This window comes from Myotis yumanensis, unplaced genomic scaffold (assembly GCF_028538775.1).
Source record: "Myotis yumanensis isolate MYYU_CA2020_CCGP unplaced genomic scaffold, mMyoYum1.0.hap1 SCAF_6, whole genome shotgun sequence".
Classification (NCBI taxonomy): Eukaryota; Metazoa; Chordata; class Mammalia; order Chiroptera; family Vespertilionidae; genus Myotis; species Myotis yumanensis.
Window position 1 is genome coordinate 26,045,488 of NW_027223757.1, and position 70,408 is coordinate 26,115,895.

Consider the following 70,408-nt stretch of genomic DNA (forward strand, 5'->3'; position numbering starts at 1 on the left):
AAAGTCATCAAAAGATTTTAAGATCTCTCAGCTACCTCTAGTGAGGGATAGCAGTAATGAAAGTAAGCTAAGTCTGAACTCATTATCTTTGTCCACAGTTCCTACTATACTGTCCTCCCCCCGACCCCCTCTGCCAGGTCTCCATTTAATGAACAACCATCATCAATTCCTCCAGTTTCAGAATTTCTTGACTTCACTCTCTCCTTCATCTTTCATATTCAGTGGCTACCAAATTCTGCTGCATCTACCTTCAAAGCATTGTCCATTTATTTATTGATGTATTTGTCGTCATTTATTACATACCTGCTGTGTACCATGTGTGCTGTGCTAGGTACTAAGGATACAAGGGCAACTGAGACAGACAGTTTCTGCCATCAACAAACTTACAGTCTAGTGCAGCGGTTCTCAACCTGTGGGTCGCGACCCCTTTGGCGGTCGAACGACCCTTTCACAAGGGTCGCCTAAGACCATCCTGCATATCAGATATTTACATTACGATTCATAACAGTAGCAACATTACAGTTATGAAGTAGCAACGAAAATAATTTTATGGTTGGGGGTCACAACATGAGGAACTGTTTTAAAGGGTTGAGGACCACTGGTCTAGTGGGAGCCCAGACAAGAGACAAGTAAATAGGCAATTTCAATACCATGTATGCAAGCTGGTGGGGAAGGTACAGGGTGCACATAGGGACAAATCTAGCTTTGGGATTTCAGAGAAGACTTCCTAGAGAATCAATGATTCAGCTGAGACTCTAAGGTTTATAAAAATGTAGGCAGAAGAAGAATACTTCAAGCATTCTCCATTAAACAAAATTTCATTGGACACTTACTGTGTGTCAGGCTTTACTCTAGGCTCCACAGTTAGTTAGAAAGATAGATACCATCCTGGCTCTCCTAGTGCTTACAGTGGTTCTCAACCTGTGGGTCGCGACCCCTTTGGCAGTCGAACGACCCTTTCACAGGGGTTGCCTAAGACCATCCTGCATATCAGATATTTACATTACGATTCATAACAGTAGCAACATTACAGTTATGAAGTAGCAACGAAAATAATTTTATGGTTGGGTCACAACATGAGGAACTGTATTTAAAGGGCCAGAAGGTTGAGAACCACTGGCTTAGAGGATGTCAGGTGGGGAAAAATAGACTTGAAAATATAGGCACAGAATATCCAACCAGCAATTGCTCCTGAGTATCCATCCAGCACTCCTCCCTGCAGCTCCAGGCTCTGCTATGGACTCTGCAATGAATGCCTAGAGTTCCCTGTTAGAATCCCTGCTTAGTGAGCAAGGGTACTCTTCCCTGTACTTCCCTGCCTGTCTCTATATGCTTTGGAACACAGTCGCAGAGCCTTTACTGAAGAGCTGGGTTAATTAAAGATCGCACTATAGGAGGGGAAAACTGTAAACTGTCAGCTAACATAGTTTTTCCTCCATGGTTCATGGGGAAAAAACCTAATGTATACATTCAACAAATATATGCTAGCTGTTCCATGAGGTGCTCAAGACAGAAAAAATCTCCTACACTATGGAGCTTTCATTTGAGTGAGAAGGAGATAGAAAATAAGTAAACATATAAAATGCCAGAATAATTAGAGATGGATGAGGGAAATAAAAGTGATACTTCTGATAGCTCTTCTCAGAAGGCTCCTCAGTTATATCACTCTGAAGGAAGTGACATGTTGGAGTTGGGACCCGGGGGATGGGAAGGAGCTGATATGCAAAAAGCTAGAAAAGAGTTGCATAAAAAGACCATGTGCAAGGCTTCCCAAGGGTCTCCTGCCCTTAGGTCATTGCCTCTCATCACAGGTGTCACCTTCTAATCTCTGCCTGCTCACAACGTGGCCACCTATCTTTCAGGACAATTCAGTCCTATCCGCAGGCTTAGTTGGGTATCCTACCCCAAGCAGGGCCTGCTTCTGGGTCACAGGCAACATGTAGTTACATCCTTGGGTGGTGAGTCCTGTTTGAATGACTATCACCACTAATCTGTGATGGCTTCAGGGACCCTGCTGTTCACTCCCATTGTCTAGAAATTCAACCCTATTTCTGCAAGTATTGAATCTAAGGCTGTTCCTGAAATGGCAACGCTTTTTAATGGATTATTAATCCAAAATCTGAAATCCTTTGTTTTCCGTTCCTGTTCTTCCCACCCGCCTATTTTTCCGAACCATCGTGTGCTAAGCTTCCATCACATGGAAGTCAGGAGGCCACCGAATACCTTCAGATACCATCAGCCTGGCGATCCGGGCCATTTCAGGAAGGGCTGTTCCCGGACTCCGGGAGCTGCGGAGGCCGGGACTGAGAGCGCCAGGGTGACGTCACTCGAGGGTGGCCGACTCAGCGCGGGGCGTGATGTCACGCGGGCGGGCCGGTCCGCCGTGAGGTCACCTGCTGGGCGCGGCCAGGCCGAGTCCCCAGTGACGTCACGGGCGGGGCGGGGCCAGAGCGTGTCAGCGAAGCCGAATCAAAACAAGCCGGAGACCCGCCTTTTCCCTCCTGCCCCCGAGCGTCTCGCTCGCGCCCCGAACCCGAGGCGCCCTCGCGGCTGCGAGCCTTGGTGCCGCGCGCCGGCTCCTGGAAGCCGGGCAGGGCGCGGCGGCGGGATGGCGCGGCGCGGGCTGCGCGGTTAGACGGGTGCGGGAGGAGCCCCCGGCCCGCGCCCTCCATTCTCTCCGTCCCGGAGCCGGCAGCGCTCAGGGTCCCGAGCGGCCGCGCCGCGCCGCGGGGAGCCGCCTTCGCTGGCACCGGGCACCTGGACGCTCCCGAGATGCCCAACCCCAAAAACAGTAAAGGCGGACGCAAAAACAAACGCGCCAACAGCAGCGGGGACGAGCAGGAAAATGGAGCCGGAGCCCTGGCAGCGGCGGGCGCGGCGGGCGCGGCGGCCGGGGGGGCCCTGGCGGCGGCGGGCTGCGGAGCGGCGGCGGCGGGCGCGCCGGGCACCGGAGGCGCGGCGGGCACCGGAGGCGCGGGGACGGGCGCCGCCAACGCCGCCGCCGCCGCCGCGGGAGCTGCAGCCGCGGGCGACTGTAAGAACGGTAAGACGGGGCGACGGGGCGGGCGCCAACTTCCTCCCCGACGGGGACGGCGCGGTGGCGGGGCCGCGGGTGGCGCGGGCGATGCGGGGACAATGCGAGAGTCAGGAAGTGCGCACCCCGCCCCTCCGCCCCGCCGCGGCTGCCCGGGCCCGGACCCCACGCCTGTCGGCGGCGACGGGTCTGCGGCCCCGGCTCGCCGGCCGCGCCGCGCACCGGTCGCGCGCCCTGGCCGCCTGCGCCCCGGAGGACGTGGGGCGCCCGGGTGCCCGTCTGCGGCCGCGCTACCCTCGGGCCCTGCTCGTGGTGCCCGCGCTGGCAAAGCCTCGTGTGTGCGCCCGGGCCGGAGGGAGAGGGAGGGGGTAGAGCTGCCCAAGTTGAGAAGAATGATCCGATTGAAAACTTAGGCACCAGTTCATTCTTCACAGCGCTCCCCTCACCCCCCGCCCGACGGAAGAGCTTGAAAGCCCAGCAAATCCGGGCTGGCTGAGTCCATGGCCACAGGTGAAGCGGCCACAGAGACATTTTTACTGTAGGGCGTGCGTGCGTGTGTGTGTGTGTGTGTGTGTGTGTGTGTGTGTGTCGCTCTTTAATCCTGTTGCTCGCTTGAGGAAGGAAGAGAATCTGAACTTGACTTCCGTTCTCAGCCCAGAGTTAAAAAAAAACAAAATCCACTATTCAATTCTGCTTCACGTTTTTAGAAGGAAGCCTGATACTCTTAGGTAGTGCCCGAGTGCACCTTTGGAGGGGCACACACAGAACAGCGAAGATGTGACAGGGTTGCTGATGTCACGACAGGGACAAGGCTTTGCTGGAGGGTGCGAGCACTGCACTTACTTGGACAGTTCCTTTGCATGCCTGTTGTGGTCAGCCAGATTTTCCCGGAAGGGAATACAGGTAGCTTGTAATGGAAGAAGATTAAGATCTTTATTTCTGGCTTTTAACTTGGAGCTTTCAGCTCTTGAATCCATTCTTTATGTACACCAGTCCCTTTTTAAAACGGGGCACCTGCACTTAGAAGAAACCCACAGTGAAGTGTTGCGGGTTAGAAACAGAACAGTAGGCCTCATTGGCTGTGCCTCTGCAATATGGGCATAGGGAGTTTCCCAAATACCGCATATGTGAATATTTAGGTACTACGGCGTTTGGCCAGACTGTCTTCTCCGTGTCCTGTTGTTTTCCTGGCTCTAAACTTCATTTTGGTTTTGATGTGACAGAGGGGGAGGAAGACAGACTCCTGGCTCAGCCATTTAGAACTTTGTCATCTTGGGAAGGTCAGTCTTTCTGAATCTCAATTTCCTTGCCTGTAAAATTTTTAAAAAAGGAGAGAGAAATATACTGATTATATTGTCCCCCTCAGAGGCTTATTGTGAGGCTCAAAGTGTCCTTTCTCCACCCCACCCCTAGTCCTTGTCGTTTTAAAGGCTTGTTACTTTGGTAAGAGCTTCAGTAAAGTTCCTCAAGAAAAGTAAGTGATAAACAATGATTGCAGTCATTCATTCATTCAAAAAATAGTAAGCCCTTGCAGTTACAAGTACCATGTTAAGTATTAAAGGGGATAGTGGTAATCAAGGGAGAGGGCATGGTCCTCATGGAGCTTGTATTCCTATTCTGGGGGTGGTTGTGGCTTGCCCTGCTGTTTTTGTCTTTTTGGAAGCTTCAAATTAGTTATTTCCTTTTCTTCTTTGTCCAAAAGATTAGACCACTTTGTGGTGGTGTGAGGAAATTTTGTTTTTAGGCTGGTGGTATCTCCTCGTTTGTAAACAATGTCCCTATTAACTCTCCTCTGAAAAGGCAGAAGCAGGTATATTTAGCAGTTCTGTATATATCTATGTGAAGTTACGTATTTCTGATTTGGAACTTGTATTATTAATTGAGTAGGGGGAAAAGGGAAGAAATGGGCTAAACATTGCCACAGTCAGGGTTAGAGAAGCTACAAACTTAACTTGTATTAGAGCTGTACGCTGAAATTTATGATCCCAAATTCTTGGTGCTGACCTGGTGTGAGATCTCAGTGAATGATCCACCTTCATTCGAAGAACTCTTACTGCAGTTGATAGTAACTGACCTTGGATGCTGAGACCTCCTGTGTGCAAAATGGGTAAATAAGGAAATTGCAGATGCTTTTCATTTTACCATTTAAAGCTGTACATTACAACATAGGGGTGGGAGAAGTAGCATTGTGGACTTTTAAACGAAGGGGCAAAAGGTATGTGCCAACTCTCGAAATCAACTGATAAGGCCCAATTATTTTGATTTTTAAAATGATATTAATGGGACTGTTTTTTAAAATAGATATTTTTATTGATTTCAGAGAGGAAGGAAGAGAGAGCGAATCATTGATCGGCTGCCTCCTGCACGCTCCCCCACTGGGGATCGAGCTGGCAACCCGGACCTGTGCCCTGACTGGGAATCGAACCATGACCTCCTTCTTCATAGGTTGACGCTCAACCACTGAGCAATACCAGCCGGGCTAATGGGACTATTATGGAATTTCTAAGTATATTTCAAATTTTTTTACTTAACTGATTGATACTAGATTTTGTGATAATGAATATTACAAATCAAACAGTTCTTCCAAGGATGTAGTAAATCTACATTCTATTAAACTTTAGAAGGTTTGTTCTCACTGTTTGAGTCAGTTGTGATCTGCATTGCAAGCATACAAACTTAATGACTTCACTAGAAGTTAATAATATTTATTTGTAGTTGTTTAGAGTTTATAGAATGGTTTCATGTCTTCTTGGGCAGTGTGGCCGCCAGGACAGGGTAATATTAGTTATTAGTTACTCACTGTCAGTAGGTATAAATAACTACTTATCCTAGAAAAGCAGATTATTAGGAAGTTTGGTCTGGTTGTAGTTGAAGAAGCTGAACTGCTGCAATTTTCCATCTTGGATAAGTTGAATATTAATAGTAAGGATTTTGTATCCCAATAAGGAGTTTATTAATACATTTGTATATTTATTTATTTTAATCCTCACAGGAGGATATGTTTTCATTGATTTCAGAGGGAGAAAAAGAGAGAGAGAGAGAGAACATCAATATGAGAGAGAAACATCAGTTACCTTCCATATGCACCCCAACTGGGGATAGAGCCCACAACCTGGGTATGTGCCCAAACAGGAAATTGAACCCACAACCCTTTGGTGTACTGGGCAACACTTCAACCAACTGAGCCACATAGGCCAGGGCTGTTAGTACATTTTTAGATACTGTTTGTTTATGTTTATGAAGCTTTTGGCAGGGATTATAGTAAAAGCACTATCCTCCTCCTACATAGTAAACATCTGTCTGCACATACTTTGATTGTAGGTGGACAAGATTTGCCAGTCATCATTTTTAGGATGTAGTAATCACACAGTTGATTATGACTATGCAGTTTCATTCTGGAATTCTGGCTCCATTAGACCTCCATTTTTTTTGCTTCAGGCCTAAAAATATATGAACCCTTGATCATAGTATCCCATTTTCAGTGGGCCTAGATCCCAAATCCTTTTGGAAGTTTCTGTTTTCTGAATGGCCATGGTTTACCACTCACTCCTGCCTGCCACCATAACCCCTGGCCTGCTGAGTCTGCCTCAACTCATTTAACAACTCTTTCTAGGAAATGGAATTAGTTTATAATAAAGTGATTGGCTTTGCATTGGGTAGACCTAGATTCACATCCTGGCTCCTCAAATTACTTCCCACGTGGTCTAGAATAAGTCATTTGACTTCTGTGAGCCTCAGTTTCTGCATATTTAAACTGGGGTTATAGTGCCTACCCATATCTTATACAGTAAGATATCTCTCTCTATTTACCTATTATGTATGTAATACATATTACATACTTATATGTAAGTATGTATGTCTATAAACAGTGTCTGAGTTATAAAATGAGCTTACTAAATGTTAGCTGTTTGTCTTAGGTCCTGGAAATAGTCTCTGAGATGGAGATTGACATGTAGTTTACTGTGGCTGCTCTTGGCATCATTACTAGTGGCTGAGTGAGGGGAGCAGGGCAGGGGGAGGAATTGAACTGTGATGCAGTGATAATGGAGCTCTGGAGCTGGGATGGTCCTGCAGAGTTATCTAACCTGGAGGCATGGGGGCAGGGCCTTTAAACCTTCCCTCTCCTACTGACTGCTTATTCGGACCTGGGCAGCCTCAGGGAAGAGGGTCTAACCCAGGGGTGGGCAAACTTTTTGACTCCAGGGCCACAATGGGTTCTTAAACTGGACCGGAGGGCCGGGACAAAAGCATGGATGGAGTGTTTGTGTGAACTAATATAAATTCAAAGTAGCCGAAACCGGTTTGGCTCAGTGGATAGAGCGTCGGCCTGCGGACTGAAAGGTCCCAGGTTCGATTCTGGTCAAGGGCATGTACCTGGGTTGCGGGCATATCCCCAGTAGGAGATGTGCAGGAGGCAGCTGATCGATGTTTCTCTCTCATCGATGTTTCTAACTCTCTATCTCTCTCCCTTCCTCTCTGTGAAAAATCAATAAAATATATTAAAAAAAAAAAATTCAAAGTAAACATCATTACATAAAAGGGTACGGTCTTTTTTTTTTTAGTTTTATTCATTTCAAACTGGGCCGGATCCGGCCCGCGGGCCGTAGTTTGCCCACGGCTGGTCTAACCAGAAGGTCTCTTAGCTGGAGAGCCTCTGTGGAGAGGGACTGAATTGAGAGCCTTTGGTTCCAAGTGAAGGAGAGCCTCTCTTACTCCCCTAGCATTATGGGTTTCCTCACTTAGCTCCATTTACCTGAAACACAGGTGTGGGATGGTTCTCACGACTAAGTAGGCTTCATGGGCCAGGTTGGGAGTTACCAACCATCATAACATTGTTTTGATGGGAATATGTGTTCTGAATTCCATATATCTGTTTACAAATAGCTTTTTAGAGCACCACCTGTTCCTTATAGACTGACTCTCTCTCTCTCTCTCTCTCTCTCTATATATATATATATATATATGTATGTATATGTTTTGGCCAACTTAGGCTTATATCTATTGAAAGGAAAATGAAGAGTGCTTGCTGTTTATTTTCTAATCAAGGAATATTTATTGAGGGTATAAAGTATATAGACCACCATTGTGGTCTTGGAAGACATTTTCTTGCCTTATCTAGAAATTACTTTTGTTGGATCTTGAAAATATCTGCTACTTTTGATCTTGTCTTTGAAATCCACCTTTGTAATGGGCATTGGTAGAAAATATTGCCTAATTCATCAAAGTTTCATCTTGTGCACTTTGTTTATTATAGTAAGAACTATTCTGTGCTCTGCTAATGGTGTTTTATTCACAGCCCTTACTCTTTCTCTCTTTACTTGTTGCAGGACTTGGGCTTAAATTCTAGAAACTAAACCTTTGATGTTAGCTTTCCTTCAAGTCCAAGAATATATATCATCTGTAAAAAAACTGAAAACAATAGATAAAACTGGGAACTCTCTGCAGCTTAATCCTCCTCTGAGCAATTTAAAGAACTTGAAGGTACCGAAAGGGAAATTTTAGGGAAAAAAAAACTGTCCTGATTGATTTTGATCACCAGCTATTTAATATTTTTAAGGGATTGATTCAATTAAAGATATTTTGTCAGTTCATTATTTTACCAGTCATAAAATGGGCATTATGGAAGAAAATTTAAAAAAAAAAAATAAAGGGGATAGGCAAAGTTCTTTTTTACTTTCTAGTCAAACACATAATCCCACCAGTTAGATCACCATTGTTAACGTTTTGATATATATTCTTGTAGTCTTAAAATTTTTGTTCTTACAGACAGTTTTTGAAAGAAGAGGATCGTATGTTTTACTAGAGGCCTGGTGCACAGATTCGTGCACTGGTGGGAGGGGCGTGGCCTGCAGGGATCAGCCCATTGAGGAACAGCCACTCATCCCAGTCAGTGGAGTGGTGCTCCCACTGTGGGAGTGCACTGATCACCAGGGGGCAGCTCCTGTGTTGAGCGTCTGCCCCCCCTGGTGGTCAGTGTGTGTCATAGTGACTGGTCGACCAGTTGTTCTGGTCGTTCTGCCATTCGGTCACCGGGCTTTTATTATATAGGATAATCTGCTTTTTACACATACAGTATTTTGTGGGCATTTTAGCAGAGTCAGAAATTTACTGGTGTGTCACCACTTTTTTTTCTTGTTAATACTCACCTGAGGATATTTTTTCATTGATTTTTAGAGCGAGTGGAAGGGAGGGGGAGAGACACAGAGAGAGAAACATCAGTGTGAGAGAAGCACATCGATTGGTTGCTTCTTGCACTCACCCCGATGGAGCCTACAACCGAGGTACATGCATAATGTGCCATCATATGTCTGCATTTGATCATTCTGCTATTGTTTGATCTTTAGGTTCTGCTATTGTTTGATCTCTAGGCATTATCCAATTACTTTCTTAGGATAAATTCTTACCTGTGGACTTGCTATGTCATATTATTATGACATAGCATAATATGCATATTATTATGACTTTTAATACATGCTGACAGATTGCCCTATAGAAAGGTTGTACCAGTTTAACCCTGCTGTGGTCAGAGCGTCCTTTGCTCATGGCCTCGCTAATCCCTGGTTCTTACTGTTTTAAAGGCATGCTGGAGAATTGCTAGTACCCCCAAATGTGTCCGCAATAGGCGGGCCTCATTGGATCGACAGCCTGGAGCAGATGCTGCCACACTGAGGGGGACTTTCCAAGCCTTTATGGATTTCTGCTGGGGACTTATGTGCTCTTTAGTGATTTGGTGGTTAACAGGTTCAACAGAATATTTAATAATGCTGAATGATATTTTAGAAGGTGGTCTTAGTGAAGATAAAAGCATAGGCTTTGAAATCCTGTTTGTACCATTATTCTAATCTTCAGAAGGAAGGCTGAGCATTTTTAAAGTTTTAGTCAAAAAGCATGTGTCTTGAGCTGACCTGGGTGTAAACCTTATTTATAAGGGCTACAACTTACGAGCAGTGTTACTTTGGGGCAAGTTACTTAATATTTTTTGGTTTCCACTTTCTAAATGCAGCCCTTTGGAGTGTTTTCGAAGATTAAGAAAAACATATGTGAAAAATCTTGGCACAGGGCCTGGAAGATATGGTTACTGTCAACAATAGCTTTATAAATTTAATGATTTTTTCCAACCTTATTCAGTAACAAAAAGCTCTTAAACTGTTATGCTCTTGAGAACCGACACTGAGACAATAAGGTGGTGGTGAAGGGTCTGTGACTATTATAAGAGAAAAAGACTGGTATTTACAGGTTTTTATTCAAGTACTGACTTAACTATAAATAATCTGTTCTTTCCTCACTATCTTTCTCTGATCATAGTTTACCTGGAAAAATCAGATTATTTAGTTAAAAAAGAAAAGAAAAAGTAAAAAGCGAAGTGTGAAAATGGTTACATCTTCATTTCTTCATTCAGTCACTTATCCATCTTGTATATGTTGAGTGCCTGCTATTTGTCAGGCATGTGTTAGGCTGTGGGATTACAAGGACAAAAGAACTGGGCCCGGGGTTTTTGGCATCGATGGGAGCCTTTATAGAAACAAGTGCAAGTAGGTAATTACATGTACTATACAAGGGCAGCTATGAAATAAAGTGCAGGATCTTCTGAGGTGGTAAAATACTGGATTAAATGTGGGGGTTGAATTCAGTGTGAAGATGTGGAGAAGTGAAATGAGCATGTGGAGTTGAAAAGTAGCTGAAAGGAGTTCAGGAGCTCAGTGTGTTCTTTAGGGACCAGCCAGAGCTTAATAATACCCTGTCTTCTCCAGGCAACAGTTAGAATAATTCATTCACTAATTTACTTGTTCATTTGTTTGCTTATTCACTGTTTTGTTCATCTATACACTCATCCATTACTAAACATTTATTATGTGCTTACTGTCTTCTGTGACTGGAAGTATAATGTTGAATTGTACCTATGAGTATCAGAATCTGCACCCCCCACAGGCTCTCGGTGAAGCTGGGATAGAGACATGTATGTAAACACCGGAGTCACGATAATGTGCTGTGGGTGCCCAGTGGGAAGAATAATTTGTTTGCTGGAGGAGGGACAGTTGAGCTGAGTCTTGCAGGAAGAGAAGCAGTTAGCTCTGAAAACAGAGGAAGGATGTTTCAATCAGAGGGAGGTGGGAAAGAGCCTTGAGTTCTGGTTGCTGCCAGGAGTTTGTGGCTGGTTCGAGGTAGGACTCAAGGATGGAAAAGGAGGGAGCCAGCCAGGCAGTCAAACCTGGATGTTCTGTAGCCAGTGCAGAACTACCCCTGAGGCATGTCAGGAGGGACAAGGTCAGTTGCATCTGCAAAAGAAAATAAATATAGATTGTTGACAAGCTAGTCAAGGATCGGCAGTCCAGCCTGCCATGGACCCTTGATTGTGGTTTTTCAGTAAAGCAGTAGGCAGGTTGCACATACTGCTGTTTTTGCTCAGCAGGGTGATAGTGTCTCCAAGGCTGCTGTGTGCGAAGTGTGTCTTAATTGTGGGCACCAGCATCCCTGTGCTTCCGAGCCATAGGAGGTTAGCTAATTGAGGTTAACTTCAGAGAACCAAATGCCAAGGGAGAGTTTGGGGCCATAGGAGCACAGAAAGGCTTTTCTCAGGGGGCGGGAGGTAGGGCTGTCCCTGTGGTTTATTTTTCATACTTTGCTACAAAGTGTATATCTATCTCTATGCCAGGTTGGACTAATTATCTTGGTTTGTCATTTTGCTTTTATCATCAAATCAGTTTTAAAACAACGAACTCATGAGGGGGGCGGGGTAATTGTTTTGTACAAAGTGACTGTATGTGTGTTTTAATTCTGTGTTTCAGAATGCTTCCAGTTTTCAATAATTGGTGAAATAGCAACTTGCTTTATTTAATCAACATGATGTTTTAGCTTGATTGTACTTGAGAGGTTTTTATAAACTGACAAAAAGTGCGTAGCTTTTGTATTACTTAATAATTATATGTTCTGATTTATCAGAAGTAGAAAGGGAAACAAATTATTTCTGCTAAATTATACTTATGAGGATAATATTTGAAAACAGTTGCAGGAATTAAAGTTAGAAATAAGAAAGATTAAGAGGAAGTTTAAAGAAAAGTGAGGAAAGAGGAAGACATAAAGAGGAAGTGTTAAATGTTAATCATGTAATTGACTGTAATCAATAAGAAAGTTAGTATGGTTCTCATATATACTCATAATACAGTGTATTTCACAGATTTAAATTGTCAGAGAAGAAAAACTTTTTCTCTACCCTCTTAGGTTCAGTATTTGGAGGCCTGCAAATTAAACTGACAAAAGATAGATTGCAGAGAGAAAAATCAGATTTAATCACAGAAAAAAAATGTGACTCATAGGGGCTAGGGTTTAGAATTTGTGGCGTATATACCATCTTCATAGGAGAAGGGGAGGGGAGAAGGGCACTTATGGGAAAACAAATGACCTAATAATAGAAGGGGAGGGAGAGAAAGGACACCTTTAGGAAAACAAATAACTTCTTGGAAAGACAAATGGTTCTTAGAGAATAGCTGGGAGATATGACACTTTTGCGTCAATGTGCGGTTCAGTGTGGCCTGGAGACTTATCTCTGGTGATAAGAGTCAGTCTTCCCTGGTTGCTTCTAGGGAGGGGGTTTATGACAATTGAGTTCTTTTGAGAGGCCTTTCTTTTTGGCAGGTAGGAGATTTCGGGAACTCAAATGCCTTCAGCTCAAAATAGTTTTTAGGCCACAATGGCATATTCTGGACCCCATCAAAATATATCGCAACTCAAATCATGTTACCCCTATAATAGCAATTATAGATAGTCAGATAGCAAGAGATAGTATCATAGTTCAGGATTTTTATTTTTCATTTCGTTGGAAATTTATTAGAAATAGAGAGCCTTAAGGCATATGACTTTATAAAGTTGATAAAGAGGATGAATTTAGACAAAAGTTAGTAGGATATCAAATTGCTCATGAGTAAGGGAGATATTTGCTAAATTTTAAAATGTATATTTTGCCCTAAGGGTAAGCCCAAGTTTGTTGATGCTTTACCTCATGTCTCTTCAAGTTAAAGCACTCTGGAGAATCTTTTGACATTGATGCTGAAACTGAATCACAATCTATTTTAGGTTTCTAAATCAGCGGTCCTGAATGTAATGATTATTTCAGTATAATTCTTAGTAGAACTCTGTTATAACACAATTTCTTATTAAAGTGACACTCTGCTTGTTATGCCCGACAAAACTCAATGTCTGGGGAGAAATGGAAACAAACTGGGGAATGTACAGAAGCAAGTTCTGGCTATTTTTGATTGGCAGCAGGTGCCGTTTGTAATCTGAGAGACTGAGCCTGGGATGGTTGGTGACGGTTGTTAATGAACACACACAGTGTGCCAGAAGCCATGGAGAGAGCCTGGCATTGAGAATAGGAAGTGTCTTCCAGTGGTAGAGGCAAGAATGTGCACGCCTAACATGAGGCAGCTCCAAGAATTCTTTCCATTGGTTTCCAGCTCCTCAGATCTCTTCTTATCTGGCAGCACTTACGTATACACTGCCGTAACGTTAGCCCTGTAGTGATATGGTCCGACTCTTAGGCCTTCAGTTTTAGAGGTCCAGGTGAGGTTTTGCAGTACAGAAGCCAAAAAGGTTAGATTCCTGGGTGGTAGGTGTGTTGGTGCTTCAAAACCCATAGAATCAAAAGAAAGGAGAAGTGACTGTTCCCAGTGATAGGAACGATGATGATACTACCATTGCCCTTTATTGAGAGCTTACTAAGACCAGGTGTGACACCTAGCAGTCTGCAGTCTAGGTTTGAGGACGAGGACACTAAGCTCCCGAGACAGCTGCCTCTCCTTCAGTGAAGGCACATGGGGTCAGGGAGATGTGGCCCGATGCCACAGTTGGATCCTCTTTGATGTTGGATTCATCTTGACTGACACACACGTGTGCATAAAATAGGAAGTTTTTAAGTAGAGGACTTAAATTCAGTATAAAACAACCAAGGAAGCAATAGAGCCATTTAAATTGCTTTTAAAAGGTCTCATGCTTATCATTTTGACACTTGAGCTGAAATTTAAATTTGTAAAACAAGAAAAGACCTGAGCAAGGAAGCACTTTGCCCACACCTTGTGTACTCATGATCTGATGCCTTCTCATGATAGGACTTCTGTTCTTGTAATTGTGGAGACTGTGAACATTTGAACGGGCACTTTCTGTTCTGAATGGGTCACGTTTCATAACTGAGAACTGATTATCTTCATTAGGCTAAAGTCCTCGAAGAGGGATCACTGGTCACAAGGCCTGCGGTTTTCCAGGCTTTGGTGCACCTGGCCAACCCATTCTCCAGAAAGGGTTTAACCTCTTTATGCTAACACTGGCCCAGCACGGAGTGCTCCTTTCTTCACAATCCTCAGCTTGGATTTTAATAACCATTTTCGGATGGATGAACCCCCCCCCACCATGGTTATTTGTATCTGTTGGATTTTATGTATACTGCTCGTTTGCATTTTTTTCTGTTTGTGTTTTTGGTCCATTTCACAAATGGGATATTTGGGTTCTTATTGATCTGCATCGGTCTTTGTATATTCAGGATACTTTTTGATGTACATTTTCCCCTGTTTTATGGGTTGTTTTTTTGCTGTTTAATATCTTTTCATTCATTAGAAATGTTACAGTTTTGTATGATCACAGAACATCCACATAGAGAGAGAACTTTAAGAGGAAGATAGGGTAGAGTGAGGCAGGTTGTCTGTGAAATTGCTTGTAGGAAAAGTGGTTGAGCATGGTATAACATTCGTGACTGCGTTCACTTGGGCATCAGTGCACAGTAATGCTGTTACACTTGTGAGGATCTGTTTCCTTTTTGTATTTGATTTTAGAGGCTCTTTCACAGAGTTGGTTGCAACTCCTACCACCCTCTCTGACCCCTTGACCCTCAGCTTCCCTGACTACTACTGACCGATTGACAGCTGAGCTTCAGTGCTCAACACCTATCACTTTCTGTACATTTCTAAAACCCCTTGAAGTTTTTATTCCAGCCAGTTCCCAGGACTTTGAAACTTTTACATAAAGGCCCATTATTTCCTTATCATCTCTTCTCAACAACCAAGCTGCCAACGGAGGCCTCTTAGAGGCTAAATTGCCCGTGACCTCCTTTTGATAGCAAACTTAAATGCTGAATCATAAGAAAGTTCTAGTTTTTCTCATTCTGGCACTTGGATTGAAATTACATTTGTATGTTAAAATGAGACCATAGCACTCAATTGAAACAAGAGTGTATTCCCACCCCATACATCATGTTGATTTGGTAGCCCTTGTGCTTTTTCAGATGTCTGAGATTTGGGAAAGGTTCCCAAACTGCTTGTTCTACAGAGTGAGATTTGAGATTTGGTTATAGCTTGAGATCTGCCATTTTGCAAGGCCAAGGAACCTTTCTGAGTATAAATGTTCTTATCTTTAGAAAGTAAGGATAATATGACATTGTTTGTGACTAAATCTTTACAAACAAACTGTAGAGATGTTTGAAAAAGCAAATAGTTGTGACAAGATTTGGGGTTTTTGGTGTTTTCTGGTTGGGTTTTTGATTTTTAGTTTGTCATGTGGTAGTGTGGCTGCTTCCCAATTTGTAATGAAATGCACACTCTGGTTAGTTGGAAGAACCCAGGCAGACCTTTGCTTTCCCCAGTGGAGTTTGCAGCAGATGCTCTCCTAAAAACCGTATTCAGCTTCCTTGTGGGAGCTTTTAGTTTCTCTTTAAGTTCAGATCTGGGAGTTCTTGCTGTGTGGATTTTCCCAGAGACTGCAGTGCTTGCCTGCTGGCCTCAGGGTAAGTCCAGCTTCTTGAATGAGTTGAGCTTTTCTGTAGTTTCTGAAAAAGACCTTTCTGACCCCAGAGTAGGGAAGGACTATGGCAGCTGAAGCCTTGGGGAGGGTTTTTGTTTGTTGTTTTTTTACCAGTGTAAGTATAGCTGACTTGGGGATTTTTTTTCTTGTGATCTGTGAATCATTCTGTACCCAGGTTTCATTATAACAGCAGATTCCACTGTGATTTTAACCATTTGATTAACAGAGCCTTGCTTTTGGCCTATTGTACTACATGATTTTTGAGTAGATGCCTGCCTGTATTTGTAATCATGACTCAACATAGTTTGTGTTTTGATTCACTTCAGGCCTTTCTGCCTTCTGCTCTTTACCTACCATTAGGGCCTTAGAGAGTGGGAGTTTAAGTGTTACTGTAAAAACATTAAAAGGCTTACATATGACTTTAATTTGTTTCCTTACTTCCCTTTCAGATTTTGCATTTTAAATTAGGTAAAGAAAAATGAAAACAAAACAAAGAAGAAAGAAAACAAAACAAAAACTAATTTATAGAGGCATACAACAGATTGGTGGTTACCAGAGGGGAAGCAGGTGGAGGGAGGGTGAAATGAGTAAAGGGGGTCAATTGTATGGTGACAGATGGAAACTAGACTTGGTAGCAGCATGATCTAGTTCATGCAGATGTCAGTTTATAGTGTTGCACACCTGAAACTTTCATAATGTTATAAACCAATGGTTACCTCAAAAAAATAAATTAACAGAATTGTGAATATATCAAACTGTATTACGGAGTTATTCATAGTAATTTGTATAGGCATGTGATACTTGGCATGTGTATATATACGTAAATATATCAATGTGTTTATATTGAATCTTTGTTTTTCTTGGGATTTGATTGATTAAAAACAATTTGTAAGCTTCACCTTTGATATATTCATATTAAGAAATTTGACTTTGGTATAAATCAGTTTTTTTCATAACATTTTTTTTTAACATTCTATGAGATATATAATCTAAGGAATACTTGGAAGAAGTTTTAAAAATATATATATTTTATTTTATTTTTTATTTATTTATTTTTTTAAATATATTTTATTGATTTTTTTACAGAGAGGAAGGGAGAGAGAGAGAGAGTTAGAAACATCGATGAGAGAGAAACATCGATCAGCTGCCTCCTGCACATCTCCCATGGGGGATGTGCCCGCAACCCAGGTACATGCCCTTGACCGGAATTGAACCTGGGACCTTTCAGTCCGCAGGCCGATGCTCTATCCACTGAGCCAAACCGGTTTTGGCAAAAATATATATATTTTAAAGAGAGAGGGAAGGAGAGGAATAGAGAGACATCTATGAGAGAGAAACATAAATTGACTACCTCCTACGTGCACATTACTGGGAATCAAGCCCAAAACCCAGGCATGTGTCCTGACTGGGAATCGAACTGGAGACCTCCTGATTCATGGGTCACTGCTCAACTGCTGAGCCACATCAGGAAGAATTTTGGAAGAATTTTTAAAGAATTAATTTGAAATGTTTTTCTCTTGACAGATATGGAAATACTATTTAGAATTCATTTGAAATATAATCATATGTACATTTGAATATATTTACATATGTTAATAGAATTTTATGTAATATGGAAAATTCTCTTATGGCCAGATTTCTAGATATTTTTGCTGTTTTATAAATGATATATTACTTTTTCCCTCTAGTTTAAAAATGAATAGTTTTGAGTCTTTGATAATGATCGTACTGTAAAATTATATCTGTGTTCTGTAAGAGTTAGTAATTGGGAAAGGAATGAATGTCTAGTTAAAAGGATAATACCGGCACGTTGGCCTGCACACGAAAGGTCAAAAGGTTGCAGGTTTGGATCCCGGTCAAGGGCAAGTACCTGGGTTGCAGGTTCCAGCCCAGTTGGGTGTATTCGGGAGGCAGCCAATCACTGTGTCTCTTTCACCTGGATGTTTCTCTCTTTCCCTCCATCGTCCCTTCTTCCCTCCCTTCCATCTCTCTAAAAATCAATGGGAAAAAACATCCTCTGGTGAGGATTAACAAAAACAAAGCAAAAAAACCCCACGACATCGCTGGCTTAATAATATATCAATGGGATCTAAACTTTGCAGTAGGAAATGTCATGAGATGCTCTCTTGAAAACAAGTCGTATCATAACATGCTGTGTGAGTGTACTTAGATGATGCACTGCTAGGCCAGGATTTAAGACATGACTGATTTGTGAGTCTAGTTTTCATTTTTACTGAGGTATGTATAAGACTTAGACATGCCTTCTCCTTTGACAAGTCTGTCCCTGTCGCAACAGATTCTGTAACTTGTTTGGTTGCTGAAGCACTGGCCTGCAGTATGGCCCCAGGCAAAAGCTTTGTCTTTCTGCCTAATCCCAGCAGAGTGACTGCTAGGGTTGGAGGGATCGCTATATATATACATTTTCTCAGGTTTATTTTGAAGGGAGGGTAGGGAGCAGAAAGAGTATATTTTTCAGGGAGTTCAATAGGGCAGTAAAGGTACATGGAAAACAAAGGTAGGGAAATGAATTGAGCACTTTGTGCTGGGGTGTTATTGGTTTTAAGTACAGTAGTCTTAAAATCATCCTGGGAGTTGGTATGTTGACCCAGTTCCTTGACCAAACAGGGTCCAGGAAAGGCAGGCTGAGTTTTTGTTTCTCAATGTCAGTGCTTTTTCTGCTGTCCAATTTGATAGTCTCTGTACTGGTAGAATCCTTTTTCTTTACATTTTTTATAAGAAAATTGCTTTATTCTTATTGATTGACAAGTAGACCTTTGCTCATGACTTATTTTTCTTCAGTTTAGCAATTCTATTAGCTTGAGTAGATTTACCTCATTGTTTATCTTTGTTTTTAAAGAATGCAAAGATTGAGGTCAGGAAATCTTTATATTGTAGTTGGGTTTAAGCACTTGCTTCTTTAACTTGGTTTTCCTTATATCTAGTTTTTAAGTAATTCTGAGGATTCATATGGTATTGAACATTTTGAATAAACTTACTAGTTGAATGACCTTGGGCAGACCACTGAAGGGTCACCTGGAAGCGGGCTCAGGAAGAGTTTGTAGAATCTGAACCAAGGGATTGCTTATTTCTGTTTGTGGAACTTCGGTATTTTTAAGAAACATTCAGGAATAACTATGAACATTATCTTCATCCTGATTTTCAGCCTAAATTAGGTTTATTTTGGGTCCATGTCGTTTTGGGTTCTGACATGGCCTCTGTTAGTTAAGGAAAATATGAATTTCTACTCTATAGACAACAATGATATATTTATATGTCAATATTGATATATTGTTATCAGAGTATTGAGGCCAGAATGGGAATGAAAATTAGGTAAAATAGAAACTTATAGCTTTCTGCTTAGTTTGAATTTGAGGCGTGGTAGGCTTGTGAGTTTTAATTGAAAGTAAGGAAAGAGTGGGTCTAGGGGAATAAACTAAATATATTGAGTGTTAAAAGTCCAAGTTGTTAAATATAGTTGAAGGGCTCTTTTTTTTTTTTAATGTAAAGCTTCCATGTTTATTTGGATAGAATGGTTTGTCTGAGTAAAAGTCTTGTGTTTAAACGAGTGATGGCGAACCTATGACACGTGCGTCAGAGGTGACACGCTAACTCATTTTTTTGGTTGATTTTTCTTTGTTAAATGGCATTTAAATATATAAAATAAATATCAAAAATATAAGTCTTTGTTTTACTATAGTTGCAAATATCAAAAAATTTCTATATGTGACACGGCACCAGAGTTAAGGGTTTTTCAAAATGCTGACACGCCGAGCTCAAAAGGTTTGCCATCACTGGTTTAAACCCTACTCTAAGCATAAAAACATGTTTAACTGATTGTAATCGCCATGTACTCAACTTGCTACCCATTTTGGAGCAGTCTTACATTACAGTAACATAAGGGAGGATAAACTAAATCAGAGGTTAAGATAGATATGCTTAAGTGAGCTTGCTATAGTTCCTATGCTAATTAAGCAAGTTAAAAAAATATTTTTGTTTTAACTTTCCTTTATATATCAGCTTTAGTGTCTTTTAAAAATTTTTAGTAGGAGAAGATGCCTCAAAATATTTGACAAAATTTATTTAAAAGCCTCTTTAGTTTTCAGTTAAAAAATATTTACCAGTTAATTAAGAAATGATTTTTAGGCACCAGTGGGATGCAGTTAGTCTTCTAACCAGTCTGTGTCCACTTCTTCTAACCCGCTTTGGATCACTGCTGAAGCAGAGGTTTTGCTTCTGGGCCTGGTGGACGATCAGGTGGAAGGGAGGAGGCCTGATTGTGGAGTTCCTTGAATGTATCCAAAGGATTTGGGACTTTAGTCTGGGGGTTTCTGAAGTGCCTGAATGTGTGTTTGAGATAATCATGGTATAATTTTCAGAAGGCTGATATGAAGGTGGTGGTCAGACTTTTTGTTTTTTTATCCCCTAAAAGAATGTGAAAACACAGAGTCGTCCTTGCACATTTGACGTCACATCATTTTTTTTAAAGGTTTACATAAATTTAGAGGGTATAGTTTCCATTTAATTGTAAACATTTCCATTTAAATGTACTAAAACAGAATGCAAATACATTAACTTGATAACCATTATCAGCTCTTTAAAAATGAGAAATTTTACATTTTTTTTCTTCATTTCTATTCAGTTTTTCCCCCCAGAATTTGATCCTAAGATGGAGTATTGTCCTGCTTGAAAGCTCTTTGTTGATCATCCTATCATGTTTTTCTATAAAAAATGTATATAAACTTAAATTTATATTGAGAAGCACTTCTGGAATGGCAGAATAAGGACTTCTGGAAGTCTGCTTCTCCATAAAGCCAATGAGAACACTGGCAGAAATGATCAAAATAACTTTTTCAGAAATCTAGAAATTAACCAATAATCCCAGGAGTGTTCATTCAAGGGAAATGACTGACTTCTTAAAGAACAGTGAGTTTTGTGTATGTTAACTTGCTCTATTCCTTTCCTCCCCAGCGTCCAGTAGCTTTAAGACAAACAGTATAGTAGTTCTCGGAAGGGGAAGAATAAGTTAAGAGCTCCCCCAAAGCCCTAGACCTAGAGAGCTGTCACTGTTTGACCTTCATGGAAGCTCCCTGATAAAGCCTCATTCAGAGGCTTTATTTGACCTGACTCAGAGATCACCCAGTGGTAAAAGTCCTATCCTTGGGTGTCTGTTGAAAACAATCGGCAGTAATTGTTTCATATGGCCACTGCCTGCAGCAGTGATACCAGTGGGGGCAAACAAGAGGTGGGCCAAAAACTTAACGAAGTTATATTGTGAGTGAGAGATCCGTAGGGGCTTTGAAAAGCTCTGACATATTTCTGGTGCTTTGGAAGACCAGTGTGCATACCCAGGAAAGGCCTGGGGAGGCCCTCATTCTCTCTTCTGGCTGACCTTGAGGCCCTGCAGAAGTAGGAAAGTAATGGTTGAAACATAAACTGTTGAAGCAATGAAGATGTGCCCCAGCACACACACACAGCCCCTGGGCGATGTCAGGGTGGGAGCCTTACTGGGGTGGAAGCCTGGATGATCAGAGTACTTGATGCACCTAAAAAGGCATTTGGATTTACATTTCATGACAAAAAACCTTGTACTGGTTTAATAAGACACACTGCACGCCAAACCTCCCCACTGGAATCTGATCTGGAGGAGTGTGTGGACATCCTCTATGAAATCTTTCTTAAAATTTGTTTCCCTCAGAGCTTTGGCAAAGTATTGAACAGCAGTGAATTATGGCTTGTATTGTGACCTGGTCTGCACATGACCCATGTTGCCAGCTAATCATGCAGCCATATGTTTTACCTGTTGGACAGACCAGGGAGGAGGTAAAGCCATTTGTCTTTTGAGCTGAGGCCATTGGGAATCAGAGGTAAGGGGAGGGGCCCACTCCACCATGGCCTTTGGTCTCCAGGTACTGTTGTGAGCCCACCAAGAGAGAGGAAGCAGGCCAGTGTTTGGGGGATGCCGTGCTGTAACTCAGGTGGTAAATAGGGATCACATATGAAAATAAGATTTAGGAGTTTTTATTATGGCCAAGGCGAGGACGCTGACAAGGGTAATAAATCAAGTTCTGTCTTTTTTGGAGTCTTTAAAAATGGGATAGTTTAATAGTGGTCTGGACAGTTTCCCTGCTGTTACATTTAGGCACACATACATGCACACACTCATGCACACTTACATTTAACCTGGAGTACTGTTCCCATTTTAAGACTTTGAGTTGGTTCTGAGAACTCTGAGTCCTACCTTTCCTTCAGGGTGAGTGTTGTATAGTTCTCTGTGATCCAGCACTCTCACTACGCTGACTGAGTAGACACTCCAGTGGTTGCCCATGGCTAAATAATACAGACTTTGCCGTATTAGTCTAGTTAAGTTACTACATAAACAACAGTACCAATAGTATATCCAGTGAGTAGAAGGAACTGATTTCCGGAGTTGCCATCTTATGTTATTAAAGTGTCCAGTGTTCAACAAAAATGTAAGATACTCAAGGAAATAGGAACATAGTATGGCTTATGATCTTCGCCACCATTTCCATCCCCTATGCTAAACTCTGCATTCCGCACTGGGCACATAACAGGGGTTCAAAAACATCATTTGAATCGTCTCACATTGATTGCTGGCTGTAATAGGCTCATTTTCAGATCCCATGAATTTTTTTCTTCTGTAGTAAGTGTTGACAAACCCTGGTGTTTCATTTATTTTTTTAAATTCTCACCCAAGGACATGTTTTTATTGGTTTTAGAGAGAGAGGGAAGGAGAAACAGCAATGTGAGAGTGAAACATTGATTGATTGTCTCCTGCACAGGCCCTGACTGGGGATCAAACCCACAACCTGGGTATGTGCCCTGACCGGGTGGGAATTAAGGCAACCTTTCTGTGTACTGGACAATTCTCCAATCAACTGAGCCACACTGGCCAGGGCTAAACCCTGGTGTCCTTATTATGTCTCCTAGAACAGGGTTCTGATTAAATGATAGCTTTTTAAAAAAAGTCATACATTTGCCCAAACAAGTTTATTAGTATCCTGAAAAATGCAAAGGCTTTTTTTTTTTAAGGCAATAATATACATTCATTTCAGGAACAGAAAAGAGGAAACTGGGGATGCTGATGTCATCACATCTATGCATAGAGTATTATCAATATTTTCTGTTTCCAAATACTCATTTGTGTATATTCTTCTATATTTTTCATCATTCTGTTTATTCCAGTGTTTGAAAAAAGATGAAGCAAACCTGCTAGACTGGCAAGCTTCAGAATCCTGTGTCACTGCCAGGAGAAGATGCCCTGAATTTGCATTGATGCCAAGCAGGGAGGAAAGGGCTGACTAGTGTCTTAGAGAATGTGCTCAGAATTCCAAATAGCACTGAGCTGGTCAACATTCAAAGAGTGACACGAGAAAGGGCAACCCAAAAAGTAAACAGTTGTTTACTGGCAATTGTAATCAAGGCAAAAAATGATGGGTTCACAAGGGATCATGAGATTAAAATTTAACTGTTAAAGAACCTGGTTAGTGAAACCTTAACTTGCCTTTGAGGACTAGTTTGGGTTTAAAATAAATTCAAGCCCTTGTCTTTTCTTTTTGTTTCATAGTTTTCTGTTTGCAAAAAGTATAAGAAGATAATAAGCAATTTTCCTATGAAAGAACATTTTGGATTTTTTGTATTAAAGCAAATGAAAGTAAAATGCAAGGGTTTTCTTTGTTCACCATGGAAATAATATTGCATCTACAGTAGTGCATAATATGTACACATGTACATGTGTATAAAATTTCAGGGATAAGGCTATATCTAGTTATTCATAGCTCATGTACATAAATGAATATGTGTGCCTTATTTCAATTGACATCTGTTATAAACTTACTTTTCTTATAGTTCTTATATATGAGTATACATATATAATTTTCCTAATTCTTATATTTAAGAATTATATTATTTTCTTGTAATTCTTATATACGACTACATTATAGGATTAATTTACCAATGAATATGACTTTTTTGTATTACAAACCATTTGTACGCCATAAGCGTTTATAGACGCAAGCAGCAGACCTTTTTAAATTAAATTCAAAATATAGTGGCAGTTAACTGGTTAAAACAAGTTACTATTATAATTACTAATGCCATTAATAAAGCCCAGATAAGAGCAATAGTTTGTTATTCTCGCCATTAAGTTGTTACATTGACATTTCTTTTCAAAATTTTTTAAAAAAACTTTACTTTTCAATTGCAATTTCATTGAATATTATTTGTATTAGTTTCAGGTGTACAGCAGAGTGGTTTGATCATAATATAGATTATAAGTGTTCTCAGTATTTCCAGTACCCATCTGGCACCATACATAGTTATTACAATATTATTAACTGTGTTCTCTGTGCTGTACTTTACATCCGTGTGCCTATTTTGTAACTATCAATTTGTGCTTAATCCCTTTACCTTTTTCACCCAGTCCCCCAGTCCCCTTCTCCTCTGATATCCATCAGTCTGCTCTCTGTATCTATGAGTCTGTTTCTGTTTTCTTTGTTCATTTATGTTGCTTTTTAGATTCCACAAATAAGTGAAATCATATGGCATTTGTCTTTCTCTGACTTATTTCACTTAGAATAATACCCTCTAGGACAGTGATGGCGAACCTTTTGAGCTCGGTGTGTCAGCATTTTGAAAAACCCTAACTTAACTCTGGTGCCGTGTCACATATAGAAATTTTTTGATATTTGCAACCATAGTAAAACAAAGACTGAAAATTTTTGATATTTACTTTATATATTTAAATGCCATTTAACAAAGAAAAATCAACCAAAAAAATGAGTTCACGTGTCATAGGTTCGCCATCACTATTCTAGGTCCATCCATGCTGATGTAAATGGTAAGATTTCATCTCCTTTTTATGGCTGAGTAACATTCCATTATCTAGATGTACCACAGCTTTTCACACCACTCATCTATTGATGTGTAGTTAGGTTGGTTCTATATCTTTGCTATTGTAAATCACACTGCAATGAACATAGGGGTGCATATATTCTTTTGAATGACTGTTTTGGGTTTCTCAAGATATGTATTCAGAAGTGGAATTGTTAAGCCATAAGGCAGTTCCGTTTTTAATTTTTTGAGGGCCCTCCATACTGTTTTTCATAGTGGCTGCACCAGTCTGCATTCCCACCAACAGAGCATGAGGGCTCCCTTTCTCCACATCCTTTCCAACACTTGTTTGTTGACTTATTGATGACAGCCATTCTGACAGGTGGGAGGTGATATCTCATTGTGGTTTTAATTTATATTTCTAAGTTGTTACATTGACATTTCCTAAGTAGCCATCCTAAGAAGATGGGATCCGTTGGACTCTAGTTGTCAATAGTGGTATGATCCAGCAGCAGGTTTAGATTATGTGGTCACATCTTTATCTCTTGTCATTTCTCCACTCATTGCTTTTTCCTCTACCTCTCCTCATAGATCTAGTCTCACAGGTAAATATGAGACTCTCCTTTTCATATTTGTTGGAAATGAACTCGCAGATTTGATAGGTGAGGGAGGAGGATAACAGCATCCCAAGGAGTCTAGGCTTTGTAGGTTACAGCCAAGGAGAAGGGGTAGATTTGGGAAGAAGACAAGGTGGGGTAGATTTGGGAAGAATCCAAGCCTACTTCACTATGTCTTAGTATCACCAATGAGGCTGGGAGCAGGTGGGGGTTGGGAGGACCTGCATGGACCAGGTGGGGCAAGAAGTACTGGGGTGAGGGACTCAGTTGGCTGGCAGAGCACTGAGTGACAGGAGCCAGCCTAAGATGTGTCTAAGAGAAGAGCTGAGAGAGAAAGCAGGTGAGATGGAAATAGGTGGAGGCCCAGGAATGAATGAATGGCAGAGTGAAGCTGAGGGAGCTGAGCCAAGGGGAGATGGTGAGAGGTGTGGGATGGGTGAGGTGAGCGCCTTCAGGACCAGGAGCTCTCATGTGCTCTTGTGCTTGTGCCACAGGTGCTTCTCTGAGGAGCCAGCACGGGGCGTGGCAGAGAGGGTAGCCATTCAGGAAAGGTGCTGTGTTTGTGGGGCTCTTGGCAGCAGTGGGTCAGCATTGGCCTCCCCTTTCACTTCTCCCACCCTTCTCTACAGGCTTTGGAAAGTGAAGAGGGAGAGGAGAACCTTGATACATGTCAAGTACAGATTAACAGGCAAAACTGAGTTGAAAGTTATGGGAAGAGGTGACAAATGGATTTTTGTTTTGATCATTTGGACCTCCCTTCTTCCAAAAATAAAGTGGCTTTCAAAAATACATGTAATACTATAAGATAAATAATAAATGTGAGAATATTAGTAATAGGGGCAATACTATTAGGAAAACAAGTGGATGTCCTGAGTCATTACAAGAGGTAGGTGACAAATTTGGCTTTCAGATTTCTAGCACACAGAGGGATGAGGCAAACAGAAGCAGTGGTATGTTCTGCAGTGTCCGTCTGATTAAAAAAGCAACACCCATCACTTAGCCATTTCTAAGACACTGTAAAATATGGAACGATGTACATGACAGTACCCTTTCATAAATAAAACAAATTTATTGGGTTTGCTCACGTCATTAAAAGCAGTCTGACCAGGGAATGGAACATTGTGGTCCTGGTAACCAGCTCTGTGGCACTTGGCTTCACTGAGGGACAGAGTTTCCTAGCACAGGAGTCACATGCCCAAGTACCTCTATGGTCCTGGCACATAAATAAATACATGAGTGGGGCTCAGGGGCGGGGGGAGGCCTGGATGAGCAGAGAGTACTTGATGCACCTAAAAGGCATTTGGATTTACATTTCATGACAAAAAACCTTGTACTGGTTTAATAAGACACACTGCACGCCAAACCTCCCCACTGGAATCTGATCTGGAGGAGTGTGTGGACATCATCGATGAAATCTTTCTTAAAATTTGTTTCCCTCAGTAGAGCTTTTGGAAAGTATTGAACAGCAGTGAATTATGGCTTGTATTCTGTGACCTGGTCTGCTCATGACCCATGTTGCCAGCTAATCATGCAGCCATATGTTTTACCTGTTGGACAGACTGGGGAGGAGGTAAAGTCATTCGTCTTTTGAGCTGAGGCCATTGGGAATCAGAGGTAAGAGGAGGGGTCCACTCCACCATGGCCTTTGGTCTCTAGGTACTACTTGGGCCCACCAAGAGAGAGGAAGCAGGCTGACGTTTTGGGAATGCTGTGCTGTAACTCAGGTGGTAAATAGGGATCACATATAAAAATATGATTTAGGAGTTTTTATTATGGCCACATTTTGAATATCTGTGCTGGCAGAGGGGAGGACGTTGACAAGGGTAACAAATCAAGTTCTGTAGTGTTTCAGAGGAAGCAAGAAAAATCCTTTAAAATTAGAAAATAGCACTGAAGGATGACCTGAGTTTTTTTTGGAGTCTATGAAAATAGGATGTATCTGAAGTTTTGTTCCCGTGTTAGGAGATTGTGATTTGGTCCTGAGAGCCTCTGCACCTACCTTTCCTTCAGGTGAGTGCATGCAGGACATGGAATGCTAGGGTGCGGTGCGTTCTCCCTGATCCCTCACCCTCAAGATCATGGTTCGACAAGAGAAAAGGCAGCCTGCTAATTTACTTCCTAGTGCAGTGTGAGCCCATGTTTTGCAAATTGAATTATGCAAATTTCAACTAATGACATAAATAATATTAATAGAAGCTTCACATTATGTGCATAATTTCAACGGACACATTTCCCCAAATTATGCATTAAGCCATCTCATATTTTCAAAGTTAGCAGGTCGACTGAATCGTAAAAATGCTCCGTTACCCAGTGGCCTCACCTTTTCTTAGGGAAAAAAACCTACTAACCCTTGGCAGTATGTGAACGCTTGTTTTTGTTGTTGTTGTTCGTTTTTTTTGAACTTCAAGGACTTTGGTGACATTTGTGTTATTTTAGAATGAACTGTTATTTAGATCATTATTATAACTTTCAAAATATCCAAGTGTGCTAATACTGGTGCTGAAAATCAGTATGATATGCCATGCTGTCAGTTTATGAGATGCAACTGAGAACTATTAGAACTAATGCTGCTAATACAAGCATCGGTAAAGCACCGGACAGCATGGCGACTGCAGATTTATGTGTTCGGAGGATGCCTTCCCCACACTTTACCCCCAGACTGTGGGGTAATGTCTTGAATTATGTTAAGTTCTTCAGGAACACGTCCCATGAATCAAATGCAGCCATGCTTTATGAATTCCTGTTACCTAAGCTTGGAAAAGATCACTTAGGTTGAAAAATACATGTAACAACGTATTTATTTGTCTGATATTGAGGAGAACATCTTTAAGGGGTTAGAAGAAGAGAATTCTGCTTCTGTTTCTTTAAAACGTGTCAGTAAATATTTATTGAATTGTTTTGTGCATGCTTGTTGTGGGGAAGAAATGTATTTCTTGAACCTACTAGTATTTATATGTGGAGATTGGATGGTCACTTCCTGATTGTAGCTTTATTCTAAATGTATTCAACGTCATTTGGTTTTCACATCAGGTGATAGGGCTTTTAATAATTGCTTATTATATGGCAGGCTGTTCAAAGGGCCTTAACTCCTTTAATCCTCATGGGGACCCTTTGAGGTAGATACTGTTCTTCCTGCCTTTTACACGTTAGACAACAGAAGCACAGGGAGGTTGACTTGCCAAAATCTGAGAACGAGTAAGTTGCAGAGCTGAGAGTAAGATCCAGGTTGGCTGGCTCCAGAGTCTGTGTCCTCAGTGCCCAAGCTCTGTGGCCTCTCTGGAAGCTAGAGGTGAAGTTCCTCTTGTCGAACTTCATACCCTGAGTGGAACTTGTTCAGCAAGCAAGGAGATGTGTTCCCATGTAACAGGAATTAAAGTATGGAAAAGATCCGTGTAATAAAGTAGGTGTTCAAAATCCCTGATACTTGCGTTTGGTAATTGGCTACCAAAGGAGGATGGAATAGATTAGGTTAAGTTTGAGGAAGTGAGGAAGAGGGCCAGGCTCTGCCCCAAAAAGAATTTCAGGATTGAGTCTAGAACAGTGGTTCTCAACCTTCCTAATGCCGCGACCCTTTAATACAGTTCCTCATGTTGTGGTGACCCCCAACCATAAAATCATTTTCGTTGCTACTTCATAACTGTAATTTTGCTACTGTTATGAATCGTAATGTAAATATCTGATATTCAGGATGTATTTTCATTGTTACAAATTGAACATAATTAAAGCATAGTGATTAATCACAAAAACAATATGTAATTATAGATGTGTTTTCCGATGGTCTTAGGCGACCCCTGTGAAAGGGTCGTTCGACCCCTCAACCAGTGGTTGAGAACCACTGGTCGAGAAGGTCTGTTGAGAGCTCATCTGGACCTGAGTCTAGAACAGCCATGGGCAAACTACGGCCCGCGGGCCGGATCCAGCCGTTTGAAATGAATAAAACTAAAAAAAAAAAAAGACCGTACCCTTTTATGTAATGATGTTTACTTTGAATTTATATTAGTTCACACAAACACTCCATCCATGCTTTTGTTCCGGCCCTCCAGTCCAGTTTAAGAACCCATTGTGGCCCTCGAGTCAAAAAGTTTGCCCACCCCTGGTCTAGAAGGTCTGTTGAGAGCTCATCTGACCTGAGTCTATAGAAGGTCTCTTGAGAGCTCATCTGGACCTCGTCAGGCTGTGTTCTCCAGCATGCGGTCACCTGGAGTACTGAATCTGATTGGGCCATACTTTTCTTCCACAAGACATTTATGAAACACTAATAGGGTTTTCACAGTAGTGGGTTTACAAGGATGAGTAGGTCCAAGTCCCTACCTCACCCCTCTTCCCCGCCAAACTCCCTACCTGATACTTGCAACTGTTTTAAGAGGGGTGAAACATTTAATTTTATGGGTAAAAAGCTGAAGATGGCCTCGCCTGGCTTACAGTGCTTGTTAAGTGTGAGCACGTTTGTCAAGGGGATTGTGTTTGTTGGGCAGCCAGTGTAAATGATTACTGGCAGACACTCCCCTTCTAATAGGTGGGAGCAGAGGTAGAGGATGTGAAGGCTGGGGAGAGTGACAGACTTTGCCCTCCTGACCTCAGCCTAGTCATCCTGTTGTCCAGACTTCAAACTATTTGAGATTGCTGCCCAGGATGAGGTGAGCCCTGAGTATTTTTACTTGGGCAGAGACAAATAGATGCTGAATACTGAATATTTGAGGGTGAAGCTATAAAAACCGGCACTGAGGGCTTATATACATTTTTTAAAATTGCTGACACTGCATAAAGGAACATTTTCCCATATTGCTTGTTATTCAAGCTATCACGGCTTAGACTAATGTATGTGGTACAAGCCCTTGTTAACGTGGGATTCCCTTCTCCCCTCTCCCCTGCTCCCCCATTTAAGGTTTAGTTGTGTCATATCAACCTGTATTCCTTTTATGGGACAGCTATTCTTAAGAGCTGGGGTTTTTGTGAAGTTAAAGATAGCTTTCAGGAAGCAATCCAGTGTTTTGGTAAAAATACTGCTAATTTCTCATGTGTCATTTTGAATGCCACCACTGCTGTTTCTTACAATTACAAAGTCTTTTCTTATATGTTTTGGTTATTTAGGAAATTTTTAAAAAGGCATGGCATTATTCATTTATTTACTGACTTTCTAAACACCTGTTGTGTATCTAAAACATTAGATAGAAAAAGTAGGAAATATATTGGAGCAATTTGCATTTAGTTGGGGAGCAGGGACACAGGTATACAGTTAGGCTGAAGATAGCATAGAAAGGTTTTTATGCAACTTGACAGTTTACAGTGTGTTTCCACATATACAGGAGTAGGCAAAAGTAGGTTTATAGTTGTAAGTACACGAAACACAGAGTTTAATCTTGTATTATTATTTATCACTTACTGTATTATTTGTATCACAACTAGGCACCTTCTAGATGCCTCTGCAGTGTAGACAGGGGGAGGGAGAGGGGAGCCAGGCAGGGAGTTAAGAACCAAACCTCAAAGGAAACCATGTCTTTGAGGGTAGAGGCCAACCTACTCCTCAGAATGCTGTGTGAGATGTAGAAGCCTTGTCAGCAGTTCTCTACTGTTCCCAAGGCCCACCCTGTGACTCACCTAATCCTAGGAGCCTTGCCCTTATCCTGGAGGTGTGTAACAGGGGGAGGTGTCTGTTGCACAAAGTATTCGGTATTAAACAAGCCCTTGGCTTTGTCTTTGTTTTTGCGGTCTAGCCACAAGGCCACATCAAAGTGGCAGAGCTGTAAACAAGCAGGGCTGGCAGGTTGGGGTGGGAACTCCTCGTTGTGGGTCTTGGAGGGTAGAAAGCTGGTGAGGATGGCTGTGGTGATCACAGACCAGGCTACAGGGACAGGGACTTGGAGTGTTACCTCCTCTGTGATCCAGGCATATACTTCTGTTAGAGCAGTGGTTCTCAACCTTCCTAATGCTGCGACCCTTTAATACAGTTCCTCATGTTGTGGGGACCCCCAACCATAAAATTATTTTTGCTGCTACTTCATAACTGTAATTTTGCTACTGTTATGAATCATAATGTAAATATCTGATATGCAGGATGTATATTCATTGTTACAAATTGAACATAATTAAAGCATAGTGATTAATCACCAAAACAATATGTAATTATATATGTGTTTTCCGATGGTCTTAGGCGACCCCTGTGAAAGGGTCGTTTGACTCCCAAAGGACTCGCGACCCACAGGTTGAGAACCGCTGGCCTAGATGGAAAGGAGAAAGATACTCCCCTTCTTTCTCCTACCCTCCACTTTCCGCCTTCTGTTTGAATGAAAGAACAGTTTTTCAAAAGATACAATAAGACAGAAAAATCTTAACATAAACCATGAAAGATGAACATCAAATGGGTTAGAGTTCTTAGCAGGATTTGCCGTCTTTCCTGATTCTAAGACCTGGTACGCAGAAAGTGCTCAGTATTGGTTTAGTGATACATTTGCAGCTTTTTGGGAAAGATATAAATAGGATTTTTTTTTCCGTATTAGTCAATCTTTTTTTTTTTTTATGTGAAAATACCTTTTAAAGAAATATCAAGTCAATCTTAACATTTAAATTTTTAAATTTTGGATATTATGAATGCAAAGTGTAGTTAGGGCCTTTTTAAATTTGATTTCATCACTCTGATAATTGCCATTCTATTTCAGAGACATCTCTTCAAGTCTCTTCCTCTGAAGGACTGAAGATAAAAGCAACTGAACTTTGTTTAATTCACTCATTAACATTTTAAAGGTCATAGACCTGGTGATTAGTTAATTTACTCAGTTTGCAAACCACTCTCTTCTTCTACTTCTTTTCTGTACATTCAGATATTTTCTCTTAGTCTAGGATTGCAGATCTCTCTTCCTCTGCTTTGCTTGTCACATAGGTTTTCATGTGCCAGTGTCATTTTAATGCAGCTGTATTTGGCACCAGATGTGTGCATGGCCTGGGCCAGTGGTACCAGGAACACAAAGGCGAGTCAGAGATGTCCTCTCCTGAGTCATCACCTGGTGGGGACCAGAATGGGGACTCAAATAAGGTTCAGACCAGACTGTGCTGGTGGGGGTCAGGGTGTAGGGGAAGAGGAGAGTCCTGGTGACATTGGTGTCTAGAGGTGGATCTTGAAGGTTGGAAAGCAGGGGATGAGGTTTATTTGTGCCAGGCCCTGCTCTAAGCACCACCTGTGAATGGGTATATTTCATCTTTATGACCACCATGTAAGGTACATGCATTTTTCACAAAGAAAAGTTAAGTAACTTTTCGTGAGCTCACAGCTCATCCGTGGTGCTGTTGGGATTCCAGCTCAGGCAGCCTGGTTGCAGAGCCCATACTGTGAATTGCTACACTAGGGGAGTGGGATTTGGACCAATGAAGATTAAGGATTGTGGATTCCCAGGAGGTAGATGGGGAGCCCACAGTGGTCACAGGCATGGACGGAGTCAAGTTGGTTAGGGTTGTTTTGCTGAGGTCCTAGAATCTCACACTGAAGGGGATGATTGGTGGGATAAATAGAATTTGTAATTCAATGGGCAGTGCTGAGATTGTGGAGGTTTTTGTGTAGCTTGCTCCCTCTCCTGCATCTTCAAGCTGCCCTGAGTTTTTGGCATTCATTGCCCCAGTTGAGGAACGTGCTTATGCCTCAGCTTTTGTGTACCCCGCCATCCTCTTTCCTTCCTTCAATAGTTATACTTTTGGTTAAGGCCTATCTGGAGGGTCATCTGTACTGCTGCTGCTTTTTTACCGCACCTGTCCCCCATCATCCCACCAGAACTCTCCTTTCTAAGGTGTAGTGATTGGCTCACTGCTCATCCTGGGGAGGACCTCTCCGTCTTTGCCTTACCTAGCAGTTCCCAACTGGGGGTGATTTTGCTCCCAGGGGATATCTGGCAACGACTGGAGACCTTTTGGGGTGTCACAGTTGGGGTGGTGTGACCGGCATCTAGTAGGGGTGTTGCTAAACATCAGCAGTGCACAGGCCACTCCCACAACAAAGAATTGTCCAGCCCCAAATGTCCAGAGTAGTGCAGAGTGAGAAACACTGATCTTACCTGGCACACTGGGACAGTCCAAGTCCCCTGTTCTTAGACCTTATCTGACTGCCATGATAGAATTCTCTCCTGACTAGTCCAGTGAATTCTCAGTCCATTCCTTACCAGTCTCTGTGGAGAACTCTCCTCCAGCCTTTTAATGTCACTCCCCAGGATTCTTTTCCACTCTTCACATTCCAGGGATTACACCTCCCTGGCTGGTTGCGTGGCTCCACATCTGTATCCACAGCTCCAGCTCTCTTGATCTCCATTCACATCTTTCTCCACCTCAGTGGTGCACAGGCACTTCCAATTGAGCAGGCCCAGACCAGGCCAGCCCCAAGTCTTCTTCCAAACCTGTCCCTCGCTGTCCATCAGCATCTGCTCATCTTCAGCACTGGGAGTCACCTGCTGCTGTCTAGCCCAGACCCTTGTCATTTCTCACCTGGGTTACTGCACACCCTGTGCCCTTCCTCTGGCCTCCCTGCTTCCAGCCTCACGTCCCACACTGCCACCAGGGTGAGATTTCTAAAACAACTCAGCCTGAGGGGCTCTATGGCTTACAGTCCTCAGTCCTCATTTAGTGTCTCAGCTACAACAGGTAACTCTAACCCAAGCATGGCATGTGGCACCTTTGTGATCAAGCTTAGTGGTTCCCATCTGGGAGCAGATCGAGCCTTCAAAGGGGCCTATTGAAACATTATGGACGTTGAAACAGCGGGAACCCAGTGGAACTCCAATCTCCATAAATCCTGGTGGAAATCTTGATACCAGAAAAATTGTACCTTTGGCATGAATGGGCTACTGTGGGATTTGATCTCTGACCAGTGTCAGCTGGGAACCCCTCGTCCTGTGGACTGAATGTCTCTTTTGTGTTTCTCCCCAGAAGCCCCTTGTGCCACGCCCCTGATCTGCAGCTTCGGGAGGCCGGTGGACCTGGAGAAGGACGACTACCAGAAGGTGGTGTGCAACAACGAGCACTGCCCCCACAGCAGCTGGATGCACCTGCAGTGCTTCTACGAGTGGGAGAGCAGCATCCTGGTCCAGTTCAACTGCATCGGCCGGGCCCGCAGCTGGAACGAGAAGCAGTGCCGCCAGAACATGTGGACCAAGAAGGGCTACGACCTGGCCTTCCGCTTCTGCTCCTGCCGCTGTGGACAGGGCCACTTGAAGAAGGACACGGACTGGTACCAGGTGAAGCGGATGCAGGACGAGAAGAAGAAGAAGTCAGGGTCGGAGAAGAACACAGGGAGGCCTCCCGGCGAGGTGGTGGAGGAGACTAAAAAGTGCAGGCCCCCGAACAAGCCCCAGAAAGGCCTGAACCATGACCTCCCCCGCCGGCATTCCATGGACCGGCAGAACTCCCAAGAGAAGGCGGTCAGCGCTGGGGCCTACGGGGGCCGCTCCCCCTGTGGCTCCCCCGGCCAGTCCCCGCCCACCGGCTACTCCATCCTCTCCCCTGCCCACTTCAGCGGCCCCCGCTCCTCCAGATACCTTGGGGAATTCTTAAAGAACGCCATCCATCTTGAGCCTCACAAAAAGGCCATGGCCGGGGGCCATGTGTTCCGAAATGCCCACTTTGATTACAGTCCGGGTGGGTTATCAGTTCACAGGAGCGGCCACTTTGACACTCCCGTACAGTTCCTGCGGCGGCTGGACCTCTCTGAGCTCCTCACCCACATCCCCAGGCATAAGTTGAACACTTTCCACGTGCGGATGGAAGACGATGCCCAAATGGGCCAGGGCGAGGATCTGCGCAAGTTCATTCTTGCGGCCCTCAGTGCCAGCCACAGAAACGTTGTAAACTGTGCCCTGTGCCACCGGGCGCTCCCGGTGTTCGAACAGTTCCCACTGGTGGACGGAACTCTGTTCCTAAGCCCATCGAGACACGATGAGATCGAATATGATGTTCCTTGTCACCTTCAAGGTACAGGTGTTCACTCACCTTGCCTGCTTTCTGTTTGTGGAGAGCTGGGAAGCAAACAAGATGGGCCGCCTCTGTTCTGGCTCAGTGTTAACTGATGGTGCTTTCTTGTTCTAGTCAGGGGCTAGGTCACATGTGAATATTTCCGCTTTGCCAAGGAGATGGTGGAGGTGGTGGAGGTCTGCTTTACTCCAATGTCACTATGCCCCTAGAACAGTTGTCCTGGTGGGTAATTTCATGTGTTTGTTCTATTGCAATTTGAAGAGAGGATTCCTGGTGTATAGTTTTTCATAATTGGGAGGAAATTTAAGAGAAGAAATTGCATAAAAATGTCACTCACTGTAAAATCGTTGCCTTTGAAACCTGTGTTAATGTGCCCAGCAAGATATGTACTAATATTCTCTTTGATCCTTGTAAGCATATGAAAGTAGGGGTTGGAGAGGGTCAGGGTGTTTGTAGATTATTTGAATTAATCTTGACATTTATGAAAGATGAGACTTTCTTTTTTTTTTATAAATATATTTTATTGATTTCTTACAGAGAGGAAGGGTTAGGGATAGAGAGTTAGAAACATCGATAAGAGAGAACCATCGATCAGCTGCCTCCTGCACACCCCCTCCTGGGGATGTGCTTGCAACCAAGGTACATGCCCTTGACCGGAATCGAACCTGGGACCTTTCAGTCCACAGGCCAACGCTCTATCCACTGAGCCAAACCGGTTAGGGCGAGACTTTCTTGATACCAACAAAAGGAACGTGGAGGATTATTGGAGACTCAGATATTACCTTGGTGGTGAAGGGTGGGAGCTTATTAATGCTGTGGATGACATAAAAAGACTTAGGGACATTTCAACTGTATGTTGAATGGCAGAGGTGAGCAGTCTGTCAATGCATGTAACACTGCTGAATTTATGTAAAGATGGGATGCATGTCATATGTCTTTATAACTTAAAAAGTGTGTTAAAAAGGCCTGTAGTGAAAATGACATCCCCACCTGTCTTCTTCCTACCAATCCCTGCTGAGTTCCCAGAGACTTTTAAATCTTATGTGATTCTTCAGGTTTTTATCATCATATTTTAAAACTGTTATCTTCATTCTCCCAATTTTAGATACTACCTATTGACTTTCTCTCAGGATAATATATCACAATTAGAGGCCCGGTGCACAAAATTTGTGCACTCGGGCAGGTCCCTCAGCCTGGCCTGCGCCCTCTTGCAGTCTGGGAGCCCTTGGGGGAAGTCCGACTGATAGCTTAGGCCTGCTCCCCTGGGCAGTGGGACGTCCTTAGCGCTGCCGTGGAGGCAGGAGAGGCTCCTGCCACCGCCGCTGTGCTCACCAGCTGTGAGCCTGGCTTCTTACTGAGCGGTGCTCCCCTTGTGGGAGCACAGTGACCACCAGGGGGCAGCTCCTGCGTTGAGCGTCTTTCCCCTGCTGGTCAGTGTGTGTCATAGTGACCGGTCGTTCTGCCGTTAGGTTGATTTGCATATTAGGGTTTTATTACATAGGATTCTTGGATAATCCTTAATGTTGTTTCTTTTAAAACCATTAGTATGGAAATATTTAGTATTGAGCCAAGATGTATAGGTACTTATATTTCCTATATAGAAGTACCTCTTATTTTTGTTGAAGTTAATAATTGCTTCATGTTCCATTTGCTTAGCCTTTTTTGAATCTTTGGCTGGTTGTTCTCATTCTCCAGCAGCAATACAAACTGCCTTTCAAAAACATTTCCACATACCTCTGACATTTTATGGATTTTTTCCCCTAGAAATTTCCCTCATGGAGCCTTTCATCTTCTTGCTCCTGTCTGTCCTTGTGCATGCAATACCTGCTATACTACATAGTTGCCCTCCTAGGAATTTCTTTAATTCTTTCTTATTTTTTTATCTTCTGTTTCCTGGACTCCACATTTTCTTTTTCCTTGGTTTATTCCCTCAACTTGCTAAACATCCCCTATGAGTTTTCTGAGAAAGGGAGCATGTAAATAGATGTTTTAAGATTTTGAAAGTGTAATTATATCTTGAGTCTATCTTCTCAGTTGCTGTTTGGCTGGTTACAATTTTCCAAGTTACAGTTATTTTTCCCTTAGAATTTCTAAGGCATTTCTTCACTGTCTCCTATCTTCCAGTGTTGCTATTGAGAAGTCTAATATTATTTAACATTACTCCTTCTCCTTTATTCCTCCGAGGGTTTCAAGATTTTCTCTTTCTCCCTAGCATTCTGCATTTTCACCATGATATGGGTCTTTCTTTTTTACATTCATTGGACAGGGTGCTTTCTTGACTTTGTAAACTTATGGTCTTAAGTTTGGGGAAATTACTTTTGGTTTACCTTTATTCTTTATATTTTGGCCCTATTGTTCATCTCTATTTTAATTCTGCTTTCTGGAGGATTCCCTTGACTTTATATTTCAGTATTTATACTGAGTTTAAAGATTTTGTTCTCATATTTATAATTTCTAAGAGCTCTTTTTAATAGTATTCTGTTCTTGTTTCATGGATGCAGTTTCTTTTCCTTCTCAGTGGGGTAGGAAGCTGAAGTTGCAGGGATTGTTCTCATGCATTTTTTTAGAGTTTCACCCAATCCCGTGTGTCGTTTGGCCTTTGTTATAAAGCAAACCACTCCAAACCTTAGTGGTTTAACACTGGTGATTTATAATTTCTCACAGTTCTATGGATTGTTTGTTAGGATGGCTTCTCCCACACATCTAACAGTTGGCAGGCTAGTTGGCTTCGGAAGCCTGAGCTGGAATTGCGCATCCCTGTTCTGTAGTGCCTTTCACCTCCCAGTGGGCTTGCCTGGGCTTTCCACATGGCATTCCCAGGAGGGAGAAAGTTAAGCGTGGACCTGAGTAACATTACATTTTGTTCATCAAAACAAGTTGTAAGACTAGCCCAGATTCAGGGGATGATGAAATAGACTCTGCTTCTTGATGGAAAAAGCTGTATAGACTATTGATTACTTGTATACCCCACTCATTCCCTTTCAGCACTTCTTTCCACTCTCCCTGTGCTCGCTTTCCAGTTTGAAGGTAAACCATTTACCATTCCTCCATCCAACTTCTGGCCTCATAGTCTGGTTCAGGTTTGAGATACCTCTTAGTTTCACAGAAGACGGAGTTTTTGTGTTTTTCTTGTTCTTCATACTGTTTGGGGATAATTTTAGAGGGTAGTAAGTTGAAACACCTTTAGTCTCCACTTTTAGGCTGGAAATTTTCTTTATGAAGATGAATGAGGGTACAAGGGTGGAGGGTACATGAGAGTAGTAGTGTACTTTTTCCATTCACGATGGACAAATTCTTTTCATTTAATTCATTCATCAGCCAATCAAACTTATGAATTTCATGTGCTGGGTACTCTTGGTCCTTACCTTTTATCAGTTTGTAACCTTAGGATGTATGATGCTTTTATAAAAATATAACTAATTCCCTGGCCTATGACTCTAGTGCTACAAGGGTACCTAGTAACATCTGGCTATTACGTACATTAAGCGTCCTGTAATTTCCTAGGAACAAGGGGCCCCTTTGGCCTGCGTAGTCAGAGGCAATGTGAAGGTATATATCAAAAGGTAGACTGATTTTAGGTAGAGGTTCTAGCCACACCAGGTGACTGTTGTTAAGGAGAGGAAGCAGTGTGCAAAGGAATAGTGGTTTAAAAAAATGAGGCAGTGAGAAAGCTGGAGAGAACCATTTGATTGAGCAGAGGTTCTAGAGTGGAGAATGAGTAGCGTAGATGGAGAACAGGTTGTAGATGCACTTTCAAGCTATAATAAAGAGCTCTGTCATGTCTGTCATGTTCTCTGGGGCGCCTTGACATGTGCCAGTGTTGTTATTGTCACATCTCGGAGAAGACCATGCAGTCCTTTTTATAGCAAACGAGTGTAAATCATTTCTGCCATCAAAGTCCAAGCCATGTATTCCTCACAGCATGTTCAACTCCAGTAGAAAGGCCAGGTTCCAGGCCACAGGTTCCTGGCTGCAGCTGATTATATGCTGCTGAAATAACTGTTATTTTCAGTGCTGGCCATATGGATGGTCATCCCTTCTCCATGCCCTTTACCCCTCACTGCCCTCCCCAGCCTCCAGCTCCAGCTCCAGCTTCCGTTCTCTGACTCTTCCTCTGATTAGGTATTTTTGTTTGACTTGAATATGTATTAAGATTGACCTAATGAGGAAGTTTTTATTGTACTTCTTTTCCACTTAGAACCATAGGTGACTGTTCTCTCAGGAATCTCCACTTGCTGCTTGATCTCACGACCCTAGAGTTTAGAAATGTAAACTTCTCTGTATTTAGGACAATGTATAATAGTAACTGAAACAAATCCAGAGACTCAGTCCACACCAGGAGTTTGTCTAGAGCAGGGGTCCTCAAACTACGGCCCGCGGGCCACATGCAAATACAAATATTGTATTTGTTATCGCTTTGTTTTTTTACTTCAAAATAAGATATGTGCAGTGTGCATAGGAATTTGTTCATAGTTTTTTTTTTTTTTAACTATAGTCCGGCCCTCCAACGGTCTGAGGGACAGTGAACTGGCCCCCTGTTTAAAAAGTTTGAGGACCCCTGGTCTAGAGGTTAAGAGTCAGGCGGATGTGAATTGAAGTCTGGACTTTGCTGCTCATTATCTTTATGAACGGGGGCAAGCCACTCAAACTCTCTCAGTTTCACTTCCTCCTATCTGAATGGGAATAACAATAATCGCTTCTTTATAGTGTTGCTGTGAGGGTTACTAGTAAGTGCAGTGCTTCAGGTAGCTTCATAGCACACTGCCACACCCTTGGTAAGCCCTCAGCAAAAGCTCCCTGTCAACCTCATCATTAGGGTCATTGCTACCAACACCTGACCTTTGTCTGTCCCTGCCCCGACCCTTCCTAGCAGCTGCCTGTGAGTCTGCATAGTTGAGAATTACAGTAAGTCCAGGAGGGAAACTGAGGATGAAGTGTTATCTAGAATCTTCTGGATGCTTGAATTAACATCCTGAAATGATCCCGGGCCACTCTGGGGATGGTATGTGCGACCTTTTATTTTCAGTGCCCTAGAGGAGAGGTGGGCAGTATTGCCAGAAGCTCACACCACCCTTCCCAGATTTGACACGGAGGCCCCCAAGGGTATATTGTCTTTGGCTATTGAAATGCCCCATCCATTCATTCACCATACAATTGTGGAGTGCTTTCCACATTTCAGGCACTATGCTAGACTCTGCCTACAAGGATGAGTAAGACCTAGTCCTCAAAGAGAAGACAAAATGCTGTAAAAGGGATCTCCGAAGTACTGTACACCCTTCTCCAGCTTAAGGAGCAGGCTGGTCCTTAGCACTGAGGAGTGATGGGCCATGGTCAGGCTGAAGGCAGCGAACAGCACATTTTGACTAAGAAGCCACTTAGGAGCAGGTGTGCTCCTGATGGTAGTTACTAGTACAGTGGAACTTCCTGATCCCCACTCAGAGAGCAGCATTGTTGCTGTTACTCATCACTCCAGCAGATCCTGTACATTCTGACTCTTTCCCAATGATTGAACCCTAACCTAAGCCTTCCGTATACACTGGGTGGCATTTTTTTTAGGTGTTAATAACTAATGGAGGAATGGGGATGTGGCTTTTAAGAGCCCAGTAAATAACAAGACATTGAACTCCTTTTAAAATACCACTTACAAGTAAGATATAATTCTGGTTCCTAAATTAGATGTGGTGATGGCTGCGCAATTTTGGGGACAAGGACAGTTAACATAGCAATTTTGGCTGTGGTATAATTCTGGGCTCCCAGTGCCAGGACAGACTTTTGACTTTATCATGGGACTTGTTAGTGGGTGAGAGAGCCCACGAGTACAGACCAGTGTTGCCGGTCCAGTCTCTGTGCGCCACATGTAGGCTTCTGTGCAGAAAGTCCTGTTGGCCACAGGCTGGTTCTGAGCACCTGAGGCTTGGTCATTCGAGTTTGGATGTCTGTATTGGCAATCTGGCAGCATTTTTTGGAAAAGTGAATTGAAGCAATATTGAAACTTAAATATTGAACTTAAAGTACATGCTCCATTGACAATACAGTGGGGCCTTGACTTACGAGTTTAATTCGTTCAGAGACCGAGCTCGAGCGTTAACTCAAATACTCTGTCAACTCAATGCAAAAAAATCGGCCGAGACAGCTAGTATCTCAAAAAACTCGTTAGTTGGGACACTCATAAGTCAAGGCCCCACTGTAGGTGGAATTTATCATTATTCTAAAAGGACAACTTGGGGACACGTGATATCTACTTTGCTTTTTATATTTATCCAAATGATAAAATGTTTGCTTATAATTGATAGATGCGCCAATTTTTAACCCCCTTTGGAGACAAAAGGGGATTTCCTTGATGGCCACCCTCAGCATTGTGTCTCTGTGCACAGGGAGACTCATGCACCTGTACGCGGTGTGCGTGGACTGCCTGGAGGGGGTTCACAAGATCATCTGCATCAAGTGTAAGTCGCGGTGGGACGGCAGCTGGCACCAGCTGGGCACCATGTATACCTACGACATCCTGGCCGCCTCTCCGTGCTGTCAGGTTGGTATTGACCCCCACAGAACGAGCACTGGTGACATCAGGCTTCTGTCCCCAGGTGAACATGGAGGAGTTAGAGTCAGCATTGCAGTTACCGTGGGGAGGCGGACGGCCTGGGGAAGCTGCTTGAGTAGTGAGCATTTGAGACACTCCCCCAAAGCGAAGCAGTGGTGGTGGGTTTGCTGCAGTGGTCACTGGACTATGCAGTCACGAAAAGGGATATTGTAGAGTAGTGATTAAGTATGTGGGAAATGTTTTCAGTATTTCAAGTCAAAAAATTCTAAGGAGTATAAATGTTCCCATTTGTCAAAAACGAACATAAAAAGGAGTCTGCCATCCAGTTACCAGCTGGTTTCTGGATGTGGGATGCCGAGCGGTTCTTCAGTTTTCTTTTTGCTTACTTACATTTTGTAATGTTTTATATAGTTAACATGTACTGAGTTTCTAATAAGCAAAGTTTTATTTAAAAGGAAGAAGAAAGCTTCACTTTTTGTAACAGACAGGATTTCCTTCCGGTGAGACCAGTACAGTTACCCAGGACCTGCCTGCCTTGTAAGGTGTTTGAGGTTGACATGAAAGAGGCAGTTAGCACTGCTCAGAGAGCATCTGACATTTAGCTGTCACCAGCAAAACAGGGAAATAGTAATATGCAAAAACACTCAATAAGTCCATAGAGACACAGGAGATAACAGAATCCTTGGAAATATCTTGGTTTATTTCCAAGTGCTTGGAAAAAACAAGCTTTTCTTGTATAATTCCTTGATCTTCGTGGGTTGGAGAGATGTTTTCTTTCACTCTTCACTGGCCACGCCTGGCTTTTAATGAAGTGATAAGCACTTTATTAGTGTACTACATAGTCTTGCATCGTTAGCATGCTTTGATTTTTGTGAAGAGACTATCCTTACTATTCGCAGTTTGTTCAGAGGATACCCTGTGTCGGTTGAATTAAAATGTTGGCAGAGTCGGTATTTCACCTGTACTTTGTCTGTACTAGTGATCTTACTAGTAAAGGTGGAATAGGGCCATGAGAGACCTAAATGGCCATCCATAGCCTGTCATTTAATTCCACAATTGACTACTTTTATGCTACTCTATTCTGTTTAAAACTTGGCCTTGGAAATGAGATATTACAGTCTATCAGTTACTCATGGCAGCATTTTATAATACTCACTGTGCCTTAATGTCAGCTCACGAGGTGAGAGAAACAAAAGGAAATGGCTCCTCTCGCTACACACACACACACACACACACACACACACACACACACCCCAGAGAGGTCTGTCTTTTAGAGAAACAAGGAAATAAAAGCATGGTGGGGCCTGTAATTCATAGCATCTTATCACTTGGAAGGACCTGGGGGATCTAGTCCAGCCTCCTTGTTTTCCACATATAATGGAGGCCTGGAAAATGAGAAGGTTTTACACAAGTGTGTCACAGCGATGAGTCAAACCTGTACCTCCCAGGCTGTGCACCACTGACCGGCAATGGGGTTGTTTCCTTACCTTGGAGAAAAGCAGAATGGCCTTCTGCACACCCAACCTGTTGGACTTCTTGTATCTTTCTCCCTTAAAACAATTTAAGCCCAGACTTTCATTTCCCACCTCCCTCCCTACTGAAATGGAAAACACGTTTGATTGCTGTTTGGCTTTTAAAAAAACCAAGTAACTGTGGTCACTGTGAAGGTATAAGTGTTAGACATGACTAAGGAATCAAGGAAAGTGTTCCAATCAAACTTTGAGCCAAACATAAGCAATGATTAGTTATTAGAAAGGAATAAACAAGGTAAAGAAAGATGTGTGCTCAGAATCTCTCACCTTTACTGTTGCTCAAAGAGGTTAGTCAGTTAAAAGGGAGGCTGTCTCAGGTTAGAGAAAGGCAGTCCACGTGGTGGCTCGGAGCGTGCGCTCTGGATTTAAGTTGCTTGGGTTCAAATCCCAGCCTTTCTGCTTCCTAACTGTGTGGTCTTGGGCGTGTCACTTTACCCCTGTGGGCCTCCGTTTCATCTAAAAATTCACAGAATTCTACCCACCTCACCGGCAGTGTTTCAGGGACAACATGAGGTTATACTTTTCTATTACACTTTTGGAATGAATCTAAATTGAGAGCCTGTTGTATTTATCATTTCTGGTTATTCACTTAAGGCCTGTTGGTGAAAACCTCTAGTATTTGCCGTTAGAGAGGCCTGGGCGTGAATGAAGATACATTGTGCTGGTGGGTTCTGGAAGCCTCAGCATAAATACAGCACTGCTTCCTGGATTGTTTCTTTTACTTTAGCATTTTAGGGAAATTTTATTTTCATACAAAGAAAATACAAATATAGTCAGGAGTAGAGTGAAACATGTATATGAATTTTAAAAATAAACTTAGAATCTTCAAAGAAGTTTATGCAGTTTTGGGTGGGGGAAGTCAGCCTCAGCCACTCTTTGAAATCTCGGAGGAAGAAGGCATGTCCTGTTGTTGGAGACTTTAATGGAGAAATTTAGGGCAGTACAAGTTTACATTTTCTTGTAGCGGTGCTACATATGGGGAGAGAAATCAGAGTTAATCTTTCAGACTGATGACTACTTGAGTACATGTATGTCTTCTGCTTATCTCATGCTTTGCCTGCCCTGTTTTCGGGAATAGAAACTATACTCCGGGTCAGTTTCGGGACTGTAACAGTCTTGCCTTTGGGGTCAGATGACTTGGGCAGTCGGGAGGCAGAAGGGTGTGGCGGCTCACGTGCCTGTGTTTTCCCCCAGGCCCGGCTGAACTGTAAGCACTGCGGGAAGCCAGTGATCGACGTGCGGATCGGGATGCAGTACTTCTCCGAGTACAGCAACGTCCAGCAGTGTCCACACTGTGGCAACCTGGACTACCATTTTGTGAAGCCATTTTCCTCCTTTAAAGTTCTGGAAGCTTATTGATGAAAGCTTTGTTTTGGTAATAGCTATTTTATCGATACTATTACTTTATTACATATCTTTTCTAGGGAAACATTCTGTGATGTTAATTTCTTTTCTAACTTAAAGGAAAGTTCCTTTGTGTACGTGGTCACTAAAATGGGCTCCCCTGCCCTCCCCTGACTCCCGAGTGTTGGTCTGTGGTCCTGGCCAGAGCCCAGTGGGCAGTCCTGTGAGTTGGCGTATTGGTTCCCTATCACAAAGAGTCTCTCTTGCAGCGTTTAAGGTGGTGGGGAGGATGGGCGGAGTTTAAGAAAGGAATTATGTGGTTCTAAACCAAGAGTTTGGTGGGACTTGGGAGCACACTCTTCTTACTCAAAGTCAGCCATTTAAAGACCCACTTTAGATCTTCTCTGGGCCGTGGGAAGACTTGTGACAGGTGAATGTAACTCTGTGCCTGGAGCTGATGGTGTGTCAGTCCATCTTGTTTAGCTTCTGCAGCGCACTTTGACGTGCAGTTTACACTCACTGACAGTTTATTTGAAAGTTAACATGAGGGCTATTTCCATCACTCTTCTAGTTTCATAGTCAGTTTTCATACTGAAGATAATATCCAAATTATGAGACATATGAGAGCTATTGGTATTGCACATATTTTTCGGTAAGCTGACCTATAGCAGAGACAATATACTAAGTGAATTTGATGCACATGGATTTAAGAGGACAGAAAGGTAGAAAACTGTGATTTGAATTTGGTCACATTAGCTTCCAAGGAGAGTCCATGAATAATAACATGATTTGGGCAGCACTGATATATGCAGGTTGCACTGTCGAAATGCCACTTCATGTCAGACCCTTCTCACAGGTAAATCTCACAGCCACAGACCTCACTGGTGAGTTTGGGAACCACTCATGGCCACACTTCTCTTCCCCAAAATTGCTAACAGCAACGTTTTACCCATTTAATGCTGAGTTTCTAAAATAAAAAATTTGGCCCTAGGGAGGAAAGGAAAACATTATTTGTGAGGGTCTGAGGAAAAGAATAATTTTAATATTTCTGTTTTAAGTGTATTTCATTTTGGAAAAATCACTGAATTTAAGGTATAACAATATGTTTGAAAGTAGATCATTTGGAAGATCTCTATGATACCTTACCATTGGTGAAAACAAAGATCATACTATATGCCTTTATTTTGTCAGCATTGGGCTTTCAACATACAGCTTTCTGCTTATTAGATATTGGTGATTTAATTAGACATACATCCTTTGCCCTTATAGGATTGGAATATTGCACAAAAATGATTTTGATAATTTCAAATATGATATATATATATATATATATATATATAAAGTGATATATATATATTTATATATATATATGCTAATTGAAACTTGAAATAAAATTATTTTACGGGCAACCAAATTTGGAGTTATGTGAGCATTTATATTACTCACTTGGTTTATACCATTTTCTCCCCTCAGATAAACAGTTGTTTTTCCTCTCAGAAGTGTTCAGGCATTATTGCAAGTGAGCTTCAGTTCTACATGGAACATTGATGTTTTGTTTGAAACAACACAGCCTTAAAAAGAACCCACATGTTAATAGTCTTCATCTTTCAGTTTGGATGATTGTAATTCAGCTTACTGCATCTGGTTTGGTGTTTGATGATCTGAAAAGTGTTTCACAGTGGGGGAACTGCTCAATGCCAGTAAGAAGCAGAAAATCGTCATTGGTCTGACAGTATTTGATGCAACTGCAGTAGGTCTATAGGACATAACCTTTGCAAATTTGTCTGTAATACACAGAACTGTAATTGTGGGTTAACTGTTTCCCTGTTGATTCTCTCATGTACCCAAGTACAAAAGTTTCTCTTGTCTTTTGATCACCATTTGGCTTTTACCTCTGAATTTAAAATGAATAGTAAAGTATTTGTAATGCTGTTCTTTAACCCACCTAAATTTTTGTAGAGAAACCTGCTAGTATTATTCTCAAACTTAAAGTTTATGTATAGATTCCATTTAGCAAGTTCCTCGGTCTAAAACTGCTCTGAGCGTAGTGTCTGCTGCATTCAGTATTTTCTCCTTTCTACTTCCTAAAAAATAAGTATGACATAATTAGGTAAAACTTGCTTTTGACCTTTGTTTTGATGAGAAAGGATCCTATGGATGCTGCAGTTACACAAAATGAGAGGCATAGATAGGTATCATATCTGAGGATATCTTTGGCCTTCAAAGCATTGCATTCCCGTCTAAAATGGAAAATTTGGTTGATTTGAGAATAAATATAATGGATTATACAATAATATAGAGAATAAAACTTATTTTGGAAACTTGCTGACCTTAATATTTTCCCCATGCTTTCTCAAACTACTTTGCTCTGAGTACCTTGATGGAAATTGGAATATATCAAAAAAGGTGATTATTTTTGTTGTGGTTTGGATATTAAAAGGTACTAGTCACCCAAGAGATCCATCCTGTTTTTCTGATGAATAGTGCTCAATAGTCTGAATCACTCATAGTGACTTATAATTTCAAAGCAATGTGTTATCTGCTCTAACTTTTTTATCACTTATTTTTAAGAGTTATACACCTTGAACAAATACAATTACCTAGTTTAGTTTAGTGAGAAAACTCTTTCTGATGGTCTCATCATTTTCTCTTCAGACCAGCTCAGTTCTCCACTTCCTTCTAGTTGCATCTGCAGCACTTAACATACTGGGTTTATACCTGGAAAGAGATGTTGGCGTGAAACTGGGGAGTTAGGTCAGTTATCCCCTTCTAATTAAGAAAGAGCTTTCTCCGGTCTTTATTTTAGTTTTTGTAAAAAAAAAAAAAGTTCATTTTCAGAGTAAGAAGTATTTTCATATCTGTTTTGGGGAAGTTAATTAATCAGAAAAGAATATTATTAGTTGTTTACACCCTAAAACTAATAGATAAACTGATACATAATTGATTAGACCACCAAAACTAACCTGCTGAAATCTTTCATTTTGTCCTATAAGACCATTTCTTAACTTGCCCTCTGTTCTCCTGTGCCAGGTCAGTAACTCTAGCTTGCTTTTTTCATTAGTCTCATGGTAGCAGCTGTTGAGTAATTTTAGTTGGATATTTGGGAGGCAGGGAAGCGAAAGTGCTCTTGTTCGGTGTTTTGGTTCCTATAACCCGATGCTGCCTAACTCAGCTCATCTCCATGTCCTGTTGACTTTATTACCCTTCCAGGTAATAGAAAGAAAACATAATGGATGGGCATCTTTAAAACCAGCTAAAAATGTATTCTTGTCATTAAAGATTTCTTGTCAAGATGTCTTGGATTGCACTTTTGTGGAGGGAAGACAGTGTAAATAGTTCACGAATGTTGACAAAATTGAAACATTTGGTTATGGAATTGTGTGTGATGGTAGAAGGTTTCTGTTTGTGAAATGTATGTAATAAAAATAATAAAGCTTCAGAAACTTACATTGTGTCACTTTATTTTTTGAGCTTGGACAGAAAAAGTAATGGAGAAGACTTTCTGAGGTTTTGTTCACCATTCAGGTAACCATTTCACAGTCACTATTGCGGCTAATAAAAACTGACCTTTTTATGCTGTTTGGAAGTGGTTTGTCACAACATGGTAAACTCTCTTCGCAATAAAATAAACATTCTGTATAACAGTTGATTCCCTATGAATAATCTAAAATTATTGTTCTGGTTGTAGGGAATTCTATTGAATAGATAGATAATCCTATTCTACAGATGTTTTCCTTGGTTCCTAGGTCTGTAACATTTTTCGTAATGAAAAGATTTGGTCATATGCTTTTTCATGATAAGAAAATGGGAACTGAGTTATAATGAAACTTCTTGCTGACTTTATGTACTTTGATCAAAAGTAGTTTATCTTTCAAATCTCCTTGACTCCTCACTTCTTTTTTGAGCCCTAATCAGTTACTGAAACATTCAATAACATTCAGCAAGTATATTTTAAAGTCTAGATATATGCTCAGAAAGTTTTTGTTTGTTTTCCTTTTCAACCAGCCCCCTACCCCCATCCCCTTTGCAACCATCAGCCTTATATCTGTATCTATGGGGTCTGTTTCATTTTCTTTATTCATTGTTTTGTGTGTGTGTGTGTGTGTGTGTGTGTGTGTGTGTGTTTTAGATTCCACACATAAGTGAAATCATATGTTATTTGTCTTTCTCTGGCTGACTTATTTCACTTCCACAATAACATCTAGGTTCATCTATGTCGTTGCCCTTCATTTCAAATATTCTTAGCCAATGGGTTGAAATGCACACAATCATTAGAACATAGGATAAGATGTGGAAATGTGGGTGAGGAAAGAGCCCAGTCTGCCAGTGGATTCAGAGCCTGTCTTACCACTTATTTAGTTCCGACATCTGGGGCATGCATTTTGTTTTGTTTAAAGGCTCATGGACTTGGGATATTGTGATTTCTACTAGTATAATTTATGTCAACAAAATTCCTTTGCAGTTGCAAAGAAAGTATAATTCTTACTGTAGTAGAGAGAAAAAACAAAGTTAAATAGTAATTGTTAAGAATTAAGTTTAATGGAAGAAAAGTATGATTTGTTGTTAGTAGTTTCCATTTCTTAAAATATTGCTAATATTGTTTTGACTTAAATTTGGCAGCAATTAGATCGCTAATTATGTAGACCACACTGTTTCTCTAGTAATAAGAAGTTACATTTTGGAAGAAACAAAGTTTACCTTGAGCTTTGGTTTGTTTCATGTTCTCTTAGCTCTCCATACTTGAGATAAACCTTATCTAATAAGTGTGAAATATCTTTGAAGATAGTAAAGTGCTATGCAGTGTTACCATACAGTGGAAATAATGTATTTTTAAGGCATATTTTTCTTCTAATGACAGCCTGTAGCATTGTGATAATCACTTTATATAAGCTTGATCTGCTATTGGTATGCCTTAGGGAGAGCAAAAATGAAAATTAACAAAGCACTTTGTCTCACGGAGTTCAGTTTAACAGCACTGACTACATTTGTCAGGGTTCCAATGGGATCGGCTACCACAGCACCATTTCCTGGTGATGGATCCCATGCCAAGTGGGTCTGATATACTTGATTGAACATGTAGATCATATCTTAAAATCAAATTTAAAACAACCTAATTACATTCCTTATAAACCCAATAGTGGAAAAGTCATAGCCATAATAGTCACAGAATTTAGAGATGCCAGAATTTAGAGATGCCAGAATTTAGAGCAAGGGGTATGGTTTTTGTTGTATTCAGAATAATATATATTTGTTAAATTTCATTGAGCAAACTCATTTTAGAGAAAAACTGAGGCCCAAAGAACTTAAATCTAAAGAAGTTCATGTAGTTAATGGCTACTTGGGAATTAAATGGCTACTTGGGAATTAAGTGTGCATTTCTTCTAGTCCTTCCTCAAAATGAGATCAACGAATGGGTACATTGTTTTCAGTTGAGAGATGACTTTGGGCTTGTTTTGACAAGGCAATAAACTTAAAAGGTGTAGCAGCCCAGGTGCTAAAATGGAAGTAATTCTGAGAGTCCTTGCTGGGGCCTCTGCATAAGGGTGACATGCACATTTGATAGCAACTCTTATTCTTAAGAAAAACAACTAAAAGAAAAATTATATTTGAAATCAGTAATTGTGTCCTCTATCCTCCTTTTTCACGCATTAATTTGTTGACATCTCTTCCCTTTCGTTAAGATCATTGTTTGAGAACTGTGGTTGCAAGGTGACATTTCAACAGTCTACATTATGAATCCATCATTTTATTCACCTTAGGATCTGACTTTGAGATGTTTTTGGATTCAGACATGTCAAGCCGTCATATTTGATAGCATTGATCTATCTAATTTGTACAGGGTTTTCCTTTTTGACTAACTTTTCAAATAGCTTGGAGTGTTTCATTTTCAGTTTCTTACTTTCTTGTCTGAAGGTCTGGTATCCCAGACTTTTTTGAGTTGTTAAACCTGGTTAGTGTTATTTGAAATTCCACACAAACTTAGGGGGGAAAAGTGCTCGTTACAGGTTTCTTTTAGAGAATTAAATTTTTTTTCATGGTTTTTAGGGGCTATCTTTTGGGCTAATGATTAGTGATATTCTGAGTTATTTCAAAACCATGGATTGGTAATCAGTGCTTTACATGTTATTATTTTCATCATATTAACAATTCATATATTTTTCTGAAGTTCTGATGACACAGCAAGTGGTTGATGAAGGAAGAAAAGTCGGGTGAAGCCCCTAGGCTCGGCTTTATCTCCCATGGCTCTAAAAAGAGAGTGGTTTGGGCAGGAGCGGATGGTGGGAGTCCTGGGGGCTGTTGTGAATATTTCAAAAAGCTTAATAGAGATCACATAACGTTGCCCACCACAAGGCTGCACAGGATATCTAAAAGGTCAGTTTATTTTTGGCAGGAGTTAAAGCAACCTTGGTTGTCTCATACTGCTCAGAAACACTGGCAGTAGCATATGCCTTTGATGAATAATATATGAGAACACAAATGAATTGTGACCTAATAAATGCTATTTATTTTATAGACATAACCTTTCAAAGTTGGTTAGGGTCATATTAAGTGTGTGGGGGGATGATCTTTGGTGATGACAGAGTTGGAAAATGCCATTTTTTAAAAAGTGCCCACTTTTTCTAATCCTTTTCCTGTGTGATACTTTTGCTTTCTATTTTCTGTACCTGGTCATCACTTTCCTACCTTGTCTTCCTGCCTTTTCTGTTACATCAAGTTTCTTAACCACTAGAATGCAGTAAAAGTCTCCTGACAAATCCAGACATGAGTTGGTCAGTAAATAAAAAAAGTTCGTTAAAAAAATAGATGCCTACAGTTGGCACAGAGATGGATAAGTGGATCAACAGCAAGATAGAGACCAGAAGTGGATCACACTTACGTATGTGGTCAATTGATATTTGACAAAGGTGTAAAGGGAATTCATAAGAGAACAAACAACCTGCTTAAAAAAATAGGCAAAATATTTGAGCAGAGACTTCACCTCCCACCGCCCCCCCACGCCCCTGCCAAAAAGACAAATGAACACAACACATGATAAGATACTCAACATCATTAGTCATTAGGGAAATGTAAATTAAAACCACAATGCAATACCAGTACACACCTGTTAGAAGGAATAAAATTTTGAAAAGACAATACCAATTGCTGGCAAAGATGTGAAGTAACAAACTCTCATACACTGCCACTGGAAATCGGGTGGCAGTTTCACAAAAACATATATCTGTCAGATGACCCACCCATCCCACTTCTCTGTATTTACCTGGGGAAAAACGAAAATATGTTTCAGGAAGACTTGTTCATGAATGTTTGTAGCAGCTTTATTTTGTTAAAGCCCAAATCGGAAACAATCCTCATGTCCATCAACGACAATGGATGAGCAAAAAAGGAATATCTGTACAATAGAACACCTCTGAGCAACAAAAAAGAAATTATTGATACTGGCAACAACATGGATGAACCTCAAAACAATGGCACTGAAGTGAAAGGAGTCCAAGGGAAAAAAGAATATATACTCCATGATTCCATTTAGGCAAAATGCTTATGAATCTATTGTGACACCCCTCCCCTGGGATGATTTATATACCATAAACATTTTATTTAAATTTAACTCAGGAATTCACATATATTGGACAGTTTGGTACTTTTGTTTGTTTTAATGTGTGATACTTGCAGTTGTAGGATCATGTACTTTTATTGCAAACCTTTTGTAATGCATTCTTTAACAATACTTTCCATTGATTCTCTTTAAAACAAAGAACTTAAAGACACATGAGAAATTATATATATATATCTATATATCCGATATACTAAAAGGCTAATATGCAAATAGACCGGACTGCAGAATGACCAGTCGCTATGATGCTCACTGACCACCAGGGGGCAGATGCTCAATGCAGGAGCTGTCCCCTGGTGGTCAGTGCGCTCCCACAGGGGGAGTGCTGCTCAGCCAGAAGCCGGGCTCATGGCTGGCTAGCACAGCGGCAGTGGCGGGAGCCTCTCCCTCCTCCACGGCAGCACTAAAGATACTTGTCCAGACTGTGAGAGGGCAAGGCTGGGTTAAGGGACCCCCAACCCCCAGTGCATGAATGTCGTGCACCAGGCCTCTAGTATATATATAAACTCTCTAGAATTTTGGGAGAAACAATATGCATATAAAAACTTTCTAGAATTTTGGGATTTTTGTCCCCTAATTGTTTACTCTTACATCCCTTATGTTTCAGCCAACAATATTTTTATGTGTGTATAATTTGCCTTATCTTTTGAAAACATCCTCCTGAGTTATTGAAATAATGTTTTCTTTTTATAATTATATTTTATTGGCTTATGTGCAATTCTTATTAAATTTCATCATTGCAGTGACAAGTGTAACTGGCATAAACAAGTTTGGGAACAAACACCACTAATTTTGGTAAGCACACAAACTGGGGAAAACCAAATGCAGACAGACCCTGCCCAATAGGCCACCAGCCACCAGACTGGGGTCATCACACTGCAGTTTTACAAAATGAATTGGAGTCAGTGCATGTGCTGGACTGGGTACACAAAGGTCAACTGAGGGAGATCTCCACTGCTCGAGCTCTCTAATGATCACTTTCCTCATCTGTAAATATTAAGACTATCTACCTGCGGGTATGGGCATTATTATTAAGGTATAAGTGAAGTAATGTAAGGAAAGTGCTTAGTACAGTCCCTGACATGGAGTAGGTGCTGAAAATGTGCCTGGTTATGATCATGTATTTTTTAAAAAAAATATGTTTTATTGATTTTTTACAGAGAGGAAGGGAGAGAGATAGAGAGTTAGAAACATCAATGAGAGAGAAACATCGATCAGCTGCCTCCTGCACATTTCCCACTGGGGATGTGCCCGCAACCCAGGTACATGCCCTTGACTGGAATCGAACCTGGGACCCTTCAGTCCGCAGGCCCACGCTCTATCCACCGAGCCAAACCGGTTTCGGCTATGATCATGTATTTTATTTCAGAAAGCACTCTTATAAAGTTAGGCAGAAAGGACCTTAGCTATTGTCTGAACACATTTGTTTTACACATGGGGAGGGGAAGATGGCTCTGCATACACATCGGCTGCTAGGGCTCAAGGTCTGGAGCCTCACCCAGTGGGTAACCATGAGGCAGCTCTCCTGGGGGCTTCTTACTAAAGGCTCCTGAAAACCTGGAGCTTCTCCAACACTAGGGGAAGAATTGCGGGTCTTATGTCACTCTTCAGAAAGCTGATCCAATAGCTGTGAACACTTTAAAAAATATTTTTATTGATTTTTAGTGATAAAGAAAGGGAGAGGGAGAGAAATATCCTGACCAGGAATCGAACAGGCAACCTGTGGTTCGTAGGATGACATCCAATCAACTGAGCCACACCGGGCAGGGCCATTTTTTTTTTTAAAGAGAAATCTGTGCTTTTCTTGGCTACTTGAGGGGGATGAAGCAGAAGGAGAGGGCTGGCCCTGTTTGCCCAGCTGGCCGAGCTTCACCGGCTGGTTGTAGGTGATGGAGAAGGCGCCAAGGAAGTGGCCAACCCTCTCAGACTTGATTGCCACCCGGTCAATTGTAGACGCCACCAAGGGCCCACCACCTGGGGCAGGACGTTCCTGCCCGGCAGATGCATCCTCCCCACCTGCCCTGCTCCGTGGGCGGTGCCTCCCCCGTCCCTCCCCCCTCCTTGGCCTCGCGCAGGCGCTGGGCAGCCAGTGCGGCTTCCTCCGCAGGCCCAGGCCCGGTTTGGTTCCACCACCGCCCCATGGGCCAGCCCAGCAGCTGGGGGAGCCCCACGCTCTGCAGGTGAGCATGCGGAAGGTCCGCTGCTTCTCCACTTCCACCATCTCGTCGGTTCTTCGGAAAGCGCCGTGAGCACCTTCTAAAGCCATTGGCCGACTTCTGCTTTTGAATCGTCGGTGCTCCTCCACATTCCCCGTCAGTGGGCCTGCGAGCCAGGTGGAACCAGGAGAAGCCAGGTGAAAGCAGGACGCAGTGCGCGCTGAGGTGAGAAGGGGTGAGGAGGCTGGGAGAAGGCTAGGCAGGTGAGAAGAATAAGCAGGTGAGATCTCACTCCGTAGGGCGGCTTAGAAAGTTTGTGAAGGATGATCCATCTCTTCCCCTGGTGGCGAAAACAAGCGGCTGCCCACAAGCTGCGTGATAGGGGCTGGATTTTTCTTTTGTTTTGTGTGTATGTGTTGTTGTTTTTCAATCTGAAGAATGCTCATGAAGGATGGCATCCACATTCTTGACATAGTGCAGTGAATGTCACAAAGGCCAACATGCGGAATGCGATGGAAACCTCACCTCACTCTGCGCTGGCCCGGAGGAGGCCCTTTAGTTGTTAGGGTTTGCTGCTTCTGGCCAGAACCAGCCTGGGGGATCTAGGTTGCAAGTTGTACCTGCTGACATGCTTCAGGGTCAGGAAGCCCTGGAAGGCATTGGAACTCAACAGTCAACCAGGGCCAAGAACCTGGCAAGGGTGCTGGTCTCAGATAGGAGGCCTGGGTTTCCACTGGGCCTCTGACACACTCAGGCAAATCACTTAACCTGTAGGTCATGCTTTTGTTACCGCATGAAAACACAAATGCAACTTTCTAATAGTCTTGAGTGAGAGCTAATGAATTAATAGGCTAAATGAATGTATAAACTGTTCAGTGAGAAATAGACACGTGAGTTTATTGAAGTGCGCAAGTCAGTGACGACTCCATTTATTTCTAAATTTAAAAAAATAGCAGCTATCCCAGATGCCTTTGCTCTTTGGTGTGAAGCAGCTGTGACTGTCTCACTAAAATCGGCCTTTCACATGTCATGCTTGATGTGCTAAATGCTATTCAGTTCAGCATTTATTGAGCACATACTGTGTGCAGGGATAGGAGCTAAAGGGAGCCATGAGTATTTGCTCAAAAGGCTGATCCTCTTCAATTGCTGAGAACATCTTTTAAAATGTTGCCACATTCTACTTTTGAAGTGTCAGCATTCCATGAGAGGTGACAAGTCTGCTTGAGGTATATGCTCCTAAAATAGTTCTTGCTGAGAATTACTGTCTTCATCTGTGATCTTCTACCCTAACACTGAAATGAAATTTTAAATGTAGATTCTTTTTTAAAAGAACTAATTGGAATTCTAACAAAGCATTTGACTATAAAGTTTGCATTTTTAGATTAAGAAGAATTGTATTAGATTGAAAATATTCAGAAGAGAAATTTTACTCCTGGCATGGCTCTCATTTACATTTTTGTTAGGTTTACTAAGGTGTAGGGGAGCAAGAGCTTTTTGAAGAATTGAGTTGGAATCTCCATCATTTTCTAATGTCTTTAATCTGGTGGCTATGTAGGCGGGATCTGGGCTGTGGTTCTTACTCTTTTGAAATTGGGATTTTGACATTAAGCATTTACAATGATGCTTATTGTAAAATGTACTAATGTTTTATTATAACTTTTGGGGTAAAAACACTGCAAAGGAGATAACAGGCATATTCTGTTTCTGTTGCTAAAAACTATGATTTCTCTTCAAGCTGATGTGCAAATTTTAAGGAAATATCTCTAGCAAATTATCTAAGCTATGCAAGAAAGCTTATTCAGAATTGCTAAGTTCAAAAGAGATGATTTTATTTAAGAAGGATGCTGTTTAAAATAGTCAAGTTGAAGGCGTTTGTTACTAGAATTGCCTCTGTTAAGGTTGGAGCAAGTACTTTGGCACTTAGTTTTCTTGCTTTATACATAATTTTAATTAACAAGATATTAATTATGAGTCTAAAATGTCAAAATTTATTATTAAACCCCAATGAAAGGAAATCAGGTCTTGAAGTACGTGTTCTCTGCTGTGGAGATGTATTAAGTTTGAAAGTATATACTTCTGAGTCAGATTTCTAAAGTTGTCCAAGGAAGTAAGCTCTCAACTCTTCAAAGGTAATACTGACTTTGTAGCTGTGGGAGGTACAGGTTGGGCAATGGCAGAGCCAGATGAAAACAGAGGTTTACAGGATTGCAATGTCAGCATTTAGCAAGGATGATCTTGTTGGGCATGAAGTTGCTCAGATGTGAGGTACTCAGAAGTTGCTCAGATGTGAGGTACTCAGAAGTTGCTCAGATGTGAGGTACTCAGAAGTTGCTCAGATGTGAGGTACTCAGAAGTTGCTCAGATGTGAGGTACTCAGAAGTTGCTAGGCTGTTGTGCTGTGGAAGCCATGTGATGGGATTCCATGCAAACACGAGGAGATTATTCTCTCCTCGAGGGCAGGGACTGTGTTTGACATCCTGTATTCATAATGCTGAATACAGGACCTTACCCATTAGCAACCTGTTTAGTGAACGGACTGGCAGCTCTGCACACCAGACACACAAATAAGCTAGTTGTGGGAGAATTCAGAGAATCTTTTTTGTCACCTCCTGTGCTATGGTGTACTTTATACTGTACTGTGCTTCCTGGTTTTACTCTTTGATGCCTGCTCTTCTGGGGATTCCTTTCAAAATGTCAACAACCAAAATATTAAAAGTAAAGAAGATACCTGGATTATAGGAACTAACCTCTGTTCTGGGCCTTTGGTAAAAAACACTTGATCTCTCACATGTTTAGCATAAAGGTGATCGTGTTTAAGATTGTTTAAGTAGTTAAGATTAAAAAATTAGAATGAGAGAATGTCAGAAATAGAAGGCACCCTAAAAACCCTCTTTCTCAGTCCCCTTAGAGACAGGGAAACAGACACAAGGATTGCTTAGAACTGAGGCCTCTAGAGCTGGTCCATCCAATACAGTAGCCTCTGGCCAAATGTGGCCATTCAAATTAAATGTTAAACATTTAAATTAAAAGCCACATTTCTAGTTTTCAATAGCTGCACATTAATCGGCTTAAGGTACCAGAGAAAATCAAATGCTTCCTATTCAGCACAAGCTAACCTTTTTGGTGTGTGATGGCCCACCACCTCCCTTAGTACACAACCCATAACCACTGCTTTCTCTCCCAGTAGTGATATGTATTCTTAACTTAACTATTTTCTGTTGATTGAAATAACACTATATAAAATTTTCATTTCAAAGTTTCTTAATTGTATGTGGTTACATTAGCACAGTTTAGAAACCTGTTTGCGACTGACTTTATCAGTAATCTAACCAACAAAGATCATATCCATATGTCTGTGGTTATACATTATATTTTATTGAATTAACCCAGGGCCGTTTAAATGATGCAAATTGTTTGGCCTCTGGTTTAGCTGATACAGTCCTAGACTTCTCAGAAACCTTGATGAAGTCTTCCACAGTTGCATAAATCAGACATTTTAGGAATTTCAAATTCTAACTCATCAGTTGGTTTCTTTTCTATTTTATTTTACTTTTTGTTAAGCAGGACTTGAACATATGAACTTTGACCTTTGTTTCCAAGATTATTTAAAAAATTATGTGTACATACATATAATTCTTCAAGATCCATTGTTTCACTGCTCTCCAGGATATGGTCTCCATGTAGTACATATAGAGCTGCAGGTTTATATTACTTAAGCATTTTAACTGTTGACTTAAAATATTCAATGTTCTTCTCTGGAATTTACATTTAACCTCCCCTTTCACAGCCTAATTTGAAGAATTGTCTGGATTTTCTGGCTGGTATTTTACCTATTGCAATCTCATTTTTACCCTTACTACTCTGAAGAAATTGCTCTAATCAAAGAAGCCAATGTCCCATTATTGCTAGATACAGTAAATGCTTTCATTCCTTAGCTTAACCTCTCAGCAGCACTTGAGAAAGCTGCCCACTCCCTTTTTCTTGAAACCCTTCCCTTGGTTTCCATGACAATGCACTCACCTGATTTTCTTTCTATCTCTCTGGATGCTTTGCAGTCATTCTCTATCCGTGTCTTAAGTCTTCTCTTACTACACACCCTCTGGTAGAGAGGAGATAGGAATTGTACAGCAGTCTGACAGCTCTCTGCAAAGACATCCTCACCCACCAGTGTGTCCTTTATCATTCTAGTTTTCTCAAATATAGGCTATAGGTAGTTGACAGACTACTGATGGTGGTTTGAGGCCACCTCCTGAGCAAGTTCTGCAAAGACATTCCAGCTTCATCCTTTAGAATGTGAGGGTGCTTTGTCACTTATATTCCATCTTGGGGCTTTAATTTTAGTTGGGGCAACAGACAAAAAACCCAAAACAAAACCTGTTAGCATGTGTATCTTTAAAAAATGTTCTCATTTTAAGTCTTGCTTTTTATTACAAACTGTTCTTTGTTCTAAATGTTAAATGCATCTCTCTACCCTGTTTGACAAGCTAGACAGCTTGTTGAAATAACATTTTTGTTAATGTCTTAGTTTTTTTTACATTTTTCTTGATGGACATGTGAATGTGCCCTTGACCAACTGAATTACTAAGCAAGGAATACATATTTCCAACAGTCAGAAGAAATTCAAGAACAAATCAGGGTAAATTGATCAAATTATATTTCTGAAATTGTACTGGCGTTGGGACTCTTGGGTTCCCCAAGATAGAAATTGAGAGGAAGCCCCAGAGAAATTTCCAGGTAGATTTTATTAAGCTTATGTTCAAGCGCAAGGGAGGAAGCACAGAGGAAAGGAAGGTCCTCTTGGCTGCTTTTATAAGCTGGGAGCAAAGTGGGTGAGCTTTTTGAAAAATCAGGCTTGTGGAATTTTCCATTTAGGGCTTGGGTGACTTCCTCTTCCAACCGTGTTGCTTGGTAACTATGTTCATGTGCCTGGGCTGTGGAGGCAAGATGACAGGCTGCTCATTACCACCACCCTAGGAAGATCTTATAGCAGTAAAACATTGGTCAACTGCAATTGCGGGTCAGTAGTTTCAATGTAGGCAATTTGAAGGGAGACAATATCAGCTACCTCTGTATTTTTGAGTAGGGAGTGGAAGGGTCACTCCATTCTTGAGGTCAGTTTATCTAACATTCCTTCTGGCTACCTAGTCTTAACTTGGCTTCTTGGTATTCTCCATTTCCAGGCCTAAATTCCTATGCTATCTTCAAAAGGTTGTTATGTAGTTCAGGGTAGTGCTTAGAGACATTCTGAATATGTGCTTCAATAAGAGATTTGATGAGGATTCTCAATAAATTCTTGTGAACGTGATATTGTATTGATGCAAGGAAATTGTGATTGAATGATGGTGTGTAAAATGTAGATTAATAACTGATGTCTAAGTGGAAGAAAGTTTCTGTGTTGTTCTGTGTATATGTGTGTGTGTGTGTGTGTGTGTGTGTGTAAGCATGCGTATGCATGGATGTTTCCTTATTGTGGAAGTTAGCCTAGTTGGTAGGTATGAATGTGAGTGGTGGAGCCAGACCATCCTGAGTTTAGATGAGGAGATGAATATAGAGTACATAGCACAGATCCGAACTCTAATAAATGTTACATACATTTATTACTATTATATCATTAACTGTATTCTGTAAAGATGTAGCAAGTGTACATAGGCAACTTGCAGGTGGCCTATAAAGCATGAGAGATCCTAAATATATTGAATGACAAAATCACATTGGGAATGATCTTAATAGACTGGAATGATCATGAGGTGGCATTTGTCAAAGATAAATGTAAAATATGCTCAGAGGTCCCCAAAGCTAGCTCCATGTTATAGGATGAGGATGACATACTTATTGAGAACCTTTCATTCAACAAGAATGAGAATGTGATATAGAAATATAGAATCTAGAACAGCCGTGGGCAAACTACGGCCCACGGACCGGATCCGGCCCGTTTGAAATGAATAAAACTAAAAAAAAAAAAGACCGTACCCTTTTATGTAATGATGTTTACTTTGAATTTATATTAGTTCACACAAACACTCCATCCATGCTTTTGTTCCGGCCCTCCGGTCCAGTTTAAGAACCCATTGTGGCCCTCGAGTCAAAAAGTTTGCCCACCCCTGATCTAGAAGGACACTCTCCACTATGTAGCCACTAAACATATGTGGCTCTGTAAAATGAAATTAGGTAAATAAAATAAAAATTTAGTTCCTCAGTTTCATAGTCACATTTCAAGCACTCAATAGCCAAGAGTGGCTTGTGGCTACTGAGTAGGACAGCATAAGTATAGGCCATTTCCATTATTGCAGGAAGTTGTATCGGGCAGTGCCAGTTTAGAATGCAGGTGGCTCATAGCTTTCTACACTGCACTGGTGAGGCATATGGTTATGTTAGAATTTGAATTACACATTTTAGAGGGTCATAGACCAAATGGAACATGTCAGAGTAGACGGCCTAGAAAACGAGAGAAATAAAAACCATGTCATATAACACATGTTGAAGGGCCAGGGTGATTAGCTAGAAGAAGAGACAGCACCTCCTATCTGCTAAGTACCACGGCTATCATACAGAAGAGGAATTAGAGGACCTCTTGGCCCAAAGGGTTGACCAAAGACTAATCTGTGGATATTAGAGTAAGCAGGAATCATTATGCTATGCAAACCCAATAGTTTAGAGAGGTTCTGGAGTCAGACAGCCTGTGCCCAAATTCTGCACTGTCTCCTATTTGTTGGATGACCCTGGGCAGGTCCATCTCTAAGCCTCAGCTCCCTCATCTGTAGAACAGGATAATATTAGTATCTTCCCCACAGCATTTTGAGGAGAATAAACAATATTATATATACAAGAATATCTAACAAATGTTAACTATTATTATTATGTCATATTCTGGCTGATATACAAAAGAATCATCTAAGTATGGAATGAGTTATTGGAGAGTTAGTAATTCCCATCGCTAAAGGTGTTTAATGTGCTGATGGACTCTTGGGCAGGAAGTGTAGAGGGCACTGAAGCTCTGAGTAAGAGGTTGAATTGGAGGGGTTTATTTTTATGTTTTTTTGTTGTTTAGTGTTTTGGTGTCTGCACTTCTGTAAGTGTAACAGTTTTAACTTCTAAAAATATTTGGTTCTCTTATCATCAGGAAGGGGTACTCTGTTGGGATCACATAGAACTTTACTTTTTTGTGTTTTTCTACATTTTATTTTTGTATAAATCTTCATAATAACCTAATACAGTTTATTTATTTTAAATTTATTTTTTATTGTTGACAGGATTACAGATGTCCCCCATTCCTCACACCCCTTTGCCCACCTCCGCTCAGCCCCCACTCCACCCCAGGCCTTCACTGCATTATTGTCTGTGTCCATGGGCTATGCATATATACATATATGTTCTTTGGTTAATCTCTTTCTGTCCCATCCCTCTAAGACAGCCGTGGGCAAACTCCGGCCCGCAGGCCGGATCCGGCCCGTTTGAAATGAATAAAACTAAAAAAAAAAAGACCGTACCCTTTTATGTAATGATGTTTACTTTGAATTTATATTAGTTCACACAAACACTCCATCCATGCTTTTGTTCCGGCCCTCCGGTCCAGTTTAAGAACCCATTGTGGCCCTCGAGTCAGAAAGTTTGCCCACCCCTGGTCTAAGATCTATCAGTCTTTTCCATGCATCCATGTCTCTGGACCTATTTTGTTTGTCAGTTTATTTTGTTCATTATATTCCACATATGAATGAGATCATGTGATATTTGTCTTTCTCTGACTGGTTTATTTAGCTTAGCAAAATAATCTCCAGGTCCATCCATGCTGTTGTAAAGGATAAGAGATCCTCTGCCGGGAGCCGGTCCATCCTTGCTGTTTCAAGGGACCTGGCATATATGGCATACTGTTCTTAATATGTTTGCTCACCTTCTTGGCGCTATGTGTTTTAACCAAGGTCACCTCTCCGAGAAAGGTTGTTTCCCCAGGTGGGGATCTTTCCCTGAGGTTAGGGAGGGGATACAACCCCTTAATTAAGTGCCAGGCGGGTAGTTAAGCTACATAATCTTTACTCCCTGGAATGGAGATAAGAAACGCCCTAACCTTTGTAATAGAAATTGACAGGATTAAAATCGGCTGGTATAAATACGGATGTAACAAGACAATAATCATCAGATCCACATCAGCTCCTCATCAGCTCCTCATCAGCTCCTCATCAGCTCCTCGTCAGCTCCTCGTCAGCTCCTCGTCAGCTCCTCGTCAGCTCCTCATCAGATCCTCATCAGATCCTAACCAGAACCTAGCCAGAGAACATGGCAAAAGATCCTGGACAGAACCTGGCTACAGAACTTCACTGGAGAACCTAGACAGAACATGGCAAAAGAACCTGGATAGAACCTGGCTAAAGAACCTGGTGACTGAACCTGGCTGGAGAACCTGGAGAACCTGGCTGGAGAACCTAGCGAGAGAACATGGCACCAGAACTTGGTTGGAGATCCTGACTAGAACTTCGCTGGAGATCCTGGAGGGAGAACCTCGCTATGCTGATGAACTGAAACCAGTTTCCATGTCATTCATTCTTCGCCGACTCCGTCCACACCTTTGGGGATCCCTGGACCCGTTGGGGTTGGACCCCAACAATCCTCCTTCCCCCCCGCCCCCCCTGCCGCCAGCTGCATAGTGTTCCTTCCATTGTGTAAATTACTGCAGCTTTTTTATCCACTCATCTGAAGGGCACTTGGTTTTAAGTTTCCTTCCTATATAAGCATCTATGGTTATGTTAATTTACCTTGTTTCATTTCATGTTTTTTTTCTTACCAAGGCTATCCACAAGGCTTGAGCATTTTTGCCTTGGTCAGGTGGCAGGTCCTTGCTGACCTTGAAGGATGGAGCAGGAGAGAGAGGAATGGAGGGAAGGAGAGATGAATGAAAGTTGAGACTCAGCCTCTGTGTCCTGCCCAGTACTTACCAGTCTGTATACCTCAAAAAGAGACTAGATAAGCCATAGGCCTATCCTCAGAATACTGCTGATGTTTTGGCAAGAATGAGTGCTGGAGTGGCCTTGGTGTTTTGTGGAAGGTTCTGAGAGATATCCAGCATGGTGCATGCCTGTTCTCTCAGCAGCTCACCGAATTGCTGAATGTGGATTTGTAGCCCCTGACAGCAGCTCAAAGTGCCCCCTTTGAGCTAAATTATGGGAATTACAGAATAAGGCATATAAGAAAACTCTATCAGTAAGTAAGTATCTGAACGATTGAATGGAGACATCTTTCAAAACTACTTCTTGCAAAAAGAAGGGAGTAGGGATGGATGAACAACATGATGATTATATGTTTATGTGTGAAAATATAACATAAATACTTAATGCATAATCCTTAAGTTTCTGCCCACCGGGACTGTATTCAAGAGTAAAATCATAATAAAACACCAGAAACTTTAGCAGGTCCTCAAATATAATTCTCACAGCAGTAGCTAAAATATTTTAGTTTAGTTTGTGCATTTGCTTTCTTCTTTAAGTCTATAAATCTTGCATCCAATATGACACTTCCTTGTCCATTTCCTATCATTTGTACTTTCCTGGTCTCCCCTAAGAGGAGGAGGCACACCTGTACAGCTTCTTAGAATACGCTTGGGTAGTGGCTGTGCACAGTGGTTAAAGCACCAGGGTTTCTCAGTAGGGAAGGGCCCCCTCGGGGTGTTCAGATTTTGTCACCCAGCTGAAAATGTGTGAGCACATCACCGTGTGATGGGTTCTTGACTTGATAGGGAAGGTGTTTACTTACTAACTCATATAAGTATGTGTGTACATATTGTAAGATTTTCTGATGTCATTAGACACTAAAAATATTTAAAAAGGTAATTTATTGATCATGGTTAGAAATTTGCACTGTAGAGGAGTTCGTGAATCCAGGGAAAGGATTTAGCACTTTGAGAGTTGTCCTGGCAACATTTTCTGAGAAGCAGGCTGAAAGGATGCTTTGGGTACCCGAAAAGCAGCTATTTTGAGCACAAAATCCCATATGTTATTTGTTAATTGGTGACTCAAAAAAAAAATGAAAGAATTCATCATGACTTCTTAATGTAAGCTTAGTGACAGTGGTGATAGAACCCAGGAAAAAATGGAAAATCCAGATCTCCAGTTCTGTACTTTGAGACATGTTTCCTGTGTAATAAATTGTGGCTGGGTTCCTTGAGTGTGTTTTGTCAATTGTGGAATACAGATATAGACGTATCATTTTCCTATTGTTTCTCTAGTGTCGGTGATTCCCACTTTTAGCTCTAGAGTCTCCCCGGTGTCTGATACAGGATAAGTACTTAATAACTGTGCTCTGTGTTAAGCTGCATTTGCTGCTTGCCCACTTCTTACTTGAGTGCAATACAGCAGGGATCCCAATTGCAATTGGGTTTCGTTTGTTCAGGGCTGAATTAACTTCCTTGAGGCTTTTCCAGCCTAACCGTGGTAAACAATCACCGAAGTTGGCAGATGATGAGGCCTACTTAATTGCAATACAAAGGTGGTTTTCAGTCCTGTTGCTGGGTGACAAGCAGGCCTGGGCTGGCCGAGACGCTGGCTGCATCTCTAGTGCTTCAGTAGGTGGCACTCCTGTTCCGTGCTGAAGCTGTTCTGTGATGATGTGGCTGTGGGTTTGGGCAGGCAGGAAAGCAAATCGTCAACTCATGGCAGTTTTGGGGGCAAGCAGCAGCACTAGCCCATCATCCGTGCGGTGACAGCTGCTGCTGGCTGTCCCTACTTGCAGGCAGTTTCAGAGTAGAGGCTTTTGGATTCTGACTGTGAGAGTGGAGACGTCAGGAAGTGAAGCCGCTGGTCCAAAATAAGCTGGTTAGGAGTCAGTTATCTGGTTCCCTGTAGACACGCCTGGGAGCAGCGTGGAGGCTGGGACCAGAGCGCAGGTTGGTCCTTCCCTTCTGTAACTCTGGTTTGGAACAATCTTATCAAAAAGCCTAACTCTCTGAAGCCCCATCCTGGAATCAAGCTAGTAAAAATCTAGAATATCTTGAACTAGTAACAGAATTGTATTTTTTATACCTAAGTGCTGGCTTCCCCTGGTCAGTCTTTATTTCCAGCGTTCTGTCTTGTTACTCATAGAAGAACATTAGCCCTTGTCAGATGGTGCCTCTACTTGGGATTTAGAAAATATGGTCACCACACTTACCCTCCAGTTCCTGACAGCTGAGTCTCAACCAATGGTATGGCCTGAATGTTTGTGTCTTCCCAGAATTTATATGTGAAATCCTAACCTCCAGTGTGATGGTATTAGGAGATGGGGCCTTTGGGAGATGATAAGGTCATGAGGGTAGAGAGCTCCCACGAATGGGATTAGGGCCTAATAAAAGAGTTCCTCCAAGAGCTCTCTTGCCCCTTTTGACATGTGAGGATACAAGTGAGAAGATGGCCATGTATGAAGCAGGACGCAGGTTCTCACCAAACATTGAATCTGTAGGCACCTTGCTCTTGGACTTCCCAGCCTCCAGAACTGTGAGAAATAAATTTCCGTTGTTTATAAACCATCTAGTCTATGGTATTTGTTGTAGCAGCCCAAATGCACTAAGACAACCAACAGTGTGCCTCCTCTCTCCATCTAATTCAAACTCATAAACTCTTATATAAAGTGATGGGAAACCTTCAGCCATTGGGATTTAGTTTTGCTAGTCTTTTAGTTTATGGGATGACTATCTGACATGTTAGCAAATTTTGTACACATTCAAGAGAGAGGCAATAGCTGTGTCTTTCTAAAGTTTAAGACGATAGAAAGGAACTCCTCAGAGAGATGAATTCACTTGTAGGTCACCTCATATGTGTCTGATAAACACCTGACCAGGATGCTGCACCACCCCTCTTATGAAGGTAGGGTTATTAATTTATCACAGCACCTTCTCCTGCTGGGCCATCAGACTTGGCACATGGATAAACTTATTTGTCTGGTTTGAACCATGGTTGATCTTTAATATTTTTATTATATTAGACAATAATAAAGGCCAAAATATTAGCTGAAACAACAAAACAGGTCCTTCATAGTTGATTTTTAAAAGAAACAAACTTTAAGGAGATGGAGTCACAGGGGATCATTTAATTTTAGAGCTCAAGGGAAACATGAAGAATCTCTGGAATCTTAAAATAATGAAGTTGATGCCCCTCATCACCTGCACCTGGGTGGGTGGCTCCCCCTGCCCCTTCCCACTTTCTTTTGAATTGTTTGTCTTATTGCTTTGTATGATTTTTGTTTGTATTATGAACATTTGTGCTTTGTTGTATTTATTGTGACTATCTTCTCCCTTCTGGTTTTGTCTTTAAATGTTATTTATGTTTAGTTGTTTTGTTCCTTTAACTTTCTAAGATCATCAGTTTACTTGTATGGCAGGCAATTAATTTATTATAAAAAGCTCTCACTCTCCTTCCTTTGGGTATTGCTTTAAATTACTTCCAGAATGAATCAAAGGACTTCTGGATCAGTTTCCTAATACCAGGCAAGGCAGCAGCCAGATGGCCCAGCTATGACAGCACAGCTAGTCAATAGTAGATATTTTTGGGAGATGAATTGTATCACAGAAAAAAAAAATCTCTCTGCGCAAAGAATGAGTCATGGGCCTGCTGGTTGGCTGGTAGCATCTGCAATCAACTCTCATTTGCTATCTCTGACTTACCAATTAAATCATAAATGGATTGGACACTTTCTCTTTGGCTTTAAAAAATGTATCTTTATTGTTGAAAGTAATACAGATGTCCCTTTTTTCTCCTAGCTTACACCTGCCTCTCTGCCCCAGGCCTTCACCACACTGTGTCCATGGGTTATGCATTTTATATATAATCTCTTCCCACCCATTCCCACCATCTCTAATTCAGGGAAATGTTCTGGATATTCAGGGGTTTGATTTCAGCTGGATGATAGCAGCAGAGATAAAACAGACTATAACTCTGCCTCCAAGGATGCCAACTTTGTTAGAAATAGTGGCCACCTGAGGCGCTCTTCTCATTTAGAATAACCAGAATCAAGTTAACCTGGTTGCTACCACTTCTTGTATTCCCTGCTCAAGCCATGGCTGGTCTGTGTGAAGAAAAGCATTGAGAGTTTATCCAGACGTACCCATAGCCTTGCCTGAGGGTGGGAGTTGTGAGTCAGTGGTGGCTGTCACCTGGCACCGGTGGTAGATGCAATTATTTCATGAGTAGCCTCCACTACACTTGTAGCCTCATCCTCCTGCCTGTTTGTTCAGAATCCAGAATGTCAGCCAAAAAGGAATGAGCCCTGTGACACTGTAAGCGAAAGAGGATTAGTTGTGCAAACAAAAGTCTGTAACAAGACATGATCCTATAAAAAACAAGCTAGTCACAGGACTAAACCACATCTGCAGTGTTTCAGCTTTTCAGTTCCCAGCCCCATCACACACACGCCACAAACTCACACACAACTATACACACATAGGCTTGTGCCAAGTTATTATGCATAAATACAGTCACATACAATTATAAACATTCACATGGAACTGCATGCATAGAACACACTCACAAACTATATAAATATATATGCACATATTACACACAAGTACTCATACATACTCTCACACACAAGCATGCCCTCACACACATTTATGGTCACAGACAGATAACCACACAGACACATTTTATAAAACCTTCCTCTGCCGGGAACGCAAACTTTCCACTTGGAGATCTGGGTATCATTTGTAATAAAGTGCTCATAGAAGTTTCCTTTCTGCTTTTTGGTTGCTGAACATTGTGATTTAGTGGGACCGCTTGGCGTCTCTTGCAGCCCCTTTTCTTCCTTGCTAATGAGTCCCTGGCGCATGTAATGGGAGGAACTCTCAGGCCCCAGTCACATGACCAGGTGCTCTGTTTCTGAGCAGATGGAGCTCGAGGTCTGGGTGGTCCTGAAATCCTTCAGTTAGCCTTGTCATCCAAGAACCTCACACATAGAAGGCCTTCAGTGTTTGTTGAATAAATCCAAGAATTTGTGATTGCCCCCTTAATGCTTCCTTTATCTAATTTTTAAAATTAAAATTTTTTTTTAAATTTTAGGTAATTTCTTCTCCTTACCTGATTCTTAATGAAGGTGGCCAAGGTGATGTGTAGATCTCTTAGAATAAAACCCTCCCTGGAGAGTAGAAAGCCCTACATAACTTCACAAGTCTCTTAAGGATTTTAATCAGAGACTCCAAAACCCTCAAACATCTGCTCCATGGCTCTCCTTTTATAGATGAGTGAACTGAGGCCCAGAGATATTAATTTCTACAAATTTACCCAGCTACTTGGTAGCAGAACAGAAACTAGGGCTCCAGTAACCTAATTCCTGTTTTAGTGCTTTCTTACACTTTTGACCTTGATTAGACTTAACTGGTTTTTCCAGGGAGTTAATTCCTGGATAAGAATGTTAAGAAAACAAGTGAATTAAACATGAATTTCTGTACCCAGAGCATTACAACAATCTGTGAGGAATTATACTAGTCTCGGTAGAGCAGTTGCTATATTCTAATCTAGTCTACAACACTGGAGCACTCCCATCTGACATAAGTTTACCCTCATGACTTTGGATGTGATGAAAGGCATCTCTGTTGTACTATGTCTGTAAATTTGAACTCTTAGACATAGAATCATGAAGATGAGACAAAGACTCACCTACAGCAGCAGAATTAAATCCAGGTCAAATTTTATACATGTGTGTTCATGTGCATGTGTGCACATGTATGTGCATACACACACACACACACACACACACACACATAACCACAACTAGCACTATCAGGAGATGCCCCCAATGAGACTTAACTTCAGGTATTGAGGACATAACTTACCAGGGTTGAGAAAAATCTTTATTGCTATCATTTACAAATGCTATTCTAATGGAGTGCCCTCATGGCTGATATACCACCTTTAATGTTCAGATTCTAAAGTACAGAAAAAGAAATGATTTAAATCTTGTGCACTTGTAACCCATATATGCAACGTGCCTCCTAAATCTAACTTGCCAGTTTATGATGGAACAAATTTTAGAGAACAAGGTTATCATTTTTATTTCATACTAGAGGCCCAGTACACGAAATTCATACACTGGTAGTGTCCCTAGTGGCTGCCATCTGCCGTCTGGGGCCTCCCTCCCTTCCCCTGGCCAGCCCTGCCCCCCTGGTCAAACTCCTGGTCAAGGGGACCGTTTGTATACTATGCTTTTATTATATAGGATTTTTAGTGAATTCTCTACATTTTAAATTACTTCGATTTTTCCTAAATACTAGATTTAACTAGTTAGAGTTAGAGGGGCTAAGGAAATTTTCCTGAAATGATTTCTCTTGTAATAACCTCTTTGTCTTACTGAAAAGCAGTCTCAGTTTTGCAATGAACCCGTAATACTTTTATTATCTCAAAAAAGAGAGAGCTATTTAAAAATATGTATCTATACCAGGCAAAAAGGAGGAAAAACAGCCTTAAGGGGAGGGTTGAATCTTTTTTCCATTCTAGCTAAACAATCCTCTTATTTAAGTATGCTAAGAAATGCCATATTCAGGAAGCCCCTCCCAGATCAGTATGGTCTGGGGTGAGAAATTAAGCAAAAGGCAGAATGGCTGGGTCTTTTGGGGCAGTGGTTGACAAACTGCGGCTCGTGAGCCACATACGGCTCTTTGGCCCCTTGAGTGTGGCTCTTCGACAAAATACCGACTTCTGCGCATGGACCACGAAGTTTCAATCGCACTGTACGTGCACGCCCACACATAGTATTTTGTGGAAGAGCCACACTCAAGGGACCAAAGAGCTGCATGTGGCTCGCGAGCTGCAGTTTTCCGACCACGGTTTTGGGATCTTGCTAGAGAAAATTCTTGGAGTAGTTAGAGGAACTAGGTAGAGGCAAAATGAGTTGACACCTTCCACACACCCTCCCTTGCTCTTCAGAGTATTTCTGAAGGACACATGGCAGAGCAACCTGTGGAAACATAATCTCATGGGAGGCTGGTATTGGAGAGAAACGTCAGCCACGTGATATCTGTTCTCTTCTTATTAGCCCTGGGCAT

The 70,408-nt window shown here is 41.7% G+C and overlaps 1 protein-coding gene across 2 annotated transcripts; it reads left to right on the forward strand.

The window, feature by feature from the left end:
- The first annotated feature begins 2,476 nt into the window (after positions 1 to 2,476).
- HECA (hdc homolog, cell cycle regulator) lies at positions 2,477 to 48,093 on the forward strand. 2 transcript variants are annotated; one of them, XM_070417795.1, is made up of 4 exons: positions 2,477 to 3,043; positions 34,189 to 35,229; positions 41,604 to 41,758; positions 44,497 to 48,093. In XM_070417795.1, the coding sequence occupies exons 1-4, from the start codon at positions 2,773 to 2,775 to the stop codon at positions 44,659 to 44,661; spliced, it is 1,632 nt and encodes a 543-aa protein (XP_070273896.1). In that variant the 5' UTR covers positions 2,477 to 2,772; the 3' UTR covers positions 44,662 to 48,093. The 2 variants fall into 2 exon arrangements, with proteins under 2 accessions (XP_070273896.1, XP_070273897.1); XM_070417796.1 differs by lacking the exon at positions 2,477 to 3,043 and adding an exon at positions 5,513 to 5,540.
- Positions 48,094 to 70,408: the final 22,315 nt, after the last annotated feature.

What these genes read in the sequence shown, in the direction of transcription:
- HECA (XM_070417795.1), top strand. Translation starts at nt 2,773, where the DNA reads ATGCCCAACCCCAAAAACAGTAAAGGCGGACGCAAAAACAAACGCGCC. An exon ending in CGCGGGCGACTGTAAGAACG is followed by an intron (nt 3,044 to 34,188) that starts GTAAGACGGGGC and finishes GTTTCTCCCCAG; the next exon opens with AAGCCCCTTGTGCCACGCCC. An exon ending in TGTTCCTTGTCACCTTCAAG is followed by an intron (nt 35,230 to 41,603) that starts GTACAGGTGTTC and finishes CTCTGTGCACAG; the next exon opens with GGAGACTCATGCACCTGTAC.